Below are 72089 nucleotides of genomic sequence, written 5' to 3' on the forward strand. Positions count from 1 at the left end.
GTTTACAATGATTAGATAAGTGGCTCATGTTAATTATTCTGATTGCTTCATTGTGGTCAGGCTGTTACAACTAGTATTTAACTCCACTGATGTCTTTATCTAAAGAAACGTGTCTGCAGGGTCGGCTCCGACTTGTCTCCTATAATCTGTATGGGAAACCCCACTGTGTGAGGGGGGGCGTTCCTAACAGGCTGTAACCACATATAAGCTGAGTTTTTGTGTCAATAAAGTGTCTTGTTCCAGCAGTAAGCTTGGCATGTGTGGCTTTCTGGGCGATTCCAGGGATATCCCTCCTCGTGGAATATTGGGGTGATTTTCGTTATGGGAAGAAGGGAACGTTGACGGGGATATCATACCGATACCGTCACAGAGTCTATTCCATGTACACGGCCGGGTGACGGGTCTATTCCATGTACACGGCCGGGTGACGGGTCTATTCCATGTACACGGCCGGGTGACGGGTCTATTCCATGTACACGGCCGGGTGACGGGTCTATTCCATGTACACGGCCGGGTGACGGGTCTATTCCATGTACACGGCCGGGTGACGGGTCTATTCCATGTACACGGCCGGGTGACGGGTCTATTCCATGTACACGGCCGGGTGACGGGTCTATTCTCCGTAAACAAAGGAAATCAGTCTGAATTTGTCATACAAAGTTTATTATAAATCTCAGTTGCACTGGCGGTAAACATCATTCCATATACATAATAAAAAGAACACGCCTTGCCCACAAGAGCTCACAATCTGTACTGCAGGCTGGATAAAGCTGGGATTGGCCTCCAGCGTCGGGAGATGAGGGGCTCCTGATGTTAGATCGGTCTGAAGGTGAGAAGAGGCGGCTTCTCTGGCGTTAGGATAAATGCAAACACCGTCTTCAGGTCGTCTTTGCTCACCGTGTCTATCTGGAAATTCTTCAACATCTGCAGAGAAAGGAAAAACGTCTGAAACAGAGATAGGAACCAACTGAGGCGACGGGCAGGCTGATGGACCTGATGGAAGAGGACAGAAGGACAGACCTGACGGAGCTGAGAGTACGGAGGACAGAGACCTAGCAGTGATGGACAGACAGATGGATCTAATGGAGGACAGATGTACAGAGCTGAGAGAACTGAGGGCAGAGATTTAACTGCAATGGACAGACAGATAGACAGACCAATGGGTCTAATGGAGGTGGACAGAGACCTAATAGTGATGGACAGACTGATGGACCTAATAGTGATGGACAGACTGATGGACCTAATAGAGAAGGGCAGATGGACAGAACTGAGGACAGAGACCAGACAGACAAATCTAATGGAGGAGGACAGATGGACAGAGCTGAGAGTACTGATGTAATAATAGTGATGGACAGACGGATGGATCAAGCTGACGGTACTGAGAGCACTGAGGGTTGAGACATAACAGTGATGGATAGACTGATGGATCCAATGGGGAAGGACAGACGGACTGAGCTGACACAGCTGAGATTGTGATGGACAGACATCTACGGTGCTGAACAGGCGGACGGTCTAATGAAGGAGAACAGAGAGACAGACCTGACAGAACGCAGAGCACTGAAGACAGAGGCCTAACAGAGCAGAAATTATGAAGATCACCTCGTTCCTGACAGTGCGATATTCTCCTCGGCCAATGACTTTGCTGATTCCGGTGCTCCCCATCATAGTTATCCCCAGATTCCTCCTACAGGGATGGTGATGGACAGACAGATGGGCAGAGCCGAGAGCGCAGAGGAAAGAGCTCTATGTCAATGGACAAACGGATGGATCTAATGGAGGAGGACAGAGCTGATAGAACTAAGATCACTGATCACCTTATAGAGGAGGACAGAGACCTACTAGTGATGGACAGACTGATGGACCTAATAGAGGAGGACAGAGACTTGATAGTGATGGACAGACTGATGGACCTTATAGAGGAGGACAGAGACCGAATTGTGATGGACAGACTGATGGATCTAATGGAGGAAGACAAATGGACAGAGCTAAGAGTACTAGGGACAGAGACCAAAAAATGATGGACAGACTGATGGACCTAATAAAGGAGGACCGATGGACAGACCGGACAGAAGTGAGAGCCCTGAGGGCAGAGACCCAACAGTGATGGACAGACTGATGGATCTAATGGAGAAGGACAGATGGACAGACCTGATAGAACTACGATCACTAGAGACCCAATGGTGATGGCCTGACAGATGGCGCTAGGAGAGTTGGTCGGATGGACAGAGCGAAGAGCACAGAGGACAGAGATCTATGGCAATTAGTAAACTGATGGATCTAATAGAGGAGGACAGAGACCCCTAATAATGACGGACAGACTGAAGGATCTATTGGAAGAAAACAGATGGACAGTCCTGACAGAAGTGAGAGCCCTGAGTGATGGGCAGACTGGCGGATCTAATGAAGGAGAACATATGGACAGACCTGAACTCAGGGCACTGAAGAGGCCCAATGGTGATGGGTGGACAGATGGACAGAGCCGAGAGCGTGGAGGATAGATCTACAGCAATGGTCAAACTGATGGAGGACAGAGATCTACGGCAACTGATGGAGGACAGAGATCTACGGCAACTGATGGAGGACAGAGATCTACGGCAACTGATGGAGGACAGAGATCTACGGCAACTGATGGAGGACAGAGATCTACGGCAATGGTCAAACTGATGGAGGACAGATCTACGGCAACTGATGGAGGACAGAGATCTACGGCAATGGTCAAACTGATGGAGGACAGAGATCTACGGCAACTGATGGAGGACAGACAGATCTGATAGAACGAAGATCCCGGAGGACAGAGACCAAAACAAACCAGAAATGAAGAAGATTGCCCCATTCCTGGAAGTTCTGTATTCTCCTCAGCCAATGACTTTCCTGATCCAGGTTTCCCGACCATTACTATCCCCAGATTCCTCCTCGGGGTCCCCAGAATGACCCCTCCCCCCACACTCACATGCATCAGGAAAAGGGTAATCTCTGTCTCAGCGATCCTGCGTCCAATACACTGCCGGGACCCAAAGCCGAACGCCAACGCCTTGAAGTTGGTGTCATCCCGTCTCAGCCAGCGCGCGGGGTCATAGCGCAGGGCGTCCTCGAAGACGAGGGGACTCCGCCCCATGGGGTACAATCCAGCCTGGACCAGAGTCTGCAGACAGGAGGGACCGCATCAGTCAGAAGATCCACAACATGATTCATAGACTTCATTATTTCTCACATTGTTATAAATCCGACATTTTATAAGAAACACGTCTGACCCCAAACCAGAAGAACCCAGGGGCACCAGACTGAGCCCTGGGGGGGCCTGAACCCTGGACCCCTCCCCCCTCAGGGATCCCTGGACCCCCCCCTCTTCTCCAGGGATCCCTGGTCCCCTCCCCCCCTCTTCTCCAGGGATCCCTGGACCCCTCTTCTCCAGGGATCCCTGGACCCCTCTTCTCCAGGGATCCCTGGACCCCTCCCCCCTCTTCTCCAGGGATCCCTGGACCCCTCCCCCCCCTCTTCTCCAGGGATCCCTGGACCCCTCCCCCCCTCTTCTCCAGGGATCCCTGGTCCCCTCCCCCCCTCTTCTCCAGGGATCCCTGGACCCCCCCTCTTCTCCAGGGATCCCTGGACCCCTCCCCCCTCAGGGATCCCTGGACCCCCCCCCTCTTCTCCAGGGATCCCTGGTCCCCTCCCCCCCTCTTCTCCAGGGATCCTTGGTCCCCTCTTCTCCAGGGATCCCTGGACCCCTCCCCCCTCTTCTCCAGGGATCCCTGGACCCCTCTTCTCCAGGGATCCCTGGACCCCTCTTCTCCAGGGATCCCTGGACCCCTCCCCCCTCTTCTCCAGGGATCCCTGGTCCCCTCCCCCCCCTCTTCTCCAGGGATCCCTGGACCCCTCCCCCCCCTCTTCTCCAGGGATCCCTGGACCCCCCCCCCTCTTCTCCAGGGATCCCTGGACCCCCCCCCCCTCTTCTCCAGGGATCCCTGGACCCCTCCCCCCTCAGGGATCCCTGGACCCCCCCCCTCTTCTCCAGGGATCCCTGGTCCCCTCCCCCCCTCTTCTCCAGGGATCCTTGGTCCCCTCTTCTCCAGGGATCCCTGGACCCCTCCCCCCTCTTCTCCAGGGATCCCTGGACCCCTCCCCCCCTCTTCTCCAGGGATCCCTGGACCCCCCCTCTTCTCCAGGGATCCCTGGACCCCTCCCCCCTCTTCTCCAGGGATCCCTGGACCCCTCCCCCCCTCTTCTCCAGGGATCCCTGGACCCCTCCCCCCCTCTTAGGCTGGGTTCACACTACGATTTTCCCGTCCGTCAGCCGCATACGATTTATATGAAAAACCGTATGCGGCTGAAACGGACGGGAACGTATGGAACCGCACATATGTGCGTTTTCCATTGACATTAATGTTAAAGGAAAACGTATGCGTTTGCCATACTGTTTCAAAAACGGCCGCAAAACCGTGGTTGAACATGGTTTTGCGGACGTTTAAAAAACGTTTTGCCAGCAAATCGTACGCACCCGGATGCATCTGAGTGCATACGATTTGCAATGCATTGTCTATCTATACGTTTTCCCGTACGGGCCCGTACGTTTTCAATACTGAAATCGTATGCGGCTGACGGACGGGAAAATCATAGTGTGAACCCAGCCTTATCCAGGGATCCCTGGACCCCTCCCCCCCTCTTCTCCAGGGATCCCTGTACACTGACCTCATTCAGCATTTATTATATCATTTTAAATTTTTTATGTTTTTTCTCTAGTTGGTACTGCCAGCATGAGAGATCAGAAGAGCCTTCCCCAACCCAACAGAGTGATCAGAGGAGGGACCACTTCCCCTCCCCAGCCAAATGATTCAAGGAGGGTCACCCTTCCCTCCCCATCTCAATGACCCGAGGAGGGACACCCTTCCCTCCCCAGCTCAATGATCCAAGCAGGGACACCCTTCCCTCCCCAGCTCAATGATCCAAGCAGGGACACCCTTCCCTCCCCAGCTCAATGATCCGAGGAGGGACACCCTCCCCTCCCCAGCTCAATGATCCAAGCAGGGACACCCTTCCCTCCCCAGCTCAATGATCCGAGGAGGGACACCCTTCCCTCCCCAGCTCAATGATCCAAGCAGGGACACCCTTCCCTCCCCAGCTCAATGATCCGAGGAGGGACACCCTTCCCTCCCCAGCTCAATGATCCAAGCAGGGACACCCTTCCCTCCCCAGCTCAATGACCCGAGGAGGGACACCCTTCCCTCCCCAGCTCAATGATCCAAGCAGGGACACCCTTCCCTCCCCAGCTCAATGATCCGAGGAGGGACACCCTTCCCTCCCCAGCTCAATGATCCGAGGAGGGACACCCTTCCCTCCCCAGCTCAATGATCCGAGGAGGGACACCCTTCCCTCCCCAGCTCAATGACCCGAGGAGGGACACCCTTCCGTCCCCTCCCCAATGATCCGAGGAGGGACACCCTTCCCAACCCAACAAACTTGATTCAAGGAGGAACACTTTTGCCCCGTCCTTCCCCCATGCCCTGTACTAAGCATTGTTGGGCCAGGTGCCTCACCCCTGCAGGAATGTGGTAGTTGTGCAGAACGATGTCCTTGGTCAGATGCCTCTGGACGGTGATCCCCACCGGATACAACCTGCAGACAACAACAACACATCAGACAGACCTCCTTCATGGTGTCCGTACTGCCGACACTAGAGACTTACCGAAGGGTCTCTTTGATTGCTCCTTTCAGAAGAGGCAAGGAGTTCAGGACTTGGTTCAGGTCATTGGGGTTTTGGGCCTCTGCTTTCCGAATCTCTTCCCGCAACTGTCTCTGCACAGAGGGGTTCCGAGCCAACTCAAAGAGAGTGAAGAGCAATGGCATGGCCGTCTATGGGAGAGAGGAATACAGAGGGAGTGAGACCTTCTGTAGATTAGATGTAGGGGTGCAGGGGGTTGGAGTAAAGACTGAGAAGGGGGTGCAGGAGGTTGGAGTAAAGACTGAGAAGGGAGTGCAGGGGGTTGGAGTAAAGACTGAGAAGGGGGTGCAGGAGGTTGGAGTAAAGACTGAGGAGGGGGTGCAGGGGGTTGGAGTAAAGACTGAGAAGGGGGTGCAGGGGGTTGGAGTAAAGACTGAGAAGGGGGTGCAGGGGGTTGGAGTAAAGAGTGAGGAGGGGGTGCAGGGGGTTGGAGTAAAGACTAAGAAGGGGGTGCAGGAGGTTGGAGTAAAGACTGAGAAGGGGGTGCAGGGGGTTGGAGTAAAGACTGAGGAGGGGGTGCAGGGGGTTGGAGTAAAGACTGAGGAGGGGGTGCAGGGGGTTGGAGTAAAGACTAAGAAGGGGGTGCAGGGGGTTGGGGTAAAGACTGAGGAAGAGAGTATGGGGGGAGCGGATTACAGAATAAAGAAGGGGGTGGGGGTTACAGTAAAGATTGAGGAGGGGGTGCAGGGGGTTGGAGTAAAGACTAAGAAGGGGGTGCAGGGGGTTGGGGTAAAGACTGAGGAAGAGAGTATGGGGGGAGCGGATTACAGAATAAAGAAGGGGGTGGGGGTTACAGTAAAGATTGAGGAGGGGTGCAGGGGGTTGGAGTAAAGACTAAGAAGGGGGTGCAGGGGGTTGGGGTAAAGACTGAGGAAGAGAGTATGGGGGGAGCGGATTACAGAATAAAGAGGGGGTGGGGGTTGGAGTAAAGATTGAGGAGGGGGTGCAGGGGGTTGGGGTAAAGTTTGAGGAGGGGGTGCAGGGGGTTGGAGTACAGATTGAGGAAGAGAGTATGGGTGGGGGGCTGATTACAGAATAAAGAGGGGGTGGGGGTTACAGTACAGATTGAGGAGGGGTGCAGGGGGTTGGAGTATAGAAGGGGGTGGCGGTTACAGTAAAGATTGAGGAGGGGGTGCAGGGGGTTGGGGTAAAGACTGAGGAAGAGAGTATGGGTGGGGGGCTGATTACAGAATAAAGAGGGGGTTGGAGTACAGATTGAGGAGGGGGTGCAGGGGGTTGGAGTAAAGACTGAGGAAGAGAGTATGGGGGAGGGGATTACAGAATAAAGAGGGGGTGGGGGTTACAGTAAAGATTGAGGAGGGGGTTGGAGTACAGATTGAGGAGGGGGTGCAGGGGGTTGGGGTAAAGAAGACTGAGGAAGAGAGTATGGGGGAGGGGATTACAGAATAAAGAGGGGGTTGGAGTACAGATTGAGGAGGGGGTGCAGGGGGTTGGGGTAAAGAAGACTGAGGAAGAGAGTATGGGGGAGGGGATTACAGAATAAAGAGGGGGTTGGAGTACAGATTGAGGAGGGGGTGCAGGGGGTTGGGGTAAAGACTGAGGAAGAGAGTATGGGGGAGGGGATTACAGAATAAAGAGGGGGTTGGAGTACAGATTGAGGAGGGGTGCACGGGGTTGGAGTATAGAATGGGGAGTAGGTAGTTGAGGGGTTATAGCATGGACTAAGAAGGTCCATTTGCGTCTCCTGAACCCAAACATTCCCTCTTACCGTGTCCACTCCTCCCGCCATCAGTTCGGTGACATTGGCCTTTATGGAGTCAAGTGGAAGCTCGGCTTGTAGAAGAAGCTCAGCCATTATTCCCGAGTATCCTCTCTCCTGACCCAGACAGTACTCCTGGTAGATGTTCTGGATACAACGATCGGCTGCAGGAGGTCACACACATCAATCGGTTAGCCAGGGAGGGAAAAAGGTTCAGAGTATAGACATGAGGAGGACATTAATGGGAATGTACGGTGACCAGAGTATCTTTCCATTATTATTCGTCAGGGATATATAGGACATCGAGGGAGATTTACTAAATATGATGTACACAAAATCTGGTGCAGCTGTGCATGGCAGCCAATCGGCTTCTAGGACTTTATTTTATTGAACAAGATGAAGTTAGAAGCTGGAAATTAGTCTGGACTTCCATATTATCGGGACGTTGGTACACTTTAATATTTGCATTCACAGCTGTTAGTCGCTGTAATGGACCTATGAACTATTCTGCCTACAGAGGACTGCATGACTTGTTACTGAGCTCAAAGGGTTAATTGTAGAGGGACTTTTTCACTGCTAAATGCTAATTGACGCTCTGTTGTGTATTACCAGTTAACAGCCTCCTGCCAGGTGTATGCTAACGTGATGATCTGTGAGTGTATTGTTCTAAAGGTTAATTGAATTCTATTGAGAAAGGAATGTGCCCGGCCAGGTCATGTTAAGTGGATCTCGGTGCTGGAACGTCTAGAGACTGATTGATTCAAGGAGATGTCATTATTTCAAAGTATCTGTGTGAAGGGGGGGCGGAGATTGTCATTGTTCCTGTCACAGTTGTAAGCACATATAAGCTAAGGGAAATGTCCCATTAAACTGTCTTGTTTGACCCTTCAACACGCAGCCTCGTCTCGTTCTTGATGGGGGACCCACTCTCTCTCTGGATCTTGGGGATGGAATGATACCGGTTTTACTTGCATATCGCACTTTGCCAGGGAAAAGGACGTCTCCAACGGCTGATACCCTCTCACTAGCCCAGGTAGCCGTTACAGTCGCCCTGTGTTTTATGCATTTTTTGGCTAGGTCCACTTAAAAAGACGTTAGAAGCTGATTGGCTACCATGCACAGCTGCACCGGATTCCGTGCACTCCAGTTTCAGTAAATCTCTCCCCATTCTCTAGGTATAATCTGTATTCTTTTTCTCGCCTCCTTTATTCTGTAAAACAAAGCTTGTGTACAGAGCTCAGTAGCTGAATGTGATTTTTATACCCACAGATGAGTGAGTGAGTGAATAGCTTGTATAGCGCTACAAATGCGAACTAAATCGACTCAAAGCTCTTATTTCCATCCAGTGTCGTCCTGATCCTTCAGAAGAGATGGGTCTTACGTTTCTTCCTGAAGGCCTGATGGTTTTCTTCCATGCGGATGTCTGTGGGTAGAGCGTTCCATAGCCATGGTCCTTGGACTGCAAACCTTCGTTCTCCCTTCGATTTGAAGTGGAACTTGGGGATGTGGAGGAGGTTTTGGTTTGATGATCGGAGAATGCGTATGGGGGTGTGTAGTGTTTTATTTTCTCGCACAAGTATTGAGGGCCGTTTCCTTGTGGGTGAGGCAGAGGGTCTTGAATGTGATCCGATCCTTTACGGCTAGCCAATGGAGGGTCCTCAGGGGCGGGGTGATGGATTCCCAGGTTTTTTCCCCCGTTACCAATCTGGCTGCCGTGTTCTGGACGACTTGTAGATGAGAAATCTGATATTTAGGTAGTCCTAAGTAGAGGGAGTTTGTGTAGTCGAGTCGGGAATTGATGATTGAACCGACTACTACTGCTATTTCCTCTTCCGGGATGAAGGGGAGGAGTCTACGCAGCAGGCGGAGAAGGTAATGGGATCCGCTGACTACTGACCCTAGTTGTGCATCCATTGTCATCTCCGAGTCAAAGGTTACTCCGAGACTTTGGTGCTTGGGGTGATGATCTGTCCCAGGATGGCAAGTGGTGTCCATGAGGTCCTAGCGTGGTCTTTTGGTTTGCGTGAAGGAGAAGAAGTTCTGTTTTGGATCCATTGAGTTGCTCTCAGTCATCCAATCATTGATCAATGCCAGGCATTTTTCGAATCCATGATATTTTTTTGGTGATGCGAAAGTAAAGTTGAGTGTCGTCAGCGAAGGAATGGTAGAGTAGGTTCTGTTTGCTGATTATTTTGAGGAGAGGGCGGAGGTAGATGTTGAAAAGCACGGGGTGACAGGGGCGATCCTCGAGGGACTCCGCAGGAAATGGTGCGCGTTTCCGAGGTGAAGGCTCCTAGTTTCACTGTCTGGGAACGATTTTCTAGGAAGGATGCGAACCAAGGTAGGTCTGATTCTGTGACTTTGGCTACTTCTTTAAGGCGAGTGAGTAGAGCAGGGGTCTCCAAACTGCGGCCCGAGGGCCAGATGTGGCCCTTTGCTAGCCCTTATACGGCCCTTGGGGCACTACTCCTCCCACTGACTCCAGCAATATGAAACTATGTTTTCCACTGATACCAATAATAGGATTCCTTTCCTCCTACTAATACCAATAATGGGGCACTACTCCTCCTACTGACCACCAACCCTGAGGCCATATTTATTCTCACTGATGCTGGGCTTGGGACATTTTCTAACCCTGCTGGCCTCAGTCTGGCCCTCCTAAAGTCTGAAGGACAGTAGACTGGCCCTTTGTATGAAAAGTTTGGAGACCCCTGGAGTAGAGTTTTGTCATCTACAGTGTCAAAGGCTGCACTGAGGTCCAGCAGCACCAGGAGACATGATTCTCTGTCATCTGCTGCTTCGAGGGCGTCATCCCAGATCTTGAGGAGTGGCTTTTCTGTGCCATGGCCTGGGTGGAAACCTGATTGTAGTGGGTCCAAGAGTTTGTGGGCGTCCAAATGGGGTTGTAGCTGTTATACTACTGCTTTCTCAATAATCTTGGAGATGGTGTTAAGACTTGTTACCGGTCTGCGGTGGTTTGGGTCTTTGGGGTCGAGGTTGGGTTTCTTTAGGAGGGGATTGATTAAGCCTTGCTTTAGGGAGATCGGAACGATTGATTTACAAGATGTGTTATGGTGGGTGCCAAGATGTCAGTACATTCTTTCAGGAGTTTTGTAGAAATGATGTCATCGGGTGATGTGCTGTCTCAGAGGCTTCTGATGATGTTTTTGGTGATGTCGATGGTGATTGGGACTCAGAATTGTGACACCTTCCCCTCCAGAGCTGTGACTCTTCCCCCCCAGACCAACGACTCTGCCTTCAGATAGATATGGGAACTACTCTGGAGGAGAGACCTATGAATAGATCTGGGCCCCGTCTGTCCATGGAGGTGAGTCATAGGAATAGATCTGGGCCCCGTCTGTCCATGGAGGAGAGTCATAGGAATAGATCTGGGCCCCCGTCTGTCCATGGAGGATAGACATATGAATAGATCTGGGCCCTGTCTGTCCATGGAGGTGAGTCATAGGAATAGGTCCGGGCCCCGTCTGTCCATGGAGGTGAGTCATAGGAATAGGTCCGGGCCCCGTCTGTCCATGGAGGTGAGTCATAGGAATAGATCTGGGCCCGTCTGTCCATGGAGGTGAGTCATAGGAATAGATCTGGGCCTGTCTGTCCATGGAGGTGAGTCATAGGAATAGATCTGGGCCCCGTCTGTCCATGGAGGAGAGTCATAGGAATAGATCTGGGCCCCGTCTGTCCATGGAGGTGAGTCATAGGAATAGATCTGGGCCCCGTCTGTCCATGGAGGTGAGACATAGGAATAGATCTGGGCCCCGTCTGTCCATGGAGGTGAGTCATAGGAATAGATCCGGGCCCCGTCTGTCCATGGAGGTGCGTCATAGGAATAGATCTGGGCCCCGTCTGTCCATGGAGGTGAGTCATAGGAATAGATCCTGGCCCCGTCTGTCCATGGAGGTGAGTCATAGGAATAGATCTGGACCCTGTCTGTCCATGGAGGTGAGTCATAGGAATAGATCTGGGCCCCGTCTGTCCATGGAGGTGAGTCATAGGAATAGATCTGGGCCCCGTCTGTCCATAGAGGTGAGTCATAGGAATAGATCCTGGCCCCGTCTGTCCACGGAGGTGAGTCATAGGAATAGATCTGGGCCCCCGTCTGTCCATAGAGGTGAGTCATAGGAATAGATCCTGGCCCCGTCTGTCCACGGAGGTGAGTCATAGGAATAGATCTGGGCCCCCGTCTGTCCATGGAGGTGAGTCATAGGAATAGATCCTGGCCCCGTCTGTCCACGGAGGTGAGTCATAGGAATAGATCTGGGCCCCCGTCTGTCCATGGAGGTGAGTCATAGGAATAGATCCTGGCCCCGTCTGTCCATGGAGGTGAGACATTGGAATAGATCTGGGCCCCGTCTGTCCATGGAGGTGAGTCATAGGAATAGATCTGGGCCCCGTCTGTCCATGGAGGTGAGTCATATGATAGGAATAGATCTGGGCCCCGTCTGTCCATGGAGGTGAGTCATAGGAATAGATCTGGGCCCCGTCTGTCCATGGAGGTGAGTCATAGGAATAGATCTGGGCCCCGTCTGTCCATGGAGGTGAGTCATAGGAATAGGTCCGGGCCCCGTCTGTCCATGGAGGTGAGTCATAGGAATAGGTCCGGGCCCCGTCTGTCCATGGAGGTGAGTCATAGGAATAGGTCCGGGCCCCGTCTGTCCATGGAGGTGAGTCATAGGAATAGATCTGGGCCCCGTCTGTCCATGGAGGAGAGTCATAGGAATAGATCTGGGACCTGGTCTGTCCATGGAGGTGAGTCATAGGAATAGGTCCGGGCCCCGTCTGTCCATGGAGGTGAGTCATAGGAATAGATCTGGGCCCCGTCTGTCCATGGAGGTGAGTCATAGGAATAGATCTGGGCCCCGTCTGTCCATAGAGGAGAGTCATATGAATAGATCTGGGACCTGGTCTGTCCATGGAGGTGAGTCATAGGAATAGGTCCGGGCCCCGTCTGTCCATGGAGGAAAGTCCTAAGGCTAGATCTGGGACCTCATCCGTTCATGGAGGAGAGTCAAGAGACTAAATCTGGGCCCCGTCTGTCCATGAAGGGGAGACATAGGACTAGATCTAGGAGGACCTCATCTGTCCATGAAGGGGAGACATAGGACTAGATCTAGGACCTCATCTGTCCATGAAGAGGAGACATAGGACTAGATCTAGGACCTCATCTGTCCATGAAGGGGAGACATAGGACTAGACCCAGGACCTCATCTGTCCATGAAGGGGAGACATAGGACTAGATCTAGAACCTCATCTGTCCATGAAGAGGAGACATAGGACTAGATCTAGGACCTCATCTGTCCATGAAGAGGAGGACTAGGACTGTTTATGTCTGGGGACTGAAGTCCATGGCTCCTGTCGGCTTACCTTGCTCGAATATGACATCCCAGGCATGCATGTGGTCATTCCATAGGCGGGTCTGGAAGAGTTGTAGGATCTGGTGGGGGTAATACAATAATGGCAGAGTGGTCCTTAGCACAGTCTCCACCGCGGTGATAAAACGCAGAGCGTCGGCGTTGGGATGTTCTTCCAGGAGTCCAAGGCGCTGTCCATACAACACGTAGCTGCTGGCTGGGGGCCAAAGATGATGGATTATTCACCCAATAAGGAGAACAGTCATAGAAATACACAATCTCCAATCCCTGGGGTAGATTCAAAGAGCAATTGCGTCTGCGTAACCATAGTTACGCAGCGCAATTGCTTACTTGCCCCGGCGTATCGAATGCTCCTGATTCAGGAACCTCGATACGCCGACTGCAGCCTAAGATATGCGCGGGATAAGGCTCTTATGCCCTCATATCTTAGGCTGCATTCTTGCGATGGCCGCTAGGTGGCGTTCCCGTAGTGGTCAGCGTATAGTATGCAAATTGCATACTAACGCCGATTCACAACCGTACGCGTGCCCTATGTACTCAGTTTACGTCGTTTCCGTCCGTCGGGTTCCGCGTAAGGCTGCTCCTGCTAATAGCAGGGGCAGCCAATGCTAAGGATACCCGTCTTTCCCGCGTCGCGAAGTTTAAATTTTACGTCGTTTGCATAAGTGAATCGTGAATGGCGCTGGACGCCATTCACGTTCACTTTGAAGCAAATGACGTCCTTGCGACGTCATTTGCCGCAATGCACGTCGGGAAAGTTTTCCGACGGAGCATGCGCCCAACGCTCGGCGCGGGAACGCGCCTAATTTAAATGATTCCCGGGCATTTAAATTGTGCGCGCTTACGCCGGGCATTTTGCCGGAGTGCCCACGCAATTTACGGAGCTGCTGCTCCGTGAATCAAGGGTAGCGCAGGTAATTTGCGGAGGCGCAGCGGCAAAACGGTGCGCTTCGCCTCCGTAAAAACTGCGCAAATCTACCTGAATCTACGCCATTGTTTATAACATGACATCGAGCGATCGGATAGGAGGACAGATCGGCGGGAACCTGCATATGATGATTCGGGCTTCTGCTATAAGAAAGGAGAACATGTGGGACCTCCACAGACATTCCAGGCTTTGGGTCCGACACAAACAGTTTCTATGGTTAGTATGACAGACCCAACCAGGACTGCGGCTTTTGGAGGGGACTGCAGGGTGGTCTTTTGACTACTTACAGTGCCTTGAAAAAGTATTCATACCCCTTGAAATTTCCCACATTTTGTTACAACCAAAAACAACAATTATTTTATTGGGATTTTATGTGATGGACCAACACAAAGTGTCACATAATTGTGAAGTGGAAGGAAAATGATACAAAAAGTGTGGGTGGGGGAGGGACATTTGTATGGCGCCCCCCGGAGTCAATACTTTGTAGAACCCCCTTTCACTGCAGCTACATTGCAAGTCTTTTTGGGGAAGTCTCTGTGACAGGAGTCACTTTAAACAGGGGGGGGGGACCCAGCTTCTTTTGGAGAGCTCCCCCGGCCCCTCCTATGTACACGGGGGGACCGAGAACCCCGGTCTGATCTCAAGAAAATTATATGAAGATAAAGGGCCATATTCTCGTAGAATTACGCCGGCGTATCAGCAGATACTCCGACGTAAGTCCGAATCTAAGCCCGTCGTATGTTTAAGTGTATTCTCAAACTGAGATACACTTAAACATGCCTAAGATACGACGGCCTGCGCCGTCGTATCTTAGGGTGCAATATCAACGCTGACCGCTAGGTGGCGTTTCCTTTGCGGTCAGCGTAGAATATGCAAATGACTAGTTATGCTGATTCACGAACGTACGCTTGCCCGTCGTAGTGATTTTACGTAGTTTCCGTAAGAGATACGCAGGCGTAAAGATAAACATGCCCCCTAGGTGGCGTACTCAATGTTAAGTATGGCCGTCGTTCCCGCGTCGCAATTTGAAAATTTTACGTCGTTTGCGTAAGTCGCCATTTACGTTAAAGTCAAAACAAATGACGTCTGTGCGACGTCATTTAGCGCAATGCACGTCGGGTAATTTACCCGACGGAGCATGCGCAGTACGATCGGTGTGGGAACGCGCCTAATTTAAATGATCCACGCCCCCTACCAGGATTATTTGAATTAGGCGGGCTTGCGCGGGTGGACTTTACGCTACGCCGCCGCAAGTTTACAGGTAAGTGGTTTGTGAATCAGCCACTTGCCCGTTAAACTTGCGGCGGTATAACGTAAAGGAGATACGTTATGCCGCCGCAGATCTACGATAATCTGGCCCAGAGTCCCCCTTTCGTCAGAGACCATTGCTAGATGGTTTGAGGTGGGGTGGGGGTTGCTATATGTCTGTTAGGTGCCTGTATCCCATTGTTCTATTGTGTCTGTCTGCTTTGGTATTATAGGATGTATATTTGTCTGTGGATTAGCTGCGAGGAGGGAGGGGGGATTCCTCCAACAGATCTCCCTGTGATTGGACAGTCTACTGATGAGAAGTTTGAATACACCTGTGTGTCTGTTACTGAATGTAGTCTACCCCGCCCTGTGTCATTATGCAAAGTATGGGGGGGGGGGGCCTCTGAGTGTATCTCTACATGTGTTTGAATAAACAGTTCCGTTTCAGCAGCCAAACGAGTACTGCCTAGTTCTTGGTTGCAAGCTGCTGTAATATCTGGTATCTATATGCAGCCTGGAGGAAGCGCTATATGACGGAAGCACTCAAGTGGAGTGTCGGACGTTCCATGACATTCCAAACTCTGCTTCCGTCATATAGCGCTTCCTCCAGGCTGAATATAGATACCAGATATTACAGCCGCTTGCAACCAAGAACTAGGCAGTACTCGTTTGGCTGCTGAAACGGAACTGTTTATTCAAACACATGTAGAGATACACCCCCCATACTTTGCATAATGACACAGGGCGAGGTAGACTTCACTAAGGTTCTCTAACAGACCTCTGAGGGCTTCACAGAACAGCTGTATTTATACTGAGATTAAATGGCAAACAGGTGGACTCTATTTACTAATTAGGTAACTTCTTAGGGCGATTGGTTCCACTTTTCACATATTTATTTGTATCATTTTCCTTCCACTTCACAATTATGTGACACTTTGTGTCTCTCACATAAAATCCCAATAAAATACATTTACGTGTTTGGTTGTAACATGAGAACATGTGGGAAACTTCAATTGGTATGAATACTGTACTATGGGCCCTGGCTTTTGAGGGGGAGGGGCTATATTCTTGGGAGGTGTGTGCTCGGGGGACCTTTGTCCTTTGAATTTGTGAATTCCCATTGTTAATTGAGTCACCTATTGTTTCTGTCTGTATGCTAATCCTTTGATTTGGACCGCCCTAGGTCTTCTTACTGAGGAACTGACTGGTACTGATAGGTCTGGGTGGGCACTGTGGCCCGGATTCAGAAAGAATTTACATTGGCGTATCTATTGATACGCCGCGTAAATTCTAAGCTGCGCCGGCGTATCCTATTTCTGTATTCAGAAAGCAAGATACGCCAGAATTTTACTAAGATACGGCCGGCGTAATTCTCTTACACCGTCGTATCTTAGGCTGCATATTTACGCTGGCCGCTAGGTGGCGCTTCCGTAGATTTCCGCGTCGAATATGCAAATTGGGTAGATACGCCGAATCAGAAACGTACGTCCGCCCGGCGCATTTATTTTACGTCATTTACGTAAGGCTTTTTCCGGTGTAAAGTTACCCCTCATAAAGCAGGGGTAAGTCATGTTAAGTATGGACGTCGGAAACGACCGAACAGCGTCGTATTTTACGTCGTTTGCGTAAGTCGTTCGCGAATAGGGCTGTACGTAAGTTACGTTCACGTCAAAAGCATTGACAGTTTGTGGCGTAATTTGGAGCATGCAAACTTGGAAACGTTCACGGACGGCGCATGCGCCGTTTCGTAAAAAACATCAAATACGTGGGGTCACAATTAATTTCAATAAAACACGCCCACATCATCCACATTTGAATTAGGTGGGTTTATGCCGGACCACATACGCTACGCCGCCGTAACTTAAGGCGCAAGTTCTTTATGAATACGGAACTTGCGCCCTAAGTTACCGCGGCGTAACGTATCTGAGATAGATACGCAATTGTATCTGAATGAATACATGCGGAGGTCGGGTCCGCTCGGGGAGCGATCCGGGACGACGGCGCTGCTATTTGCTTATAGCCGCTCCGTCGCGATCGCTCCCCGGAGCTGAAGAACGGGGAGAGCCGTATGTAAACGCGGCTTCCCCGTGCTTCACTGTGGCGCTGCATCGATCGAGTGATCCTTTTATAGGGAGACACGATCAATGACTTCATTCCTACAGCCACACCCCCCTACAGTAGTTAAACACACACTAGGTGAACCCTAACTCCTACAGCGCCCCCTGTGGTTAACTCCCAAACTGCAACTGTCATTTTCACAATAAACAATGCAATTTAAATGCATTTTTTGCTGTGAAAATGACAATGGTCCCAAAAATGTGTCAAAATTGTCCGAAGTGTCCGCCATAATGTCGCAGTCACGAAAAAAATCGCTGATCGCCGCCATTACTAGTAAAAAAAATAAAATAAATAAAAATGCAAAAAAACTATCCCCTATTTTGTAAACGCTATAAATTTTGCGATAAACGATTATTGCGATTTTTTTTTACCAAAAATAGGTAGAAGAATACGTATCGGCCTAAACTGAGGAATTTTTTTTTTGATATATATGTTTTTGGGGGATATTTATTATAGCAAAAAGTAAAAAATATTGCATTTTTTTCAAAATTGTCGCTCTATTTTTGTTTATAGCGCAAAAAATAAAAACCGCAGAGGTGATCAAATACCACCAAAAGAAAGCTCCATTTGTGGGGAAAAAAGGACGCCAATTTTGTTTGGGAGCCACGTCGCACGACCGCGCAATTGTCTGTTAAAGCGACGCAGTCCCGAACTGTAAAAACCCCTTGGGTCTTTAGGCAGCATATTGGTCCGGGGCTTAAGGCTGCATTCACATCTAGACGGACGAAATCGCGGCGTTTTGTCGCCGCAAATCGCGGTAAAAATAGCGGCGTTTTGTACCGCGATTTGCGGCGACAAAATGCCGGTATTGTCCGCCTAGATGTGCCCCAAGATGACCCCCTCTATGGAGATGATTCCCATCTCCTAGCCAAATGCTCGAAGACACCTGAAAAAAAGGTCCGGGACCTTTTTTCACGCGGCAGGCGACAGGCGTCCGGCGTTCGGCGTGGAGATGTGAACCATCTCCATAGAGGGACATCTGTTTTCAGCCCTCTGGCGGCAGCGGCGTAGCGCTACAGGCGTAAAAACGCCTAGGTGTGAATGGGGTCTAAGTGGTTAATTAGATCACTGTTTATGTTGGCTGTTCCTCGGCTATATGAATTATCTTCCTGTTTGCTGGGGATGGGTGAGCAGTTTGGCGCGAGTATGAGTTCAGCCCCAAACATCGCCCGTTCACTGAACGCCTGAATTATCGGGGGCGCTCAGCGGGATGTTCACCTGCCGAGCGCACAGTAAACAGATTGTTATGGAGCGGGGCAGGAAGCTGACATCCACATCCTTAACAATGAATGAGCCATCAGCTGTCAGCGGGCTTCCCTGCTGACAGCTGAATGAAAAAAAAATACATTGGGGTAGATTCAGGTAGCTATTACGGCGGCGTATCTCCAGATACGCCGCCGTAATTTCAAATCTGCGCCGGCGTATCGTTACGCCGATTCTCAAAGGCAGATACGCTCCAAAAATAGGCTTCTTCCGCCGACGTAACTTGAATGCGGCGGCGTATAATTGTGTGCAATATTACGTTGGCCGCTAGGGGCGCTTCCGTTGTTTTCGGCGTAGAATATGCAAATTACCTAGATACGCCGATTCACAAACGTACGTACGGCCGGCGCAAGTTATTTACGTCGTTTACGTTAGGCTTTTTTCGGTGTAAGGTTGCTCCTGCTATTAGGAGGCGCAGCGAATGTTAAGTATGGACGTCGTTCCCGCTTCGAAATTTGAATTTTTTACGTTGTTTGCGTAAGTCATTCGCGAATAGGGCTGGACGTAATTTACGTTCACGTCGAAACCAATACGTCGTTGCGCCGTACTTGGAAGCAACGCACACTGGGATATGTACACGGACGGCGCATGCGCCGTTCGTAAAACACGTCAATCACGTCAGATCATCATCGATTTACATAAACCACGCCCCCCCTTCCACATTTAAATTACGCGGGCTTAAGCCGGCCCCATTTACGCTACGCCGCCGCAACTTACGGAGCAAGTGCTTTGTGAATACTGCACTTGCTCCTGTAAGTTACGGCGGCGTAGCGTAAAGACTATACGCCGCGCCGCCGTAAGAACAAGCGCAGGTACCTGAATCCAGCCCATTGTCGAATTTGCCAGCAATAGAAAAATGCCAGAGCCAATAGTCATTAGGCAAGAGGCTACCCTACAGTCCCCACCAAAAGCCCAGTCCTGGGGCGAGAGGCTACCCTACAGTCCCCACCAAAAGCCCTGTCCTGGGGGAAGAGGCTACCCTACAGTCCCCACCAAAAGCCCTGTTCTGGGGCAGGAGGCTACCCTACAGTCCCCACCAAAAGCCCTGTCCTGGGGCAGGAGGCTACCCTACAGTCCCCACCAAAAGCCCAGTCCTGGGGCAAGAGGCTACCCTACTACAGTCCCCACCAAAAGCCCTGTCCTGGGGCAAGAGGCTACCCTACAGTCCCCACCAAAAGCCCTGTCCTGGGGAAAGAGGCTACCCTACAGTCCCCACCAAAAGCCCAGTCCTGGGGCAAGAGGCTACCCTACAGTCCCCACCAAAAGCCCAGTCCTGGGGCAGGAGGCTACCCTACAGTCCCCACCAAAAGCCCAGTCCTGGGGCAAGAGGCTACCCTACTACAGTCCCCACCAAAAGCCCAGTCCTGGGGCAAGAGGCTACCCTACAGTCCCCACCAAAAGCCCTGTCCTGGGGAAAGAGGCTACCCTACAGTCCCCACCAAAAGCCCTGTCCTGGGGCAAGAGGCTACCCTACAGTCCCCACCAAAAGCCCAGTCCTGGGGCAAGAGGCTACCCTACAGTCCCCACCAAAAGCCCAGTCCTAGGGCAAGAGGCTACCCTACAGTCCCCACCAAAAGCCCAGTCCTGGGGCAAGAGGCTACCCTACAGTCCCCACCAAAAGCCCTGTCCTGGGGCAAGAGGCTACCCTACAGTCCCCACCAAAAGCCCAGTCCTGGTTGGGTCTGTCACAGCATCTATAATCTGGAGTAATATTGTGAGAACTGTGGCCCTCAGGCGTTGTTTTGGAGAGTGTTCTGTATGGGTGTTATGGATGGAGTAAGAAGGGGTTAGAACCCCCCCGTCAGGTTCTTCTTGCTATCTGTGTCCCCGTTGGGGAGATTCATCCTTCTACTTGTACGGGGGGGGGGACCATTGTTCATAGAAAATGATGAGATACCCAACGTTCCACAGTTGTCACCAGAACCAGAAAATGGACGGGAAATGGTCCAATAGACTCCCTTGTTCCAGTGACCACTAAGAGGGGCACTCCTTCCTATTCGGGAGATTTCTTCTCACTTCCTGTTTGAATCTCCAGGACAGGAAGTGAAAGGATATCTTCCCAACATGACAGATTCCAAAAATAACCCAACAGGGTTCGCAACCCTTCCCTACTCCACCCAAAACGTTATACTTTAACCACTCGAGACCCGCGCTATAGACAAAAGACGTCCACGGCGCGGCTCTCAGGTGCCAACTGGACGTCTTTTTAAAAGCATTACCCGCGCGCGCCACTGGGTGGCGTGCAGCGGGTAAACACTGTCCTGGCGCATCGCTGGGGAGCCGATGCGTGTACCTGGCGGCCGCGATGTCCGCCGGGTACACGCGATCGTCGGTAACAGCAGGGACGTGGAGCTCTGTGTGTAATGATGGGGTGTAAACACAGAGCTCCACGTCCTGTCAGGGAGAGGAGACCGATCTGTGTCCCTTGTACATAGGAACACAGATCGGTCACCTCCCCCAGTCACCCCCCTCCCCCCACACAGTTAGAACACACCCAGGATACACATTTAACCCCTTCCTCACCCCCTAGTGTTAACCCCTTCCCTGCCAGTCACATTTATACAGTAATTAGTGCATTTTTATAGCACTGATCGCTGTATAAATGTGAATGGTCCCAGAATTTGTGTCGAAAGTGTCCGATACGTCCGCCGCAATATCGCAGTCCCAATAAAAATCGCAGATCGCCGCCATTACTAGTAAATAAAAAATAATAAAAAAATCATAATTCTGCCCCCTATTTTGTAGGCGCTATAACTTTTGCGCAAACCAGTCGCTTATTGCGATTTTTTTTTTTTTTTTTACAAAAATACGTCGAAAAATACGTATTGGCCTTAACTGAGAAAAAAAATAGTTTATTAAAAAAAATTGGGATATTTATTATAGCAACAAGTAAAAAATATATATATATATTTTTTAAATTGTCGCTCTATTTTTGTTTATAGCGCAAAAAATAAAAACCGCAGAGGTGATCAAATACCACCAAAAGAAAGCTCTATTTGTGGGGAAAAAAGGACATCAATTTTGTTTGGGAGCCACGTCGCACGACCGCGCAATTGTCAGTTAAAGCGACGCAGTGCCGGAAGCTGAAATTTCGCCTGGGCGGAAAGGGGGTGTATGTGCCCAGAAAACATCTCAGCACCTAAGGGCCAGATTCATGTAGATTTACGGCGGCGTATCGTATCCCGTTTACGTTACGCCGCTGCAAGTTTCCAGCGCAAGTGTCTGATTCACAAAGCACTTGCGTGTAAACTTTCGGCGGCGTAGCGTAAAGCCGTCCAGCGCAAGCCCGCCTAATTCAAATAGGGCGTGTACCATTTGAATTAGGTGCGTTCCCGCGCCGAACGTTCTGCGCATGCTCCGTTTGGAAATTTCCCGCTGTGCTCTGCGCAAAATTACGGAGCCCCGACGTGTTTTTTGACCGGCGACGTGCGTAACGTACTTTCGTATTCCCGGACGGCCATACTTTAACATGGATGGTGTAATGTTACACCATCTAAATAGCAAGTGCAACTTTACGACGGGAAAAAGCGACGTAAGAGAATGCGACGAACGCGCGTACCTTCGTGGATCGCCGTAAACAGCTAATTTGCATACCCGACGCTGGAAAACGACGCAAACTCCACCCAGCGGCCGCCCGAGAATTACACCTACGATCTGAAGGCGTACGCCGGTCGGATCTATGCCAAAAGCCGTTGTATCTTGGTTTGAGGATTCCAAATCAAGATGCGACGCGGCAAATTTGAAAATACGCCGCCGTATTAGTAGATACGCCGGCGTATTTCTGCTGTGAATCTGGCCCTTGGTCCCCAACACAATGGCAGCTATGGATTGAATTTGCAAAAAATGGTGTCAGCCCTGCTCAGCTGTCTTTTGATAAACTATTGAATCCTTCCCACTCTCCTCATCTCCACAAGTGGAGGAAAATTGTTCTGTAGTCCAAGATAAGACCCAGGAGGGCTAATTAGATTCCCTGAGATAAAGCAGGAATAGCCAGATTCAGGTACGTTTACGCCGTCGTAACTCTGAATCTACGCCGGCGTTAATTTAAGCGTATTCTGGAAACCAGATACGCTTAAATTAGGCTCAGATACGAGCGGCGCAAGTCTCCTACGCCGTCGTATCTTAAAGTGTAATTTTTAGGCCGGCCGCTAGGTGGCGCTTCCGTTGAGTTTGGCGTAGAATATATAAATGACTAGATACGCCGATTCACGAACGTACGTGCGCCCGTCGCAGTAAAGATACGCCGTTTACGTAAGGCGTTTTCTGGCGTAAAGTTATTCCAACAAATAGCTGGCCTAGTCAATGGCCTGGATTCAAGAAGCAATTGCGCCTGTGTAACCATAGGTTACACAGCGCAATTGCTTACTTGCCCCGGCGTAACGAGTGCTCCTGATTCAGGAACCTCGTTACGCCGACTGCAGCCTAATATACGTGCGGCATAAGGCGCTTATGCCCGCATATCTTAGGCGATGGCCGCTAGGGGGCGCTCCCGTTGTGCTTAGCGTATAGTATGCAAATTGCATACTAACACCGATTCACAACGTTACGCGAGCCCTGCGTACGCAGTTTACGTCGTTTGCGTACGGCGGTTTTAGCGTAAGGCTGCCCCTGCTATTAGCAGGGGCAGCCAATGTTACGTATACCCGTCGTTCCCGCGTCACGAAATTTGAAATTTACGTAGTTTGCGTAAGTGAATCGTGAATGGCGCTGGACGCCATTCACGTTCACTTTGAAGCAAATGACGTCCTTGCGACGTCATTTGCCGCAATGCACATCGGGAAAGTTTCCTGACGGAGCATGCGCCCTACGCTCGGTGCGGGAACGCGCCTAATTTAAATGATTCCCGCCCCCTATGGGATTATTTACATTAGGCACCCTTACGCCGGGCATTTTTGAAGAGCGCCCACGCAAATTACGTGGCTACTGCTTCATGAATAAAGCGTAGCGCAAATAATTTGCGTAGGCGCAGGGCAAAAAGGGTACACTGCGCCTTCGTAAGGAGCGCGCAGCTGTACCTGAATATACCCGACTGTACTTGCCTCTCTGACTTACGGCGGCGTAGCGTAAATACGATACGCTACGCCGCCGCAAAGATACGCGCCCCTACCTGAATCCGGCTAGAAGTGTGCAGAGGACTCGGGACGGTTGTTCTGGTACTTGTGGTTCTTCCTTATTGGACGGATACAATAAAAGGCTTCCAATGGGATATGAGAAGATCGTTTCCCCCAATCACTGACCTTCGAGGGTGAATCGGAAGAGGTCGGCGTACAGGTCCACGGTCAGCGACCCTCTGGCATTTTTGCTCATCCGTTTCTTCATGAAGGTCACAAAGTCGGCGGCGGCTTCGTCCAGGAAGGGGAGGAACTTCTTCACCCCGGCGAGACTGAGGACCTCTTTGTTCAGGATAATTCGGTCAGAACGCCAGCCCTCGCCGTTACTGCAATTGGGGGGGAAAATGTTACAATTACAACATATCTCTGGGCTTTGGATGGAGTAGGAAGTGGTCAGAACCCCTGCCAGGCTTTTCTACCTCCACTTCCTGTCCTGTAGACACCACGGGATGGGAAGTCCTCCCTAAGGCACCAGGGAACCCCAATGGAAGGTTTTGCCTCCAAATCTGTGGATTTCCCTGTCCTGGTGACAATGGCCACCAAGATCAATGGGGAGGGTGGCCTAAAAACCCGCCAGAGGTTCTAACCCTTCCACACTCCACCCAGAAGACACTTGGAGTAGGTCAGTCAGCTGGTGTAGTTTGGGAGGTAGGTAGGTCACACTTACAGTAGGAAGACTCCCTGCTTGTGGTTGCGTAGTTCTCTGTGCTTGGACCAGGCCTCCATGGTCATCCTCCGTGGGAAGACGCCCTCAGACTGGAAGAGTCGCGCCACATCCTGGGGAAGCATGATATTCACACTGCTGTGCGTCCCCAACTTCTCCCTGCAAGGGGACAGCTGGTTATTAGGGATGAGCTTCGCGTTCGATACGAACGTATGTTCGACTCGTACATCGGTCGTTCGATCGTTCGTCGAAATTCAAACAAAACGGGTCGTTCGTGCCAAATTCGAGTGACGCAAAACGTCCCATAATTCACTGTGGCGTTGAGCGCTGATAATTGGCCAAGCATGCTGTATGTCCCGCATGCTTGGCCAATCACAGCGCGCAAAAAACGAAGAGCCATAATTGGCCAAAGCCATTGTTGCTTTGGCCAATTATGGCTCAGGGGGATTAGTACACGCCCCACACTATAAAAGGCCGCCTGCACGGCGTGTAGTGTGTTCCGGCTTTGTGAAAGAGCAGAGAGCAGTCAGACAGTTAGATAGAGACACAGTGGGGTAGATTCAGGTACAGCTGCGCGCTCCTTACGGAGGCGCAGTGTACCCTTTTTACCCTGCGCCTACGCAAATTATTTGCGCTACGATTCATTCATGAAGCAGTAGCCACGTAATTTTGCGTGGGCGCTCTTCAAAAATGCCCTGCGTAAGGGCGCCTAATGTAAATGATCCCGTAGGGGGCGGGAATCATTTAAATTAGGCGCGTTTCCGCGCCGAGCGTAGAGCACATGCTCCGTCGGGAAACTTTCCCGACGTGCATTGCGGTAAATGACGTCGCAAGGACGTCATTTGCTTCAAAGTGAACGTGAATGGCGTCCAGCGCCATTCACGATTCACTTACGCAAACTACGTAACTTTCAAATTTCGCGACGCGGGAACGACGGGTATACGTAACATTGGCTGCCCCTGCTAATAGCAGGGGCAGCCTTACGCAAAAACCGCCATACGCAAACGACGTAAACTGCGTACGCAGGGCTCGCGTAACGTTGTGAATCAGCGTTAGTATGCAATTTGCATACTATACACTGAGCACAACGGGAACGCCACCTAGCGGCCATCGCAAGAATGCAGCCTAAGATATGCGGGCATAAGAGCCTTATGCCACGCATATCTAATGCCGCATACACACCATCACTTTATGTGATGAAAAAAAACGACATTTTCTGTGAAGTAAAAAACGACGTTTTTGAAACTTCAATTTTCAAAGAGGAAGTTGCATACACACCATCGTTTTTCTCACAATGATCTTGCAAAGTGAGGTTACGTTCCACCACGTTTTACCATTGAAGCTCGCTTCATAAGTAGCTTCTGGGCATGCGCGGATGAAAAAACGTCTTAGAAAACGAAGTTTTTTGCTACACACGGTCAATTTCTGTGAAGTAAAAAGTGCACTTTTGAAAAACGACACATGCTTCAATTTTTTTTGGTCGTTTTTTAGAAGACATAAAACGACGTTTTCCCCCACACACAGTCAATTAAAGTGACGTTTTTAAAAACGTCATTTTTTTTCATCACATAAAGTGATGGTGTGTACGCGGCATTAGGCTGTAACAAGCTCTCTGAATCAGGAGAAGTCGTTACGCCGGCGCAAGTAAGCAATTGCGCTGCGTAACTATGGTTACGCAGACGCAATTGCTTCTTGAATCTGGGCCAGTGTCTTTTCTACTAGATAGATAGATAGAGTAGATAGATAGAGTAGGAAGGCTAGTCAGTATAGTTACATTTACAGTTTGTAGAGAATATATTCACATCCCTAGGAGTTGTCAATATATTTATAAACTGTATAGCTTAGCTAGATCTGCTATTAGTATCTATCAGGCAGGAGATTGTGCTTGATGCAGCGCTCTAACGTCTTGTATTGCCTGCATAGTCTTTAGTCTTTAGTGTTAGTGTACGTGTGCTATTTATTTGCACAGAAACGCAGTCGCTCTTACTGCACGTTTGCTGTTTAATAGCACCTAAACGCAGTTGGTGTGACTGCACGTGTGTTGTTTAATATCACCTGAACGCATTAATATGTCTGGAAGGACAAAGAGAGGCAGAGAGTCACGAGGGCAAGCAGGCTCTGCATGTAGAGGTAACGCTGGTGATGGATGTGGTGCATCCTCTTCAGCACGTGGCCGTGGCCGCTCGTCCTTCTTTTCGGGAGCTGGCCGTGTTGAGCCTCAACATGCAGAGAAATTAGTTGAGTGGATGACCAAGCCGTCCTCATCCTCCTCATCCTCTCTCACACAGACTGATTATAGTTTGTCTGGCAAAGCAGCTGCCAAGGCGTCCTCTACCCTCTGCACAATGGGATCACACAATCCTTCCCTCACTCTGTGTACTGCTCTGCCTGTGCGCGGCTCACCAGACTACTTTTCCCGAGCATGCACCTTTCCTCTTCCGCCGCCAATCTCATCGGGACTCTAAGTGTAGGCACAGATTGGAGGGAGATTGGTCATGCAGCCCTGTCATCTCTCGCCCCCAGCTTAAATCCACTCGCCAAATGCTAGCAGGCGAGTGGAAATTTTGAGGGCTGATATCGCCCCTTATGTACGAAGTCGGAGTACACATGTTCCATACAGAGCCAACACTAACGCGTTTCAGCCTATCAGGACCTTTCTCATAGTTAGTCTGACATAACGACCAGACAGATATAAAGCAAGCCAACCCCCTCCCCCTGCTGGGATCGCAGTTAGTCATTTAACCATTAAGATACTATGCTGGAGAGAAAAGGCAAGCTATCATTCATTGCACAATAAATACAACATAGGATTTTCGTTTTGGAGAGTAGATACATTTCGGCAGCCAACCTGTTTATTTTGTTTTATGTGGGCTGGGAGTAGCTCAGAGTAGCAGCTGGTGACTCACAGGCAGCGTCACTGAGACCTCCCTCTTTCTTCTAGAGGATTCTAGAAGGAGAGGAGTGGTGGAGCTGCCTGGGGATTTCTAAGGAGTCCTGACCAATCCCCAACCTGGATTGGCAGGGGCAGGCCTCCTTAAATACCCAGGGTCAGCCCAGCTAAGGAGGAGTTGTCGAGTAAAGCCCAGAGCAGGGGAACGCAGTGGACTCGGTGGAGGGCTGGCATGACTGACGTCACAGGGGACAGCAAATTAACGATTGGCTGTCAGGTCCCGGGGGGCGGGGGAAGGGAGTTTATTTAAGGTTTGGTCCCCGCCCTCCCGGCAACACACAGCGCGGAAGAAAGTTTAGTGAGGATGTCTGAGGTGCAGCTCATGCTGGATCAGCTGCAGGCGGAGGCGGCGGCGCACGGCCCTGAGTGGCTTCGGGACCAGCTGCGGCCTATTTTCGGTAGGTCGGCAGCTATTGAGGACGCGGGGGGGAGGGACGGAGGACGTGCCAGGCGATCTCGCCCGCCGGAGCGCTTTTCCCCAGACACATCCCCCAGGGCCCAAAGAAGACAAGGGAGCCCCCGTTCGCGGGCCCCTCCGGGCCCCCCCGCCAAGCGCGCAGCTCTGCCCACAAAGGGGGGGAACGGGAGGAATCCCACTCGAGGCCGTGGCGCGGCAGCTGGCCGTTCGGCCAGCCCTGGAGCAGCACCTGGGCCCGCGCGGCGTACAGATGGTGATTCGGCGGGCCCCGCCCCCCGCGCCACCGCGGGGGGTGCGGTGCCTCAGCGTGGGAGATCTAGAGGCCCGACTGCTGGGCTTCCCATTTCCTCGGCCCACAGCCTTGCTGCGATGCGGATTGAAGGGGAGGGGACCACCGGCGACCTAGTTGGGGGCAGCAGGGATGGGGAGACCCCCCCAGGCCCACGGAAAGCGGCGCAGAAGTCGGTGAACGGGTCGGGCGCGCGGAGGAGTGACCAGGCGGACGCCAGGCCCACGGCAGCCAGGGATCCTTCCCCTGGGGTGCAATCAGCGGAAGAAGAGGATCCATCCACGTTACGGTCGGAGGGGGAGCTGACGGATTCGGAGGATGAACAACCATCCAGGACGATAGCAGCAGCGGTGGAGACGGGACGATCGGCTGGTGGGTCATCACCTAGGCAGCCCGGTAAGTCAATTTTATCTTTGCCTCGTACTGTGGGGAGGGGTGTGATGTCTGCTGGGGGCAGTGGGGGGGGGGGTGTCAGCTCGGGGGGGGCGGATACACGGGCAGGTGGCTCTCAGTCTGTGACACCGGGCGGGGGGGGTGTCCCTGGGGGGGGTGGTTTTGCGGGTTTTTTAGCGGGCATAAAAGAGCTGGTGGGCAGATTTGAGGGCTCAGATGGGGCGACGGCGGGCCCGGTTGCGGCTTGGGTCCCCCCTGCGGTTCCGGTGGGGGGGGGGGGGGGTCGCTACTGTTAACACTCTGCCGGCGGTGGTGACGGCTGGGCCGGTGGTGGCATCCGCCCCCGCGGTGAGCGGGGGTTCGGGAGCAGCTGCGGCTCCGGCGGCAGCAGCAGTGGAAAAAGGGGCGGTGGCAAGTGAGGTTGCGCGACAGGAAATAATCCGCCTCGCTGACGCGGCAAAATGTGAGGTGTACTTATGCTATGAGGCGTCGCTGGGGACACATTTGAAGGCAGAGGTCCGGGAGAAGATATGGAAGGGTGAGTATGTGGAGATTTTCGCGTTACTCCCATTAGAGAAGTTCAACCTGGACAGGGGGAAGCCGGATGAATCCAAAAAGGAGGAGGAGGAACGGCGCAGGTACCGCTTGATTCCACGGACGTTTACGAATTGGCTGCAGGCGTTCAGTATCCTAGCGTGTGTGGTAGGGGAGAAAAAGCCGGAATGCTGCTCAGGGCTCTTCATATATCAGAATGCGATAGGGGAGGCACACAGGATCTACGGAGGATCCGCTTGGCTGCGATATGATGAACAATTCCGACAGCGGATGGCGGTGCGGCAGGACCTGCGCTGGAATCAAAAGGATATGAACCTTTGGCTGTGTTTGATGACGGCGGCGAGGGTTCCGGGGCAGTCCTTTCAAGGGGGGGGCCGGGGGTCCATCGTCCCTTGGACAACCGGCCGGTCGGGCAAAAGGGGTGTGTTGGCAGTTTAGCTCCGGCACGTGCAAATTCGGAGGCACCTGCAGATACAAACACGAGTGCTCTGGTTGCGGAGGCTCCCACCCGTTGTCCAAGTGCTTCAAGCAGGGGAAGGGACGTTCCGGAGATTTTGCGAACAAGAGGGACGACACCGGTGATGGTGGAAAGGATGCGGCCGTTCCTCGGTAGGTATCCGGACAGGGGGGCGGCTCGGGCACTGGAAAAGGGTTTCTCAGAGGGTTTTCAAATACCGTGTGCGCTGGGGGTGGTACCTCCGGTCCCGCGCAACTTGCGGTCTGCGCTCCTACATCCGGAAGTGGTTTCGGAGAAGCTGCGGAAGGAGGTAGCTCTGGGGCGCATGGGAGGTCCTTTTTCGGCGGCACCCTGGGGGGATCTGGTAGTTTCTCCGCTAGGGGTGGTGCCCAAAAAGGAACAAAACAAGTTTAGGCTGATACACCACCTCTCCTTCCCAAAAGGGGGGTCGGTTAATGACGCTATAGACCAGGAGGCTTGCACAGTGAGCTACACGTCATTTGATGCGGCTGTCCATTGGGTGCGACATTATGGGCGGGGGTCCTTGATGGCAAAATCGGACATTGAAGCAGCTTTCCGCTTATTGCCAGTGCACCCGGACAGCTTTCGGCTGTTGGGGTGTCATTGGGGGGGGCAGTTTTATGTGGACAAGTGCTTGCCCATGGGGTGTTCCATTTCGTGTGCACTGTTCGAGATGTTCAGCTCATTCTTGGAATGGGTGGTTAGGGACGTGGCCGGGGTGAGTTCTATCATCCACTACCTGGATGACTTCCTGTGCGTTGGACCGGCGGCGTCACGGACCACGGCGATTCTGCTGGCAACGCTGGAACACATGGCGGAGCGATTCGGGGTCCCCTTGTCTCCCGAGAAGACGGAGGGCCCAAGCACGGAGATGACTTTCCTGGGCATAACATTGGATTCCATGGCAATGGAATGCCGCTTGCCGGAGGACAAACTTGAGGCGATGAAGGCAGAAATCAGGGGTATGCTGGGGGTCAGGAAAGTGAAGCTGAGAGCGCTACAGTCGTTGCTCGGTAAGCTTAATTTCGCGTGCCGTATTTTGCCCATGGGGCGGGTGTTTAGCCGACGGCTGTCGGCGGCGACCGCGGGCGTGAGTTCCCCTAACCACTTTGTCACGCTCGGCAGGGTTCTTAGGGATGATCTGAGGGTGTGGCACTCCTTTTTGGAGTCATTCAACGGCCGGGCATTGTGGATGGCGGGACCGGTCAGTAACTTTGACTTGGAGCTGTACACGGATGCTGCGGGCTCCACAGGCTTTGGAGCATTCTTTCAAGGCAAGTGGTGTGCGGGTCCTTGGCCGCAAGACTGGGTGGACGCGGGTTTCACTAAGAATTTGGTGCTATTGGAATTGTTTCCGGTGGTACTGGCGGTTGAGTTGTGGGGCTCGGAGTTCAGGGATCGGAAGGTCAGGTTCCATGGGGACAACCTGGGAGTGGTTCAGGTCATCAACAGGGTATCGGCTTCATCACCGCCGGTGGTTCGGGTGTTGCAGCATCTGGTTCTACGGTGCCTACAGTTGAATATTTTTGTTCATGCAGTTCATTTGCCTGGGGTTGAGAATGTTATTGCTGACGCGCTGTCTCGATTTCAGTGGGACAGGTTCCGAGAGTTGGCACCGGAGGCGGACCGACACGGAGAGCCTTGTCCGGATTGGCTGTGGAGGGTTGCATTGGAGTGATATCAAAATGGCTCAGGAGGTCGGTGAGTGAGGCAACTTGGGGGGCGTATAGCAAGGTGTGGTTGGAATGGGAGGCTTTGGCAAGAATGGTGGCTGTGGACCCGTTCGGGTCGGAGACACGATGGCTGGTGTTGTACTTCGTGGCTAGGAACATGGAGGACGGCACGTCTGTGGCCACGCTGAACAAAAAGATGGCAGGTCTTGCGTTCCTTTTTAAATTACGGGGGTGCCAGGACTTCACGAAGGATTTCTGGGTGCGGCAGGCGCTGAGAGGTTATAGAAAGGCAGGAACGACAAGGGACTCCAGGCGCCCCGTGTCGTTTGCTCTACTGGAAGGGATGCTGAACAAATTACCGGTTATTTGTTCTTCGGAGTATGAGTTCTTGCTGTTCAGGGCGGCCTTCACGTTGGCTTTCTTCGGGGCTTTCAGGATCAGTGAGTTGGTCAGCCCGTCGACCAAATGTCAAGGGGGCTTGCGCTCTCAAGATGTGGCTTGTGGGCAGGACAGGGTATCTATTTGGCTGCCGAAGTCAAAGACGGACCAGGGGGGACGGGGCAAGTCCATACAAGTATTTACAATTACGGGTTCTCCTTTATGTCCGGTGCAGGCGGTGCGGGCCTTCGGGGCCGAACGGCCTGAGGCGACGGGGTCGTTTCTGGTACATAGGGACGGGTTGCCGTTGTCAAAATATCAGTTCGGGGCTGTTTTTAGGAAGTGTTTGTTAGCCATGGGGTTGGATGGCAAGGGTTTTTCGTCACACTCCTTTAGGATAGGGGCGGCCTCAGAGGCGGCCCGTTGGGGATTGGGTACGGAAGCCATACAGCGCATAGGCAGATGGGAATCTAGGAGATTTCAGAGTTATGTCCGTCCCCACCTATTGGATGTTTAGGACGGTAACGTCAAGTGACGGTGGGGAGGGGGTCTGGGGTGTGGTGTGATCTGTTTGAGTGTTGCTGGGTTCTGCGGTGGATTACCTGGTGCAATTGTCTTTTTTCTTTCAGGTGGGACCCCGGCACTAGTTTGGATAATGGGACATTCTTATGTCTTTTGGGGGGCAAAACGGGCTGAGCTTAGACATAGCGGTCGGCAGTTGGGTTTCCCGAGGGAAGAGGCAAGCGTGCACTGGTTAGGGATTCCGGGAATGCTCTGGGGTAGGGTGGTTCCGGAAGTGCATCGCTTTGCGCGGCTGGACAGGCCCCCCGACGTCTTACTCTTGCACGTGGGGGGCAACGACCTAGGGGTCAGAGCAATGATGGACATCACTCGGGATATCAAGTTTGATATATTGAGACTTCGGATGGCCTTTCCGGATATGATCGTCGTGTGGTCCGACATTGTGGCTCGGACTGCATGGCGTATGGCTAGGTCGGTAGCGGGAATCAACAGGGCCCGGAGAAAAATTAATAGGGACGTGGCCAAGTTTGTAGTGAGGAACGGGGGGTTGGTGGTACGCCATATGGAATTAGAGGAAGAGACCTGGAGGTATCTGCGAGGAGATGGTGTCCACCTTAGCCCAGTTGGGATTGACATGTGGGTATTGGGGTTACAGGATGGGATTCAGAGGGCCATTAGGGTGTGGAGGGGCACCCAAGGGTAAGGTTTTACCTTTGGGTGCTGGTGGCGTTGGTTGGTCCCTGCGGGTAAGGAATAGACTTTGAGAAGGAAATTAATGACCTGTCGGTGACAGGCGATGATGAGGGTGATGCCAGTTAACGGAGGTTAGCTGGAAGAATGGAGTATGGAGCACTACGGTCGTGAGACGCCTTTGAGCCTGTTCGGCTTGAGGCCTGCAGAGGAATCCGAAGACCGCAGTGCAGCAAAAAGGGCATATATATATATGTTTATATATATATAGATATTTTATGGAAGGATAGAGGCTTTGCCTGCGGGGACCAACTTCAGGTAGTTTTAAGTTAGCAGATGTTCTTGCTTAGTTTGTGTTAAAATATATCATGTTAATAAATCAGGCTGCTACGGCCTATTTTTCCCCAACAAGCAATGGTGTGGTTTCAATTTAATGGGCAGAGGTTGGGGGGATACTAAGGGTTTGGTTAAGGTGGTAAGTAAGTGAAGTAGGACATCTGTTGTACTAAAGTCAGGTGGAAGAACTGGAGATGAAGTGCTGTACTAGGCCTTTGAGGAAGCTCCCCAGTCTGGGGCGGTAAAGGAGGGGAAGGGGGGTGACCCTGGGCCTGGGCTCAGGTGCAGGATGGGGTCTTTTAATAAAACATGAAGGTTCTAGATGGGAGGCACAGGAGGAGAAAAGAGGGCAGCAGGAGCTAGTACTGCTGGGCAAGTCTTCAGGAGGGAGCCACCGGTTGCAGCCGGGAGGGCTGGTGAGTGACATGGGCAGTCGGGAGGGCTGGTGAGTGACATGGGCAGTCGGGAGGACTGGTGAGTGACATGGGCAGTCGGGAGAGCTGGTGAGTGACATGGGCAGTCGGGAGGACTGGTGAGTGACATGGGCAGTCGGGAGGACTGGTGAGTGACATGGGCAGTCGGAGGGCTGGTGAGTGACATGGGCAGTCGGGAGGGCTGGTGAGTGACATGGGCAGTCGGGAGGACTGGTGAGTGACATGGGCAGTCGGGAGGACTGGTGAGTGACATGGGCAGTCGGGAGGGCTGGTGAGTGACATGGGCAGTCGGGAGGGCTGGTGAGTGACATGGGCAGTCAGGAGGACTGGTGAGTGACATGGGCAGTCGGGAGGACTGGTGAGTGACATGGGCAGTCGGGAGGACTGGTGAGTGACATGGGCAGTCGGGAGGTGGAGAGGATTGTGATGTGACGGGCAGTGGAGTAGGGCAGCTGCAGCCATGAGGGCTGACAGGGTCTGAAGAGGGCTTACTGGGAGCAGTAGTCCATCAGTAGGACAGCTAGCACTATAGACTTTTAGGTAGATTCACGTACGTTCGCGTAACTTTTCGGCGGCGTAGCTTAAGGAATTTAAGCTACGCCGCCGTAAGTTAGCGAGGCAAGTACATAATTCACAATGTACTTGCCTGCTAAGTTACGACGGCGTAGCCTAAATCGGCGGGCGTAAGGGCGCCTAATTCAAATGTGTAGAAGGGGGGCGTGTTTTATGTTAATGAGGCTTGACCTCAAGTTTTTTACATTTTTTGCGAACTGCGCATGCGCCGGGCGCCTACATTTCCCAGTGCGCATTGCGGCTAAGTATGCAGCACGGGCCTATTGATTTTGACGTGGACGTAGACGTCGTAAATCCCGATTCGCGGACGACTTACGCAAACGACGTAAAAAATTCGAATTTCGACGTGGGAACGGCGGCCATACTTGACATTACTATTCCAATAGGGCCTAGCTCTAACTTTACGCGGCCTATCTCTTACGTAAACGGCGTAAAAGTACTGCGTCGGCCGGGCGTACGTTCGTGAATCGGCGTATTACCTCATTTACATATTCTACGCCGACCGCAATGGAAGCGCCACCTAGCGGCCATCCGAAATATTGCATTCTAAGATAGAACGGCGCAAGCCGTCGTATCTTAGATATGTTAAACGTATCTCTGTTTGAGAATACGCTTAAACATAAGTCGGCGTAGATTCTGAGTTAGGTCGGCTTATCTACTGATATCTACTGATAATCCGGCCTAACTCTTTCTGAATCTACCTATTTATTTCTTGTTACACTATAGGGACCCGCGGTCCCTGCCTGCAAAGGGCAGTTGCTGAGTTCTGATGGAGCCAGTGTCAGGCCCAACCTTACATGTGCTAGCTGGTCCTAAGGATTAAGAGTTGTGCAGGAGGAAGGAAGAGGAATAGTCTGCAAGCAAAGAAAGTGCAGGAGGAGACTGAAGGGAGAGTTCGTCCCAAGTGATTGACATCCAATCCACCGGGCATCCCATATTTTCCTTACCCCCCATCCAAGTTAAATTCCCTCAATAAAACGAACAAAAACCAAGTACTGTTCATCGTCTGATGCCCCGTACACACCATCGCATTATCCAACGGAAATTCCAACCCTGCGTCGGCTCTATCGGAGTTCTGCTGTCGGAATTTCCACCAGGAAAAGATTGAGAGCTGGTTCTCTATTTTTCAGACGGGAAAAAATTCCTATCAGAAAATCCGGTCGTCTGTAGCAATTCCGAAGTGCAAAATTCCGACGCATGCTCGGCAACAATTCGACGCATGCTCGGAAACAATTCGACACATGCTCGGAAGCACTTTCTCGGCTCGTCGTAGCGTTGTACGCCACCAGCGTTCTTGATGGTCGAAAGTTCCCGAGAACTTTTGTGTGACCGTTTGTATGCAAGCCAAGCTTGAGCGGAATTCCGTCGGGAAAAACCATCCAAGTTTTTCCCGACGGAAAATCCGATCGTGTGTGCGGGGCATAAGAGTGACTGAGAATTGAATGGCGGGCTGGGCAGGGTGACAGGTGGACTACAACACTCAGCGGCTCAAAATAAAAGAAAGACATTCATACAGAATATTATCACTAAGAGTGAGCCTGGAGGACGGACATTGGGCATGTGGGTTGAGATTTGAACCATGTATGGGCAGGTTGATCGATCTGTCAACTTGGGTACAACCAGCATGTGGGGTTTTTCATGCGATTATTGCTAGCGGCCAGTATTAGCTGCTAGCAATAATCACCGTGGGCCGGATTCAGATACCTCCGCGTATCTGTCCGGCCGGCGTAACGTATCTCCTATACGTTACGCCGCTCTAACTTTGGGCGCGAGTTCTTTATTCAGAAAGAACTTGCGCCCATAGTTACGGCGGCATAACGTATGTGTTGCGACGTAAGGCCGCGTAATTCAAATGGGGATGTAGGGGGCGTGTTTTATTTAAATTAAGCTTGACCCCGCGTATTTGACGTTTTTTTTTTAACGGCGCATGTGCCGTTCTTGAAGACATCCCAGTGCGCATGCTCGAAAATCCGCCGCAAAACGGCATTGCTTTCAACGTGAACGTAAATTACGTCCATCCGTATTCGCGAAACGACTTACGCAAACGACGTAAAAAATTCAAAACTCGGCGCGGGAACGACGGCCATACTTAACATTGGCTGCGCCTCATAGACCCAGGGGCAACTATACGCCAGAAAAAGCCGAACGCAAATGACGTAAAAAAAAAGCGTTCGTTTCGGAATCGGCGTATCTCCTCATTTGCATAAATAAACCGAAACGACACCTATCGGCCGGCCTGGAATTGCAGTTAACCTGATTCTATGAATCCGTCGCATAGATCCGACCGACGAAACTCAGAGATACACCGTCGTATCTCTTTGTGAATCTGCCCCTATGTCTTTATGTATACAGGGGGGGCACAGTCATTGGGGGATAGAAAGGGGTCTTCACCAAACGGAACTCCCATCGTTCGGAAGGGGGTCTGCATCCTTTGGGCCATATAGTGTATCTGTTAGGAGTGAGATGACACTATTACTATTATTGGTAGGCTTTTTCTTTTTTTTTTTCATTCAAGTTTAAGTTTATTTTCAGAAAAAATAAATCAGTACAATGTAATGAACATCAATTAAAATTATTACATTGTGGCATACAGTCAAAAACAACAAGGTACATTTAGTTCATTTCCTGCCCTTCCATTCCACATTGAAACAAAGTACCATTAAAACATAAAAGAAATTGTGAATAACAAAAAAGAATAAATATATTGAAGAAAACAAAATCCAACCCAATTGTCCTCCCCAACCTCCAGAGATACTATAATCCGTATAATCCAATCCAGACCCATGAAATTTAAAAAAATATAATAGATTGTTTGTTTAGATCTATAAGGAGGATCGATGCCCAGGGTAAACTCCACCCCCCGACACCCCTAATGGGATCACTCTGTGCCCTAAGAGGCAGAATAACCCCTATCATCCCCCCTCTCTGTTAATAGATAATAAGAATAACCCGATAACAAGAGGACAACTTCAAAACCATCCTCCATATAACATACCTAAGAGGGTTTAAAGCGGATGTGCCACTAAAAAAATATATTAAAAGCCAGCAGGTACAAATCCTGCAGCTGCTGACTTTTAATATTAGGACACTTACCTGTCCTGGAGTCCAGCGCTGATCGCAGCAGAGGAGGAGCGATCGCTCGTCACTCTGCTGCTCCCCCCGCCATCCACGCTGAGGGAACCAGGAAGTGAAGCGCTGCGGCTTCACTGCCCGGTTCCCTACGGCGCGAGTCGCGCTGCGCCCGCCGATTGGCTCACACGCTGTGTGCTGGGAGCCGAGTGTTCCCAGCACACAACGGGCGACAGACGGGAAGTCAGAAAAACCCGTCCTTTGCCCGTATCGTGTGGCCGGAAGTGGGTGCAAATACCTGTCTTTAGACAGGTGTCTGCACCCCCCTCCCCCCTGAAAGGTGTCAAATGTGACACCGGAGGGGGGGAGGGTTCCGATCAGCGGGACTCCACTTTAGGGTGGGGAACCGCTTTAAGAAACCATTACAATTAGGTTCAATCAAACCATTTTAAAATAAAATGTAACATATGGGAAGAATAATAAAGAATATATATTATTCTTGTCAAAATAAAGGAAAATAACAATATATGTATGCAAAACTTGTTCCTTATTCATATAATAAAAAAAAAAAAGAAACAACATAAACAAAAAAATAAGAGAGAAAGAGAAATAATATTAGAGAAAAAGAAAGACAGCATAATAAAAGAAAGAAAGATAGAGAAAGAGAAAGGAGTTGGAGAAGAGATAAAAGAAGGACAAAGAGCCTACCTGTCAAAAGTGCACATCAGTCCAAAGCGAAAGCTAATACTAAATCCGCAAGGTATATGAGATTCCCATAAATTTCAACCAAGGCTCCCATATTTCATTGAACTGGGTAAGTGTATCCAGGGCCGCCATCAGGGGGGTACAGGCAGTACACCTGTAAGGGGCCCGAAGGTCCCCAGGGGCCCGGATGGCAACCCCCTTTAAAAAAAAAAAAAAAAAATTTTTTTTATTTTTAAGGTTTTTTTTTTTTTTTTTTTTTTTAGGGGTCCGGAGGTCCCCAGGGGCCCGGAGGCCCACAGGGCCCCATATGGAAACTCCCCCTTTTTTTATTATTTTTTTCTAAAAAATATATATATATTTTTTTAAATATATTTTTATTTTATTTTTTATTAAAGGGCAAATTTTTTTATTTTTTTTAGAGGTCCAGAGGTCCCCAGGGGCCCGAAGGCCCCCAGGGCCCCGGATGGCAACCCCCCTTTTTTTTATATAAAAAAAAATTCTAATATATATTTTTATTTTATTTTTTATTAAAGGGCCATTTTTTTAGGGGTACGGGGGGCCCGGAGATCCCCAGAGCCCAGGATGACAACCCCCCTTTTTTTATAAAAAAATAAGTATTTTTTTATATATCTTTTTATTTTATTTATATATATATATATATATATATATATATATATTATTATTATTATTATTATTATTATTATAGGGCCCAGAGGTCCCCAGGGCCCCGGATGGCAACCCCCCTTTTTTTTAATAATAATAAAAAAAAATTATATTATTTTATTTCTTTTTTTTCTTTATTTTTATATATATATATATATATATATATATATATATATATATTTTTTTTTTTATTAAAGGGCTCAGAGGTCCCCAGGGCCCCATGTGGAAAAAAACCCTTTTTTTTTTTATAAATGTTTATTTTATTTTTTTTATTATTAAAGGGCCCAGAGGTCCCCAGGGTCCTGGATGGCAACCCCCTTTTTTTTTTATAAATGTTTATTTTATTTTTTTATATATATTTCTTTTTTTATTAAAGGGCCCAGAGGTTCCGGATGGCAACCCCCCTTTTTTCTAATTTATTTTTATAAAAAAATAAAAATCTGAGGTCCCCAGGGCCCCGGATGGCTACCCCACTTTTTTATATATATTTTTCTTTATTTCTTCTTTTTTTTGTAAAGGGCCACCCACGCTTCTCAATTCGCACCAGCCCCCCCCCCCCTTCTCAATTTCAGGCGGCATCCCCCCCCCCCCCCCGGTTCTCTGCTCCAGGGGGCCCATGCCTGAAGCTGTGTAAGGGGCCCCATATTTCCTGATGGCTGCCCTGAGTGTATCCATCATGGAGCCAATTCTTTTTTCTTGTTCCATTATCCATGTGACTTTTCTTTTCATACTTAGTATAGAAACCGATGGTTTCTTCCAGGCAGCTGCTATAGTAATTCTAGCACCCGTCAGGATAAATAATATCAGTTTTCTGGTAACCTTTTGAACCTGAGGTATGAATCCATTCAGCAAAGCAATCGCCGGGGACTGATGTAAATTACAACCCGTGACCCGTCTAATAATATGGAATACCTTGTTCCAGTATCCACGTATCCTTGGACATTCCCACCATGTGTGTATCATAGAGCCCACCCCATGGCATCCTCTAAAGCACAGAGGTGAGGAGGAGGGATAAATAGATGCCAATTTTAGAGGAACAAGATACCACCTGGTAAATATTTTCACATTTGCCTCCATAAGAGGCACACTCATAAAGCCTTTAATAGATCTAATAAAGTTTCCACACCAATCTTTCAAGTCCCATTCATCATGAAGTTCCCTCTCCCAAGCTGGCATATGAGGTAATTTATTATCATTTGTCGCAAGTGATTTATATATAACCAAAATAACTTGATCACATTTATGCTCATATGGAGATAGACGTCCAGATACAATTTCGTCTGTCCAAAGTTTCTGAGCATAATCGTATATTTGAGAAAATCTCAATTTCTCAGAGGAAGGAAGATTAAAATTATCCACAAAATATTGTTCAGAAAGGGGACCTAAATGTGAAAAAAACGCCCAATACGGTACACCCCCTTGTCACGCCACCATTTAAATGATTCGATATCAATATTAGAGGTAAAGATCGGATCTTGAAAAATATCAGCCAAAGGTTGACCCTTCGAGATTATGGAAGGATTATTCCTAAGTGAATCCCAGAGAACTAAAGCCTGTGACAGAATAGAAGGTCTACGTTTGGGGATACACCACAATAAACTTTCTAACGAATACGCTGGGGATGCCTGTTCTTCTATATTAACCCATTCAGGACGATCCTTTTTGATGTATACGTCCGATAGTTGGGCCAATCTAGCAGCTTGGTAATACCACCACAAATGGTAGGCTTTTTCTAACCACTTTACCGACTGCTGCACGCCGATGTACATCGGCAGAATGGCACGGCTGCGCAAAGGGATGTATCTGTACGTCCCCTTTAAATCACCCGCCCGCCACGTGCTCCGTGAGTGTGACCGCGAATCGCACAATGACTCGATGTCCCACGTGTCACAGAGCGGCAGAACGGGGAGAGGTCAGTGTAAACAAGCATCTCCCTGTTCTGCCTAGTGACAGGACACTGATCGTCTGTTCCCTGTGATCGTGAGCAGTGTTCAGTGTCGTGTCCCTCATAGCCACGCCCCCACACCGTTAGAATCACTCCCTAGGACACACTTAACCCCTCCCTCGCCCCCTAGTGGTTAACCCCCTTCCCTGCCAGTGTAATTTACACAGTAATCAGTGCATTTGTATAGCACTGATCGCTGTAAAAATGACAATGGTCCCAAAATAGCGTCAATAGTGTCCGATGTGTCCGCCATAATGTCGCAGTCACGATAAAAATTGCTGATTGCCGCCATTACTAATAAAAAATATTAATAAAAATGCCATAAAACTATCCCCTATTTTGTAGGCGCTATAACTTTTGCACAAACCAATCGATAAACGCTTATTGCGATTTTTTTTAACCAAACATATGTAGAAGAATACGTATCGCCCTAAACTGAGGGAAAAAAAGTTATTTTTTTTTAAAATGGAATATTTATTATAGCAAAAAGTAAAAAATATTGTGTGTTTTTTTCAAAATTGTCGCTCTATTTTTGTTTATAGCGCAAAAACTAAAAACCGCAGAGGTGATCAAATACCATCAAAAGAAAGCTCTATTTGTGGGGAAAAAAGGACGCCAATTTTGTTTGGGAGCCACGCCGCACGACCACGCAATTGTCATTCGAGACGACGCAGTGCCGGAAGCTGAAATTTCGCCTGGGCAGGAGGGGGGTATATGCAGGGCTGGACTGGGACAAACATTTGGCCCTGGACTTCATCCAGACCGGCCCACTTTAATTCAATAAAATGCTGCCCCCCCCCCCGAAAAATCACGCCCACCAAAAGGCCCCTACATCCATTATTGTATATCATGAGAGGGTGAGAGAGAGGGAAAGGGGGTGAGAGGGGGTGGGTGAGAGAGAGAGAGGGGAATGAGAGAGAGGGAAAGGGGGTGAGAGGGGTGGGTGAGAGAGGGGGGTGAGTGTAAGAAAAAGAGAGTGTAAAAGAGATGGGGTGTGTGTTAAGAACCCATTTTTACACTGAGGCATTTTTTAGGCGCTTTTGGGCGCCTGTAAATCGACTGAAAAACGCTTCCGCTGCAGTCCCAGTGTGAAAGCCTGAGTGCTTTCACACTGGGGCACTGCCAGGGCGTTAAAAAAAGTTCTTCAAGCAGCATCTCTGTTTTAAAAAACGGCCCACTGAGCCATCGGCCCACCGGGAAACTCCCTGTAGTCCCTATGGCCAGTCCATCCCTGGGTATATGTGCCCAGTAAGCAAGTGGTTAAGGACAGAACTGATGCTGGATGAGAGACCTGCCTCTCAATTGGAGTTCCAATTCATCCCAAAGGTGTTTAGTAGGGTTGAGGTCAGGGTTCTGTGCAGGACACTGGAGTTCCTTCAAACTTGTGACGGAAGTCACTTTGGGTGGGGGGTTTGTGCAGCTCAGCTTGGGAAGGTGAGGATCCTTCACACCAGACTCTGTCCGTCGTGTTTTTGGTGAAGGGTCTGATCAGTGGTGTGACAGGAGTCACTTTGGGTGGGGGGTTTGTGCGTCTCAGCTTGCCCTGGAGAGCTCTGGAGGCTCCGTGTCCAGCTTCCCCGGACCCTCTTATGTGTAGATCACTCTGTGTCTCTAATAAGGGTACAGGGGGACTGAGAACCCCACTATGGTCTGTACTAGTCACACTCAATGCTGTATATATGTACCAAATTGGAGGAACCTATCATTATGGAGGTGGTGCCACTTTTCTGGAATGGCTTCCCACAACATTTTGAAGTGTGTCTGTGGCCTTTTATGTCCATTAAGCCAAAAGAACATCTGTTCAGTAGGGATGAGGTCAGGGCTCTATGCAGGACACCTGAATTCCTCCACACCAAACTGGCCACACCATGTCTTTATGGAGCTGGCTTTGTACAGGGGACAGTCATGGTGGAACAAAAAGGGGTCTTCACCAAACCAAACTCCATCATTTGGAGGGGTGTCTGCATCCTTTGGGCCATATAGTGTATCCGTTAGGAGTGAGGTGACCCTATTACTATTATTGGTAGGCTTTTTTAATCAAGAACCTCCAAGGACGGGACTGATGTTGGATGAGAAGACCTGGCTCACCATTGGTGTTCCAGTTCATCCCAAAGATGTTCAGTAGAGATAAGGTCAGGGCTCTGTGCAGGACACTCAAGTTCCTCCACACCAAACTGGCCACACCTTGCGCTTTGTAAGGGGGGGGGGGGGCGCAGCTATTTTGGAACAGAAAAGGGACTTCACCAAACTGTTACCACCAGGCTGGAGGAGCACAACTGTCTACAATGTCTTTATATGATGGAGGATTAGCAGGACCCCTGAGCTCCATTGGTGGGGGGCTGCACATAGTGTATCACAATGAAGGGCACTCACCTGTAGATGGGCCCCAGGTTCTGGAAGTTCTCCTCCATGGCGAGGTGCATGCGCTGGAAGCTGTTCTTCCTCCAGAACTGGAAGAGGTTGAACCAGGCGCTGCGTCCGGTGGTTGGAATGGCCTCGAAGGGCAGAGTCTGACTGGCCAGCGAAGCGTCTTCCCTGGCCTCATGGATGAGGGGGGCCGTGGACAACCTGGAGAACCCGGTCCACAGGGGACTTGTAGGGTCCAAAGTACGACACCTCATCAAACACGACCCAATCTGACGAGCAGCTGTCTTCTCCAACATGGCTGAAGGGTCTGTATGTTCTCTGTATGTGACGTGATCTTCCCTTCCTCAGATGTCACGCCTTGTCATCACTCCATCCAATCATTGATCGGAACTCGGAATATCTCGGAGGGATCGGTGCTGGAATATCGGAGCAGAGCTCTCGGTGTTCCACTCTCCCAGTATAGAGTCCCAGCCAGACGCCGGTCTCCGGACTCCCAGACTGATGTATATACACAAGTTATCAGTATCATCTTTCCATGACACGGAGCCCCCCTCCCCTGGAGCACCCTGCCCCCCCTCCCCTGGAGCACCCTGCCCCCCCCTCTTATCACCCACACAACTCTCTGTTTGAAGTGATGAGTAATAAATCAGATCCATTCATCTTCCCATTACAAGTTCTGGAAAGTCCCTCACCTATCACATACTGAAACGGGACGATCTGAGGGATGGGGGGTCTGACGGGGCGATCTAAAGGGTGAGATCTGATGGGGCGATCTGAGGGATGCGATCTGATGGGGCGATCTGAGGGAGGGGGGGGTCTGATGGGGCGATCTGAGGGATGCGATCTGAGGGGGTGATCTGAGGGAGGGTGGGGGCTCTGACGGGGCGATCTAAAGGGTGAGATCTGACGGGGCGATGTGAGGGAGGGGGGGGGGCTGACGGGGCGATCTGAGGGGGGGGGTCTGACGGGGCGATCTAAAGGGTGAGATCTGAGGAGACACCGACCCTTTATAGAGGGGACACCGACCCTTTATAGAGAGGACACCGACCCTTTATAGAGGAGACACCGACCCTTTATAGAGGAGACACCGACCCTTTATAGAGGAGACACCGACCCTTTATAGAGGAGACACAGACCCTTTATAGAGAGGACACCGACCCTTTATAGAGGAGACACCGACCCTTTATAGAGGAGACACCGACCCTTTATAGAGAGGACACCGACCCTTTATAGAGAGGACACCGACCCTTTATAGAGGAGACACCGACCCTTTATAGAGGAGACACCGACCCTTTATAGAGGAGACACCGACCCTTTATAGAGAGGACACCGACCCTTTATAGAGGAGACACCGACCCTTTATAGAGGAGACACCGACCCTTTATAGAGGGGACACCGACCCTTTATAGAGGGGACACCGACCCTTTATAGAGAGGACACCGACCCTTTATAGAGAGGACACCGACCCTTTATAGAGGAGACACCGACCCTTTATAGAGGAGACACCGACCCTTTATAGAGAGGACACCGACCCTTTATAGAGAGGACACCGACCCTTTATAGAGGAGACACCGACCCTTTATAGAGAGGAGACACCGACCCTTTATAGAGGAGACACCGACCCTTTATAGAGGAGACACCGACCCTTTATAGAGGAGACACTGACCCTTTATAGAGAGGACACCGACCCTTTATAGAGGAGACACCGACCCTTTATAGAGAGGACACCGACCCTTTATAGAGAGGACACCGACCCTTTATAGAGGAGACACCGACCCTTTATAGAGGAGACACTGACCCTTTATAGAGAGGACACCGACCCTTTATAGAGGAGACACCGACCCTTTATAGAGGAGACACCGACCCTTTATAGAGAGGACACCGACCCTTTATAGAGGAGACACCGACCCTTTATAGAGAGGACACCGACCCTTTATAGAGAGGAGACACCGACCCTTTATAGAGAGGACACCGACCCTTTATAGAGGAGACACCGACCCTTTATAGAGAGGACACCGACCCTTTATAGAGAGGACACCGACCCTTTATAGAGGAGACACCGACCCTTTATAGAGAGGACACCGACCCTTTATAGAGGAGACACCGACCCTTTATAGAGAGGACACCGACCCTTTATAGAGGAGACACCGACCCTTTATAGAGGGGACACCGACCCATTATAGAGGAGACACCGACCCTTTATAGAGGAGACACAGACCCTTTATAGAGGAGACACCGACCCTTTATAGAGAGGAGACACCGACCCTTTATAGAGAGGACACCGACACTTTATAGAGGAGACACCGACCCTTTATAGAGGAGACACCGACCCTTTATAGAGAGGACACCGACCCTTTATAGAGGAGACACCGACCCTTTATAGAGAGGACACCGACCCTTTATAGAGAGGAGACCCCGACCCTTTATAGAGGAGACACCGACCCTTTATGGAGAGGACACCGACCCTTTATAGAGAGGAGACACCGACCCTTTATAGAGGAGACACCGACCCTTTATAGAGAGGAGACACCGACCCTTTATAGAGAGGACATCGACCCTTTATAGAGACACCAACCCTTTATAGAGAGGACACCGACCCTTTATATAGAGGACACCGACCCTTTATAGAGGAGACACCGACCCTTTATAGAGGAGACACCGACCCTTTATAGAGAGGACACCGACCCTTTATAGAGAGGACACCGACCCTTTATAGAGGAGACACCGACCCTTTATAGAGAGGACACCGACCCTTTATAGAGAGGACACCGACCCTTTATAGAGGAGACACCGACCCTTTATAGAGAGGACACCGACCCTTTATAGAGGAGACACCGACCCTTTATAGAGAGGACACCGACCCTTTATAGAGGAGACACCGACCCTTTATAGAGGGGACACCGACCCATTATAGAGGAGACACCGACCCTTTATAGAGGAGACACAGACCCTTTATAGAGGAGACACCGACCCTTTATAGAGAGGAGACACCGACCCTTTATAGAGAGGACACCGACACTTTATAGAGGAGACACCGACCCTTTATAGAGGAGACACCGACCCTTTATAGAGAGGACACCGACCCTTTATAGAGGAGACACCGACCCTTTATAGAGAGGACACTGACCCTTTATAGAGGGGACACCGACCCTTTATAGAGAGGACACCGACCCTTTATAGAGAGGACACCGACCCTTTATAGAGACACCGACCCTTTATAGAGGAGACACCGACCCTTTATAGAGGAGACACCGACCCTTTATAGAGGAGACACCGACCCTTTATAGAGGAGACACCGACCCTTTATAGAGGAGACACCGACCCTTTATAGAGGAGACACCGACCCTTCATAGAGGAGACACCGACCCTTTATAGAGAGGACACCGACCCTTTATAGAGGGGACACCGACCCTTTATAGAGAGGACACCGACCCTTTATAGAGACACCGACCCTTTATAGAGAGGACACCGACCCTTTATAGAGACACCGACCCTTTATAGAGAGGACACCGACCCTTTATAGAGAGGACACCGACCCTTTATAGAGGGGACACCGACCCTTTATAGAGGAGACACCGACCCTTTATAGAGGGGACACCGACCCTTTATAGAGAGGACACCGACCCTTTATAGAGGAGACACCGACCCTTTATAGAGGAGACACCGACCCTTTATAGAGGAGACACAGACCCTTTATAGAGGAGACACCGACCCTTTATAGAGAGGAGACACCGACCCTTTATAGAGAGGACACCGACCCTTTATAGAGGAGACACCGACCCTTTATAGAGGAGACACCCACCCTTTATAGAGGAGACACCGACCCTTTATAGAGGGGACACCGACCCTTTATAGAGGAGACACCGACCCTTTATAGAGGAGACACCGACCCTTTATAGAGAGGACACCGACCCTTTATAGAGGAGACACCGACCCTTTATAGAGGAGACACCGACCCTTCATAGAGAGGACACCCACCCTTTATAGAGGAGACACCGACCCTTTATAGAGGGGACACCGACCCTTTATAGAGGAGACACCGACCCTTTATAGAGAGGACACAGACCCTTTATAGAGAGGACACCGACCCTTCATAGAGAGGACACCCACCCTTTATAGAGGAGACACCGACCCTTTATAGAGGAGACACCGACCCTTTATAGAGGAGACACCGACCCTTTATAGAGGAGACACCGACCCTTTATAGAGAGGACACCGACCCTTTATAGAGAGGACACCGACCCTTTATAGAGGAGACACTGACCCATTATAGAGGAGACACCGACCCTTTATAGAGGAGACACCGACCCTTTATAGAGGAGACACCGACCCTTTATAGAGAGGACACCGACCCTTTATAGAGAGGACACCGACCCTTTATAGAGGAGACACCGACCCTTTATAGAGGAGACACCGACCCTTTATAGAGAGGAGACACCGACCCTTTATGGAGAGGACACCGACCCTTTATAGAGGAGACACCGACCCTTTATAGAGGAGACACCGACCCTTTATAGAGAGGACACCGACCCTTTATAGAGGAGACACCGACCCTTAATAGAGAGGACACAGACCCTTTATAGAGGAGACACCGACCCTTTATAGAGGAGACACAGACCCTTTATAGAGGGAACACCGACCCTTTATAGAGGAGACACCGACCCTTTATAGAGGAGACACCGACCCTTTATAGAGAGGACACAGACCCTTTATAGAGGGAACACCGACCCTTTATAGAGGAGACACCGACCCTTTATAGAGGAGACACCGACCCTTTATAGAGAGGACACCGACCCTTTATAGAGGAGACACCGACCCTTTATAGAGAGGACACCGACCCTTTATAGAGGAGACACCGACCCTTTATAGAGGAGACACCGACCCTTTATAGAGAGGAGACACCGACCCTTTATAGAGGGAACACCGACCCTTTATAGAGGGAACACCGACCCTTTATAGAGGAGACACCGACCCTTTATAGAGAGGACACCGACCCTTTATAGAGGAGACACCGACCCTTTATAGAGGAGACACCGACCCTTTATAGAGAGGACACAGACCCTTTATAGAGGGAACACCGACCCTTTATAGAGAGGACACCGACCCTTTATAGAGGAGACACCGACCCTTTATAGAGAGGACACCGACCCTTTATAGAGGAGACACCGACCCTTTATAGAGGAGACACCGACCCTTTATAGAGAGGACACCGACCCTTTATAGAGAGGACACCGACCCTTTATAGAGGAGACACCGACCCTTTATAGAGAGGACACCGACCCTTTATAGAGGAGACACCGACCCTTTATAGAGGAGACACCGACCCTTTATAGAGAGGACACCGACCCTTTATAGAGAGGACACCGACCCTTTATAGAGGAGACACCGACCCTTAATAGAGAGGACACCGACCCTTTATAGAGAGGAGACACTGACCCTTTATAGAGAGGACACCGACCCTTTATAGAGAGGACACCGACCCTTTATAGAGAGGACACCGACCCTTTATAGAGGAGACACCAACCCTTTATAGAGGGAACACCGACCCTTTATAGAGAGGACACCGACCCTTTATAGAGAGGAGACACCGACCCTTTATAGAGACACCAACCCTTTATAGAGAGGACACCGACCCTTTATAGAGAGGACACCGACCCTTTATAGAGAGGACACCGACCCTTTATAGAGAGGACACCGACCCTTTATAGAGAGGAGACACCGACCCTTTATAGAGAGGACACCGACCCTTTATAGAGACACCGACCCTTTATAGAGAGGACACCCACCCTTTATAGAGGAGACACCCACCCTTTATAGAGGAGACACCGACCCTTTATAGAGGAGACACCGACCCTTTATAGAGAGGACACCGACCCTTTATAGAGGAGACACCGACCCTTAATAGAGAGGACACCGACCCTTTATAGAGAGGACACCGACCCTTTATAGAGGAGACACAGACCCTTTATAGAGAGGACATCGACCCTTTATAGAGGAGACACCGACCCTTTATAGAGAAGACACCGCCCCTTTATAGAGGAGACACCGACCCTTTATAGAGAGGACACCGACCCTTTATAGAGGAGACACCGACCCTTTATAGAGGAGACACCGACCCTTTATAGAGAGGACACCGACCCTTTATAGAGAGGACACCGACCCTTTATAGAGGGGACACCGACCCTTTATAGAGGAGACACCGACCCTTTATAGAGGAGACACCGACCCTTTATAGAGAGGACACCGACCCTTTATAGAGAGGACACCGACCCTTTATAGAGGAGACACCGACCCTTTATAGAGGAGACACCGACCCTTTATAGAGAGGACACCGACCCTTTATAGAGGAGACACCGACCCTTTATAGAGAGGACACCGACCCTTTATAGAGGAGACACCGACCCTTTATAGAGAGGACACCGACCCTTTATAGAGAGGAGACACCGACCCTTTATAGAGGAGACACCGACCCTTTATAGAGGAGACACCGACCCTTTATAGAGAGGACACCCACCCTTTATAGAGAGGACACCGACCCTTTATAGAGAGGACACCGACCCTTTATAGAGGAGACACCGACCCTTTATAGAGGAGACACCGACCCTTTATAGAGGGAACACCGACCCTTTATAGAGGAGACACCGACCCTTTATAGAGAGGACACCGACCCTTTATAGAGGAGACACCGACCCTTAATAGAGAGGACACCGACCCTTTATAGAGAGGAGACACCGACCCTTTATAGAGAGGAGACACCGACCCTTTATAGAGAGGACACCGACCCTTTATAGAGGAGACACCGACCCTTTATAGAGGGGACACCGACCCTTTATAGAGGGAACACCGTCCCTTTATAGAGGAGACACCGACCCTTTATAGAGAGGACACTGACCCATTATAGAGGAGACACCGACCCTTTATAGAGAGGACACCGACCCTTTATAGAGAGGACACCGACCCTTTATAGAGGGGACACCGACCCTTTATAGAGGAGACACCGACCCTTTATAGAGAGGACACCGACCCTTTATAGAGAGGACACCGACCCTTTATAGAGAGGACACCGACCCTTTATAGAGAGGACACCGACCCTTTATAGAGGAGACCCCGACCCTTTATAGAGGAGACACCGACCCTTTATAGAGAGGACACCGACCCTTTATAGAGAGGAGACACCGACCCTTTATAGAGACACCAACCCTTTATAGAGAGGACACCGACCCTTTATAGAGAGGACACCGACCCTTTATAGAGAGGACACCGACCCTTTATAGAGAGGACACCGACCCTTTATAGAGAGGAGACACCGACCCTTTATAGAGAGGACACCGACCCTTTATAGAGAGGACACCGACCCTTTATAGAGACACCGACCCTTTATAGAGAGGACACCGACCCTTTATAGAGGAGACACCCACCCTTTATAGAGGAGACACCGACCCTTTATAGAGAGGACACCGACCCTTTATAGAGGAGACACCGACCCTTAATAGAGAGGACACCGACCCTTTATAGAGAGGAGACACCGACCCTTTATAGAGGAGACACCGACCCTTTATAGAGAGACACCGACCCTTTATAGAGGAGACACCGACCCTTTATAGAGAGGACACCGACCCTTTATAGAGAGGACACCGACCCTTTATAGAGAGGACACCGACCCTTTATAGAGGAGACACCGACCCTTTATAGAGAGGACACCGACCCTTTATAGAGAGGACACCGACCCTTTATAGAGAGGACACCGACCCTTTATAGAGGGGACACCGACCCTTTATAGAGGAGACACCGACCCTTTATAGAGGAGACACCGACCCTTTATAGAGAGGACACCGACCCTTTATAGAGAGGACACCGACCCTTTATAGAGAGGACACCGACCCTTTATAGAGGAGACACCGACCCTTTATAGAGAGGACACCGACCCTTTATAGAGAGGACACCGACCCTTTATAGAGAGGACACCGACCCTTTATAGAGAGGACACCGACCCTTTATAGAGAGGACACCGACCCTTTATAGAGAGGACACCGACCCTTTATAGAGAGGACACCGACCCTTTATAGAGAGGACACCGACCCTTTATAGAGGAGACACCGACCCTTTATAGAGGGGACACCGACCCTTTATAGAGGAGACACCGACCCTTTATAGAGGAGACACCGACCCTTTATAGAGAGGACACCGACCCTTTATAGAGGAGACACCGACCCTTTATAGAGGAGACACCAACCCTTTATAGAGGAGACACCGACCCTTTATAGAGAGGACACCGACCCTTTATAGAGGAGACACCGACCCTTTATAGAGAGGACACCGACCCTTTATAGAGAGGACACCGACCCTTTATAGAGAGGAGACACCAACCCTTTATAGAGAGGACACCGACCCTTTATAGAGGAGACACCGACCCTTTATAGAGGAGACACCGACCCTTAATAGAGAGGACACCGACCCTTTATAGAGAGGACACCGACCCTTTATAGAGGGGACACCGACCCTTTATAGAGGAGACACCGACCCTTTATAGAGGAGACACCGACCCTTTATAGAGAGGACACCGACCCTTTATAGAGAGGACACCGACCCTTTATAGAGGGGACACCGACCCTTTATAGAGGAGACACCGACCCTTTATAGAGAGGACACCGACCCTTTATAGAGAGGAGACACCGACCCTTTATAGAGAGGACACCGACCTTTTATAGAGAGGACACCGACCCTTTATAGAGAGGAGACACCGACCCTTTATAGAGAGGACACCGACCCTTTATAGAGAGGACACCGACCCTTTATAGAGGAGACACCGACCCTTTATAGAGGGGACACCGACCCTTTATAGAGGAGACACCGACCCTTTATAGAGGAGACACCGACCCTTTATAGAGAGGACACCGACCCTTTATAGAGGAGACACCGACCCTTTATAGAGGAGACACCAACCCTTTATAGAGGAGACACCGACCCTTTATAGAGAGGACACCGACCCTTTATAGAGGAGACACCGACCCTTTATAGAGAGGACACCGACCCTTTATAGAGAGGACACCGACCCTTTATAGAGAGGAGACACCAACCCTTTATAGAGAGGACACCGACCCTTTATAGAGGAGACACCGACCCTTTATAGAGGGGACACCGACCCTTTATAGAGGAGACACCGACCCTTTATAGAGGAGACACCGACCCTTTATAGAGAGGACACCGACCCTTTATAGAGGAGACACCGACCCTTTATAGAGGAGACACCAACCCTTTATAGAGGAGACACCGACCCTTTATAGAGAGGACACCGACCCTTTATAGAGGAGACACCGACCCTTTATAGAGAGGACACCGACCCTTTATAGAGAGGACACCGACCCTTTATAGAGAGGAGACACCAACCCTTTATAGAGAGGACACCGACCCTTTATAGAGGAGACACCGACCCTTTATAGAGGAGACACCGACCCTTAATAGAGAGGACACCGACCCTTTATAGAGAGGACACCGACCCTTTATAGAGGGGACACCGACCCTTTATAGAGGAGACACCGACCCTTTATAGAGGAGACACCGACCCTTTATAGAGAGGACACCGACCCTTTATAGAGAGGACACCGACCCTTTATAGAGGGACACCGACCCTTTATAGAGGAGACACCGACCCTTTATAGAGAGGACACCGACCCTTTATAGAGAGGAGACACCGACCCTTTATAGAGAGGACACCGACCTTTTATAGAGAGGACACCGACCCTTTATAGAGAGGAGACACCGACCCTTTATAGAGAGGACACCGACCCTTTATAGAGAGGACACCGACCCTTTATAGAGGAGACACCGACCCTTTATAGAGGGGACACCGACCCTTTATAGAGGAGACACCGACCCTTTATAGAGGAGACACCGACCCTTTATAGAGAGGACACCGACCCTTTATAGAGGAGACACCGACCCTTTATAGAGGAGACACCAACCCTTTATAGAGGAGACACCGACCCTTTATAGAGAGGACACCGACCCTTTATAGAGGAGACACCGACCCTTTATAGAGAGGACACCGACCCTTTATAGAGAGGACACCGACCCTTTATAGAGAGGAGACACCAACCCTTTATAGAGAGGACACCGACCCTTTATAGAGGAGACACCGACCCTTTATAGAGGAGACACCGACCCTTTATAGAGAGGAGACACCGACCCTTTATAGAGAGGACACCGACCCTTTATAGAGGAGACACCGACCCTTTATAGAGAGGACACCGACCCTTTATAGAGGAGACACCGACCCTTAATAGAGAGGACACAGACCCTTTATAGAGTAGACACAGACCCTTTATAGAGAGGACATCGACCCTTTATAGAGGAGACACCGACCCTTTATAGAGAAGACACCGCCCCTTTATAGAGGAGACACCGACCCTTTATAGAGAGGACACCGACCCTTTATAGAGGAGACACCGACCCTTAATAGAGAGGACACAGACCCTTTATAGAGGAGACACAGACCCTTTATAGAGAGGACATCGACCCTTTATAGAGGAGACACCGACCCTTTATAGAGGAGACACCGACCCTTTATAGAGGAGACACCGACCCTTTATAGAGAGGACACCGACCCTTTATAGAGAGGACACCGACCCTTTATAGAGGGGACACCGACCCTTTATAGAGGAGACACCGACCCTTTATAGAGGAGACACCGACCCTTTATAGAGAGGACACCGACCCTTTATAGAGGGGACACCGACCCTTTATAGAGGAGACACCGACCCTTTATAGAGAGGACACCGACCCTTTATAGAGAGGAGACACCGACCCTTTATAGAGAGGACACCGACCTTTTATAGAGAGGACACCGACCCTTTATAGAGAGGAGACACCGACCCTTTATAGAGAGGACACCGACCCTTTATAGAGAGGACACCGACCCTTTATAGAGGAGACACCGACCCTTTATAGAGGGGACACCGACCCTTTATAGAGGAGACACCGACCCTTTATAGAGGAGACACCGACCCTTTATAGAGAGGACACCGACCCTTTATAGAGAGGAGACACCGACCCTTTATAGAGGAGACACCAACCCTTTATAGAGGAGACACCGACCCTTTATAGAGGAGACACCAACCCTTTATAGAGGAGACACCGACCCTTTATAGAGAGGACACCGACCCTTTATAGAGGAGACACCGACCCTTTATAGAGAGGACACCGACCCTTTATAGAGAGGACACCGACCCTTTATAGAGAGGAGACACCAACCCTTTATAGAGAGGACACCGACCCTTTATAGAGGAGACACCGACCCTTTATAGAGAGGAGACACCGACCCTTTATAGAGAGGACACCGACCCTTTATAGAGAGGAGACACCGACCCTTTATAGAGAGGACACCGACCCTTTATAGAGAGGACACCGACCCTTTATAGAGGAGACACCGACCCTTTATAGAGGACACCGACCCTTTATAGAGAGAACACCGACCCTTTATAGAGAGGACACCGACCCTTTATAGAGGAGACACCGACCCTTTATAGAGAGGACACCGACCCTTTATAGAGACACCGACCCTTTATAGAGAGGACACCGACCCTTTATAGAGGAGACACCGACCCTTTATAGAGAGGACACCGACCCTTTATAGAGGAGACACCGACCCTTTATAGAGAGGACACCGACCCTTTATAGAGGAGACACCGACCCTTTATAGAGGGGACACCGACCCTTTATAGAGGAGACACCGACCCTTTATAGAGAGGACACCGACCCTTTATAGAGGAGACACCGACCCTTTATAGAGAGGACACCGACCCTTTATAGAGAGGACACCGACCCTTTATAGAGAGGAGACACCGACCCTTTATAGAGAGGACACCGACCCTTTATAGAGACACCGACCCTTTATAGAGAGGACACCCACCCTTTATAGAGGAGACACCGACCCTTTATAGAGGAGACACCGACCCTTTATAGAGGAGACACCGACCCTTTATAGAGAGGACACCGACCCTTTATAGAGGAGACACCGACCCTTTATAGAGGGGACACAGACCCTTTATAGAGGAGACACCGACCCTTTATAGAGGAGACCCCGACCCTTTATAGAGAGGACACCGACCCTTTATAGAGAGGACATCGACCCTTTATAGAGGAGACACCGACCCTTTATAGAGAGGACATCGACCCTTTATAGAGGAGACACCGACCCTTTATAGAGAAGACACCGCCCCTTTATAGAGGAGACACCGACCCTTTATAGAGAGGACACCGACCCTTTATAGAGAGGACACCGACCCTTTATAGAGAGGACACCGACCCTTTATAGAGGGGACACCGACCCTTTATAGAGGAGACACCGACCCTTTATAGAGGAGACACCGACCCTTTATAGAGAGGACACCGACCCTTTATAGAGAGGACACCGACCCTTTATAGAGGGGACACCGACCCTTTATAGAGGAGACACCGACCCTTTATAGAGAGGACACCGACCCTTTATAGAGAGGACACCGACCCTTTATAGAGGAGACACCGACCCTTTATAGAGAGGACACCGACCCTTTATAGAGGAGACACCGACCCTTTATAGAGAGGACACCGACCCTTTATAGAGAGGACACCGACCCTTTATAGAGGGGACACCGACCCTTTATAGAGGAGACACCGACCCTTTATAGAGGAGACACCGACCCTTTATAGAGAGGACACCGACCCTTTATAGAGAGGACACCGACCCTTTATAGAGGGGACACCGACCCTTTATAGAGGAGACACCGACCCTTTATAGAGAGGACACCGACCCTTTATAGAGAGGAGACACCGACCCTTTATAGAGACACCAACCCTTTATAGAGAGGACACCGACCCTTTATAGAGAGGACACCGACCCTTTATAGAGAGGACACCGACCCTTTATAGAGGGGACACCGACCCTTTATAGAGAAGACACCGACCCTTTATAGAGGGGACACCGACCCTTTATAGAGGAGACACCGACCCTTTATAGAGACACCGACCCTTTATAGAGAGGACACCCACCCTTTATAGAGGAGACACCCACCCTTTATAGAGGAGACACCGACCCTTTATAGAGGAGACACCGACCCTTTATAGAGAGGACACCGACCCTTTATAGAGACACCGACCCTTTATAGAGAGGACACCGACCCTTTATAGAGAGGGGACACCGACCCTTTATAGAGAGGGGACACCGACCCTTTATAGAGAGGAGACACCGACCCTTTATAGAGCAGACACCCACCCTTTATAGAGGGGACACCGACCCTTTATAGAGGAGACACCGACCCTTTATAGAGAGGAGACACCGACCCTTTATAGAGAGGACACCGACCCTTTATAGAGACACCGACCCTTTATAGAGAGGACACCCACCCTTTATAGAGGAGACACCCACCCTTTATAGAGGAGACACCGACCCTTTATAGAGGAGACACTGACCCTTTATAGAGAGGACACCGACCCTTTATAGAGAGGACACCGACCCTTTATAGAGACACCAACCCTTTATAGAGAGGACACCGACCCTTTATAGAGAGGACACCGACCCTTTATAGAGAGGAGACACCGACCCTTTATAGAGAGGACACCGACCCTTTATAGAGAGGACACCGACCCTTTATAGAGACACCAACCCTTTATAGAGAGGACACCGACCCTTTATAGAGAGGACACCGACCCTTTATAGAGAGGAGACACCGACCCTTTATAGAGAGGACACCGACCCTTTATAGAGACACCGACCCTTTATAGAGAGGACACCCACCCTTTATAAGGGAGACACCCACCCTTTATAGAGGAGACACCGACCCTTTATAGAGGGGACACCGACCCTTTATAGAGGAGACACCGACCCTTAATAGAGGAGACACCGACCCTTTATAGAGGAGACACCGACCCTTTATAGAGGGGACACCGACCCTTGATAGAGGAGACACCGACCCTTTATAGAGGGGACACCGACCCTTTATAGAGAGGACACCGACCCTTTATAGAGGGGACACCGACCCTTAATAGAGGAGACACCGACCCTTTATAGAGGAGACACCGACCCTTTATAGAGGGGACACCGACCCTTTATAGAGAGGACACCGACCCTTTATAGAGGGGACACCGACCCTTAATAGAGGAGACACCGACCCTTTATAGAGGAGACACCGACCCTTAATAGAGGAGACACCGACCCTTTATAGAGGGGACACCGACCCTTTATAGAGAGGACACCGACCCTTTATAGAGGGGACACCGACCCTTAATAGAGGAGACACCGACCCTTTATAGAGGAGACACCGACCCTTTATAGAGGAGACACCGACCCTTTGTAGAGGAGACACCGACCCTTTATAGAGAGGACACCGACCCTTTATAGAGACACCGACCCTTTATAGAGAGGACACCGACCCTTTATAGAGAGGACACCGACCCTTTATAGAGAGGACACCGACCCTTTATAGAGAGGACACCGACCCTTTATAGAGAGGACACCGACCCTTTATAGAGACACCGACCCTTTATAGAGAGGACACCGACCCTTTATAGAGAGGACACCGACCCTTTATAGAGAGGACACCGACCCTTTATAGAGGAGACACCGACCCTTTATAGAGGAGACACCGACCCTTTATAGAGGAGACACCGACCCTTTATAGAGGAGACACAGACCCTTTATAGAGGAGACACCGACCCTTTATAGAGGGGACACCGACCCTTTATAGAGAGGACACCGACCCTTTATAGAGAGGACACCGACCCTTTATAGAGGAGACACCGACCCTTTATAGAGGAGACACCGACCCTTTATAGAGAGGACACCGACCCTTTATAGAGGAGACATTAACCCTTTATAGAGAGGACACCGACCCTTTATAGAGGGGACACCGACCCTTTATAGAGGAGACACCGACCCTTTATAGAGAGGACACCGACCCTTAATAGAGAGGACACCGACCCTTTATAGAGAGGACACCGACCCTTAATAGAGAGGACACTGACCCTTTATAGAGACACCAACCCTTTATAGAGAGGACACCGACCCTTTATAGAGAGGACGCCGACCCTTTATAGAGGAGACACCGACCCTTTATAGAGAGGACACCGACCCTTTATAGAGGAGACACCGACCCTTTATAGAGGAGACACCGACCCTTTATAGAGAGGACACCAACCCTTAATAGAGAGGACACTGACCCTTTATAGAGGGAACACCGACCCTTTATAGAGAGGACACCGACCCTTTATAGAGGAGACACCGACCCTTTATAGAGAGGAAACACAGACCCTTTATAGAGGAGACACCGACCCTTTATAGAGAGGACACCGACCCTTAATAGAGAGGACACTGACCCTTTATAGAGGGAACACCGACCCTTTATAGAGAGGACACCGACCCTTTATAGAGGAGACACTGACCCTTTATAGAGGGAACACCGACCCTTTATAGAGAGGACACCGACCCTTTATAGAGGAGACACCGACCCTTTATAGAGGAGACACCGACCATTTATAGAGGAGACACCGACCCTTTATAGAGGAGACACCGACCCTTTATAGAGGAGACACCGACCCTTTATAGAGGAGACACCGACCCTTTATAGAGGGGACGCCGACCCTTTATAGAGGAGACACCGACCCTTAATAGAGGAGACACCGACCCTTTATAGAGGGGACGCCGACCCTTTATAGAGGAGACACCGACCCTTTATAGAGGAGACACCGACCCTTTATAGAGAGGAGACACCGACCCTTTATAGAGAGGACACCGACCCTTTATAGAGGAGACACCGACCCTTTATAGAGGAGACACCGACCCTTTATAGAGGAGACACCGACCCTTTATAGAGGAGACACCGACCCTTTATAGAGAGGACACCGACCCTTTATAGAGGAGACACCGACCCTTTATAGAGAGGACACCGACCCTTTATAGAGGAGACACCGACCCTTTATAGAGAGGACACCGACCCTTTATAGAGAGGACACCGACCCTTTATAGAGGAGACACAGACCCTTTATAGAGGAGACACCGACCCTTTATAGAGAGGAGACACCGACCCTTTATAGAAGAGACACCGACCCTTTATAGAGAGGACACCGACCCTTTATAGAGAGGACACCGACCCTTTATAGAGGGGACACCGACCCTTTATAGAGGAGACACCGACCCTTTATAGAGAGGACACCGACCCTTTATAGAGGAGACACCGACCCTTTATAGAGAGGAGACACCGACCCTTTATAGAGGGGACACCGACCCTTTATAGAGGAGACACCGACCCTTTATAGAGAGGACACCGACCCTTTATAGAGGAGACACCGACCCTTTATAGAGGAGACACCGACCCTTTATAGAGGAGACACCGACCCTTTATAGAGAGGACACCGACCCTTTATAGAGGAGACACCGACCCTTTATAGAGAGGACACCGACCCTTTATAGAGGAGACACCGACCCTTTATAGAGGAGACACCAACCCTTTATAGAGGAGACACCGACCCTTTATAGAGAGGACACCGACCCTTTATAGAGGAGACACCGACCCTTTATAGAGAGGACACCGACCCTTTATAGAGGAGACACCGACCCTTTATAGAGAGGACACCGACCCTTTATAGAGAAGACACCGACCCTTTATAGAGAGGACACCGACCCTTTATAGAGGAGACACCGACCCTTTATAGAGAGGACACCGACCCTTTATAGAGAGGAGACACCGACCCTTTATAGAGAGGACACCGACCCTTTATAGAGGAGACACCGACCCTTTATAGAGAGGACACCGACCCTTTATAGAGACACCGACCCTTTATAGAGAGGACACCGACCCTTTATAGAGGAGACACCGACCCTTTATAGAGGGGACGCAGACCCTTTATAGACACAAAGCCTTTGTAGACACCAAGGGCCAGATTCTCGTAGAATGGCGTATCTATGCGGCGGCGTAACGTATCCGATTTACGTTACGCCGCCGCAAGTTTTTCAGGCAAGTGCTTTATTCACAAAGCACTTGCCTGTAAAGTTGGGGCGGCGTAGTGTAAATCACACGGCGTAATTCAAATTCGGCGGGTAGGGGGCGTGTATCATTTAAATGAAGCGCGTCCCCGCGCCGAACGAACTGCGCATTGGCCGTCCGCAAAATATCCCAGTGTGCATTGCTCCAAATGACGTCGCAAGGACGTCATTGGTTTCGACGTGAACGTAAATGACGTCCAGCCCGATTCACGGAAGACTTACCCAAACGACATAACTTTTTAAAATTTTGACGCGGGAACGACGGCCATACTTAACATTGGCTGCGCCTCATATAGCAGGGGTAACTTTAACCTCTCATCAGAGTTTTCCACATGGGAAAACCTCTCGTGTGTAGGGGGAAACGTTACCAAACAGGTTCTCGGTTTTGCCCCCGGGATTTCCGACGGATCTTTTCCCGTCGGGAATCCTGCTCGTGTGTACTAGGCATCAAACTTCTCTTGGAGGGGGCGTGGCCTGGACATGGCCGTGTGAAGTCGCAGCTTTTGAGAGCTCCCGGCCCGGACCACCCTTCACCGGCTATAAACTGCTAAAAATCGGCATGCAATCGGCCAAAAGACGAAAGGGGAAAGCAGGTACCAGAGTGACCCGATCGGGTGTGGCTACAGGCGAAATCCAGCAATACTTCAGGCCGAGCCACCGGACTTCCCCCGGGGCCCAGGCGACGGCCCCGCGCAGCTCACCACGTGGAGACCCTGTGGAATCCCCGGGCTACAGTGAGTGGACCTCGGACTTGGGGACCCCAACGGATACGTGCTGGGGACCTGAACTGTTTGACTTACCTTCCACGGAGATGGCCTCTCCCTCTCAGCAAAATGATGGCGCTCGGATGGAACCTGACATCCGGACCCTCCTGCAGGCGCTCCCCACGAGGTCGGACATTGAGGCCCTCATTCTTCGCCTGGAAGAGACGCACCGCAGAGATATCCAGGAGGTGAGGGCGGATGTCTCCGCCTTGACGGACAGGGTAACTACAGGGGAATCCTCCGTTACAGCGCTAGAGGCCAGAGTAGCGGACCTGGAAAGAGCCGGAGAGCAACAACGTGACGCGGCCATATCGCTCCAGTTACACTTGGAGGAGGTCGAGGACAGGAGCCGCCGCAATAATCTGCGGCTCCGGGGGATCCCGGAGGCGGTGGGAGTGGAGGAACTGGACCAGGCGGTGCAGACCCTGTTCCGGACGGTGCTGGAGGATCCGACGGTGGTCGTGGAAGTCGACAGGGCGCACAGAACGCTGGGCCCCAGGTCGGAAGACCCAGAAAGGCCTAGAGACATAGTCTGCAGACTATTGCGCTACACGCAGAAGGAGGACATTCTCCGCAGAGCTTGGGACCAGGGTGAAGTGCCCCTAGAAGACGCCAGAATCAAAATCCTACCTGACCTATCCGGAGCAACCCTCAGGAGGCGGGCGATGCTGAGACCTGTCCTGGAAATGGCGAGGAGAGGCGGCTACACATACCGATGGAGGTACCCCCTGGCGGTAACGTTCAGGAAAGATGGCAAGGCATTCACACTCCAGACCAGGGCGGACCTGCCGGCGCTGTTCCGCTTTTTGGAAGAAGATCAATTCCCGGTACCGGACTGGCTACAACTCCTCCCGCGGCAGACGGGCAGGTCGGGCCCCTCTCAATACCGAGTACCAGCGCAGCCCCGTCAGCAAAGAGGAAGGAGAAGGCTCAGAGCCCCATCAGGAGGAGGACGCCGTGAGTAGGCCTTAGGCCACACTGTTATTCACTGTGCCCCCCCCGTCCTCTCGCTACCACACACCTTTTGTTGCCATGTTGCAGTCCAGCAGAGATAAGTAGTACCTCTGGGGGGGTCCTGTCCCGACCCTCCTGTCCACCCTCTGATGGCGATCACCGGGCTGCTCACTGAAGGTCCCTGCTGTGGAGATAGTGGAGCCGAGGCCCCTGGACTGTCGTCCTGCAACCCACGCCCTATTCCAAGACCCGGTGGCCCAGAGCACTTTGCCCTACGTTCCCTACTCGGCTGATAGGGGGGACCCCGGACAGAGGTTAGTGAGAGAGATCTGCATCCCCCATGGGAACGGGTCAGCCACCCCACAGAGGTGAGAGGCACCCCCCCCCCCCCCCGCTTCTCCTACGTTACCTGTTGCAGGGGTGCGGAGAGACCGATAGGAAATGGCCTAGATACCTGTGTGAACCTCTGAGGTACCCCCAGAAGATTTCTTGTACTTGGAGGGCCGGTGGGGTGAGCCGGGGAGGGGGCGGGACGGGGAGGGGGACGGCGGGCTAAAGCCTCAGAGGGATCAAGGACTGTGCTATTACTAATATCCCGGGAATGACCAATACCAGGGATTATCCTGATGTAACGCTACGAGACCTGTGAGGTACCACGGACCAGCTGGAACGATGTTGGGCTTTTATTACTGTTGGGTGGTGGAGGGAGGAGGGGGGAGAGGGCCCATTGAAATGCCATCTACTCGCATGCCTACCAGCCATTATGAGGGGGGGAGATGCATCCGTGAGGGGGAATTGGTTGCATGCATGCTATATATGTCGCTCTTCCTCCACAGGGGACCAGCCAAGTGAAGTTGGTAGGCATATAATGACTACAAGATGTTGGCTAGTATTTCTCGCACTGTTTGCACTGTTTGCACTGCATGGAGGTTTAATTACATGTTTTTGTAATTGCTTAGACCCCTTATTTCTGTAGTCAGATTACTTACAGTAAAATGCCGTTTAGTTTCTTACCTGTCTAGAGTAGCCGGTGGGGGGTGGGAAGGCCGGGAGTCTCGCTTCCCGGCTCTGTACATCCCACCACCCACATAGGACTACGCTCGTATACCAGTGCTTAACTGGTGAGCGTTGCAGCTAAGTTTAGCTCAGTTAGAATTCTTTCTCTGCCGCACACACTAGTGCAGGCCTCCTAAATCTCACTCTAACTATACCGGGTTCGCTTACCCAAACTCTCTGACTCTTTTCTACCCAACCCTCCCCCCCCCCTCCCTCCCTACACCCGTGAACATGGACACGCTTACTATTGTCTCGCTGAACGCAAAGGGGCTGAATACCCCGGAGAAGCGAAGGATGCTGCTTCATGACATGAAACGTCTGAAGGCAGACATCGTTATGCTCCAAGAAACGCATTTTAGAGACAGCAGTGTGCCCATACTGAAGAATAGGTTCTACCCTATGGTGTACCACTCAACGTACACCAGGGCGAAGTCCCGAGGAGTCTCCATTTTAATCTCTGCGAGAGTTCCCTGGTCAGCCGCGGAAATTGAGACCGACGAAGAAGGCCGACGTCTCTTCCTGCGGGGGTTGATCGGGACGGAACGGGTCACATTGGCGAACCTGTACGCCCCGAATGATCACCAGGACAGATGGCTGAAACGCTCGCTAGACAAACTCACGCACTTTAGAACTGGCCAGCTAATAGTGGGAGGAGATCTGAACATGGCACTGTCACCCGCAGAGGACACCTCCACAGGGGTGTCCTCACTTTCGAGGGAGGCACTACGCTGCGTTTCCCTGGCAATACACTCCTCACAGCTCATAGACGTATGGAGACTCATGCACCCAGGGGAGAGGGACTATACGTTCTACTCCAGGCCCCACAAATCATACTCGAGAATCGACTATTTTTTGATCCCCCATAAGCACTTACACGCAGTCAAGCATACCACCATTGAATCAATAACCTGGTCTGACCACGCCCCAATTCTGTTGACGTACGCCCTTTCGGAAACCCACGGAGCGCAGAAACGCCCTTGGAGACTGAACGAAAGCTTATTACATGATGCAGACGTCTTGACGGAGGTTGGTAGAGAAATTGGACATTACTTTCAAACAAATAGCACGGAGGACAGCGATCCTGCCATAGTCTGGGAGGCGCACAAAGCGGTAGTTCGTGGGATACTAATTAAACATGGGGCTAGACTAAAAAAGCAGAGGACTGAACAACTGACGGCCCTGCTTCAGAAACTACAGAAGCTAGAGTTAGGACACAAACAAGCCCCCATAGGAAATTCGAGCTCGGAACTTGATGTAGTACGGAGGCAGGTCACGGATCTGCTACATCACAAAGCTAAGGCGGCTCTGCAGGTGTGCAGACAGAGAATATATGAATCAGGGAATAAATGTGGGAAGATGCTGGCCCGAGCCCTTCGCACACAAACCCTAGCGTCATACATTCCACATATCTCCTCAGCTAGAGGTCCCAAACAGACACTACCTCATCAGATATCCCAGGAATTTAGATCCTTCTATGAGAAGTTGTATAACATACCCCCCAAACCTGAGGACCCAAACCGGACAGTAGACTACATAACATCCTCCCTTATGCCAACTCTGCCGACAGAAGCGCGGACTCTCTTGGAGGATCCGATTACCTTGTCGGAACTTCAGCTGGCACTGAAAACAGCCAAGGCAGGGAAAGCTCCAGGCCCAGACGGTCTCACTGCACCGTACTACAGGACCCTCTTCCCAACTCTTGGGGAACGCATGGTCTCCCTTTTTAACAACTTGGGCACGGGTAAAAAATTCCACGACTCTACACTTCAGGCACACATAGCGGTGATCCCTAAAGAAGGGAAAGATCCGGGACAGTGCGCGAGTTACCGGCCGATCTCCCTATTAAACGTCGACCTCAAGCTTTTTACAAAAGTCATTGCCACGCGACTGCAACAACACCTCCCGGGACTGGTCCACTTAGACCAAGTGGGATTCGTCCCGACGAGGGAGGCTAGAGACAACACAATCAAAGTCCTCAACTTGCTGCATATTGCCAACATCACGAAGACGTCTTGCGTCTTCGTGAGCACAGATGCCGAAAAGGCATTCGATCGAGTAGACTGGAAGTTCATGTTTTCTACTTTGAAACATGTAGGTATCGGCGAGAAAATGAAGTGCTGGATTGAGGCGGTGTATTCCAACCCGACGGCGAAAGTGAGGGTAAATGGCAACCTGTCGGAGACATTTGCCATCACAAATGGAACCAGACAGGGCTGTCCCCTATCACCCCTGTTGTTCGCGCTATCGCTTGAGCCCTTTCTGAACCACATTCGACTGAACGCGGGGATTCGGGGAGTGGTGGTGGATAAAGTCCAATACAAAATTTCGGCATACGCGGACGACTTACTATTCTCGCTAACAGACCCAACGACTTCCCTACCCAATTTGATGGCAGAATTTGAGCGATACGGGGAATTGTCGAACCTCAAAATTAACTTGAGCAAGTCGGTAGCGATGGGCATAGGTATACCACAACAACAACTTTCCCACCTCCAGAATGCGTTCCGCCTAAAATGGACGGTCGAAGCACTGACCTATCTGGGAACCCGCATACCATCCAAATTGCCCCAAGTCTACAAACTGAACTTTCCTCCACTCCTTAAGACCATTCAGGGCCTACTGACGACATGGACCAAAGGACTACATTCGTGGTTTGGGAGATGTAGCATACTGAAAATGACAATACTACCCAAATTTCTATACCTACTGCAAGCCCTCCCGATAACCATCCCGACAGATTACTTTAAGCAAGTGTATACGACTTTTAAAACTTTCCTTTGGGCGGGGAAACACCCCAGGATACATAGGAAAATTATATCCCTACCTAAAAGACGGGGAGGCATTGCGATGCCTGATATCAGGGCTTATTATCACGCGGCACAATTGTGCCGACTAATTGACTGGTGCCGACATGGGGACGTTAAGTTGTGGCCGAAACTGGAGCAAGCCCAATGCGATGTTCCGCTACAACGTGCCCCCTGGGGTCACAACGCCATACGAGGGGACATTAAGCGACATCCGCTCATTGGCAACACCATTGCGGTTTGTGCAAGACTTCTGACAAGGACTAACCTGAGCTCTCGGACATCGTCACTACGCCCGATTCTAGGGAACCCGTTGTTCGAGCCAGGGATAGGAGACGGGAAATTTAAGGCACTAAGAGCACAGGGTATTTATCAAGCATCCCATTTCAGTGAGGCGGGCAGATGGAAAACAAGGGCAGAGTTAATGGACCCGGGGGGAATTTACTGCCTGGACTTCTTCCGGGCTGAGCAGCTGTGCCACTTCTTGGGAACCCTGACGCCCCCCCGCCCCGCGACAGATCAACCTCTCACGATTCTGGAGGAATGGTGCACGGAGACGGGGATCCTACCACACGCACTGTCCCTTGCACACGAACAGGTGATTTTGCCGGAAAACGATTACCGCCTCCCATGCTTTACAAATTGGGAACACGCGCTTAAATGCACGTTCTCGGAGAAAAAAAGAGAAAAAATGTTATCCCATACACATACGTCTTCTATATGCACCAAAGTACATGAGACCAACTACAAGATCCTAACCGGGTGGTATAGAACCCCAGACCTACTACACAAGATCTTCCCTGCGACATCGGACAGATGTTGGCGTTGCATGGAAGAAAAGGGCACACTGTTGCACGTCTTTTGGTCCTGCCCACGCCTCCAACATTTCTGGAGCGAGGTGCGACGGATCACGCAACAGTTCTCGGACCGTACAATCCCAAATGACCCAGCGTTCTTCCTTCTCCATGCGACTGACGCCCCAACGCGGGTGTACAAGAAATCAATTGTTCGCCATCTATTGGACGCCGCCAAGGCTTGCATTCCAGTTCGCTGGAAATCGCCCCTTCCACCGACTATAGCCATGTGGCTGAGGAAAATAGACGAGATCAATAAGATGGAGGATCTTATCCTTACGAGTCAGGATAGGCAAGAAACCTACACAAACACTTGGCGCATCTGGAATATCTTCTCCTACTCCGAGGAAGGTATTGCCTTGAGAGGTGAGAACGCCCCGACCTGAACTTCATTGATCTCGTCTGTAACAGTCTCCTTATAAGAGCCTTGGTTGGAGGCTAGTTGATGGTGACCTTGAAGTTACTGAATGAAACGCGCTGTCCATGTTCACAACCCCCCCCCCCACCACCTAACCCCCCCAACCCCCACCCTGTATACCTTTACCTTTCTTTCCCCCCTCTCTCTCTCCACCTATAAAACCAGAGAGCACTCGCTCTCAATCTTTGTTTCCATCCTTCTCTGTTTATCCCTATCCTATACACAAATGTGAAAAGTAAGGGAGAAGGGACCATGGGACCCGGGCGGTTGGTAAGACATCGAAGGTGCGTGTTAAACACCACGGGCAGACAAAGGGAGGAAAATGGAAGGAGGGATCATGACGACATGTGGCAAGTAATTATGTCCCTAGTTAGAGGATTGGATAAATGACCTTGTCGTTACGAAAGCTAAGTTGGCTATGTAATGGATACACTGCCCAGTCTTTAATGTTATGTTCTGCCTTTTGATGTCTTGTTTTGCCCTATGTATTCTGCAGATGTCTGTAATGCTGCGGGGGCTCCCATGGACCCCCATGTTTCCCTGTATATAAATAAAAAATTTAAAAAAAAAAAAAACTTCTCTTGGAGACGTGTAAAGGAGAGAGAACACCTTCCTGGTGCACATTGGATAAGATGGACATTCTATGAGAATTCCATAGAGTCAGGAATAACATTTCAATGTTCTATAACCACCAGGAAGACCCTGCGAGGATCCCCGTCCCGTAACTCCATTCCACATGGAGATGGACAACTAACGTTTTCAGGGGAAATGTTTCTGAACTTCTAGAAAGTGTCTCTGGACTTCTGTTGCCTCCCCTCTCATGTCTATACTTAGTGCAGATAATGTTTATTTTTAGGAAGAAATCCTCAGAAGTGGCCAGATCATCATAGAAATGATAAATGAGTCCCCTACTCATCATGGAAGATCCTTATCACCGCGGCCTTGTCTAGGAAATGGCATTGAACAGAAAGTTCCATGGCTACAGAGGAGGAGGAATTGACAGAGATAAGAGGAACTCATGGAATCTTCTTAGCATGGTGCCTCTGATCCTGACTACATACTATATACACCTCTGCCGGGTTAGCCCCCCCATATAAAAAAATTTGACTTTTTTTATGCAGTTTGTTAGATCTTTGTTAGATCAGGTTAGATCAATCATTGTTTGCGTTAGATCTCACACAGAAGAAGCAATATTAACAGTTATTTGCTGGGGGGGCTAACCCGTCATCAGCCCCCCCTTATCAAATTTTCTGGCCAAAAATCATTCAGGCTCATAGATAATCGTTAGATCCGGTAAGATCAAGTGGTTTTAACGTTAGATCTCATATAATTAGGGACTTATTAAGTGATTAATGAGGGGGGGGGCTGGCCCCCCCTTATCATTTTTTTTTACCAAAAATTATTCCGGCTAATAGATATTCGGCTAGAATAAGGCTTACCTATAGGTAGTGGAAATATCTCCTAAACGTGCGCCGTTTAGGAGTTATTTCACTTGTAGTCCGCCGCAAATGTTAACGGTGCATGCATGGGGAAGAAACTAAACTTAAGCCTCGTACACACGCACGGTTTTCTCAGCAAGAAACAGCAAGAAAACTGCTGGCAGAGCTTTTTTGCCGAGTAAACCGAGCGTGTGTACGAGGCTTAGAGGTTTCTCGTCAAGAAAAGTGCCCAGAATCTAGACGAGAAAATTAGAGAACCTGCTCTCTCGTCGTGAGATTCTCGGCAGTGTTTTTCTGCCCAGAAACCCGAGCGTGTGTATACTTACCTCTCCATGGAAACCCGCCCATGCTCGAAATGACTTTGACGCATGCGTGTTAGCTTCCAAGGCATAGGCAGGGCGAAGCAAGATGGTGGCGACAGCATCGAATGTGACGAGCGCATGCTCGTCGTAGTCGATGACGTCACCGCGTTCGTTCCATTCTAAAGAACGGCGGTTCTTTTGAATGATGTCTGTACACTCCGCCGGCAAGAGAATCTTGCCAGGAATCTCTTTAGGAAAAACAATGTTTTCCATGTGTACAGGACTTAAGTGCCGTTTCTTCCCTAGCCTGTGCTGTGAATTGCAGCTCTCGTGCGCATGCGTGGGAGTGACATCATACAGCTCCGGCGAATCACAGCGCCAGAGTCCGCAGCCCGGAAGTAAGAGGAGACAGAAGATGGACGCTTCCTGCAGTGGGGACATCGCTGGATTCTTTTGCAGGTAAGTGTCACATAATGGGCTGATATGCTTTACATTTGCAGGCTGTTCATGTAGCAAAAGAGGAAGTAAAACCCATCAGGGCGTACTTCCTCTTTAAGTGACCCTTCTCTACAGAGACTTCTATGACAGGCACCTCAAGCACCTGCCATTGCAGAAGTTATAAGAGCTGGAGATATGGAGCATTGTGACTCAGAACTCCCCCTATGATGGCTATCTACTGGACAAGCTGACCTTCGATCCCTCCGTGGCTGGGAAAGCCAAGACTTTTGACACTGGCAGTGGTCTGTCCCCGCCCACCAGGGGCCAGTAAGAGTTCTCTCGTCATAGGGACCAATACTGATCTTCTCAGAAGGCTGTTGACACCTCTTTGTCTGGAGCCGAGCACTTCAACTACAAGTGTGCACCCCCTGCTGAGACAAGCCTACCAGCGCCTGGTACAAGAACAGAAGGCCCCAGCTAAAGGAGTGGGAAAGATCTGGCGCTTGGACCGGTGTGAGAAAGTGTTACAGCCTGGTAAAGTGGCCTGTTTACTAACATCTGTCAAGCTACATTGGAAACAACCAGGCCCTTTCATTGTCCTTGAAGTGGACAGACAGAGAGAAAACATGGGAGTGGAGATAATTCCGAGGTGGTTTCAACCAAAGGGTTGCAAAGAAGTCTCTCCAGTGAAGATGCCGGCTCAGATGTTGCTGGGACAAGTGAATTCGGACACCCCAGCCCTGCCGTCTGATTTGGTGGGGGGAGCAAAGGATGGGATCTCTGTGGAAGAGTTCTATCCAAAGAATGCTCCTCTTTTGCCTGAATGGAAAGAAAGGGCCAAGACTCAGCTCCTGAGATGGCAGGCTGCATTCTCCAAGAGTGAATTTGATGTGGGGTGTGCAAAAAGTGCCCAATACTGGATCCATCTCTTCAAGTGCAATTAGCTGTTCAGAGAAAGAGTTTGATGTATTCCTTTAGGGGACTTGGAGGATCTGCGTGAACAACTGGCAGAGTTGAAGAGGGCAGGTATCGTCCGAGAGTCCCAGAGTCTATACGCTTCCCCAATAGTGGTGGTGCGGAGGAAGAATGGGTCACTGAGGCTGTGTATTGACTACCGGACGCTAAACTAAAGGCCCATTCATGACCAATATACCACCCCAAGGATAAAAGATGCCTTGCAGAGCCTGTCAGGAGCGATATGGTTCAGCATGCTGGATTTAAAGAGTTGGTATTACCAAACTCCCATACACCCTGAGGAGACCATTTTCATTACCCCGGAGGGGATCTTTAAATTCTACCGTATGCATCAAGGCCTGTTTGGTGCCCCAGCCACCTTCCAAAGGCTAATGGAGAAGACTGTGGGTGACATGAAACTGATCGATGTGTTGGTGTACTTAGACGACATCATCGTTTTCGGCAAGACCCTGGAAGAGTACGAAGAGCATCTGGAGAAGGTCCTGAAGAGACTGCATGATGAGGGGGTTGAAGCTGTCTCTGGAAAAGTCCCAGTTTTATCTTCACCCCAACATATGTGGAATATCTTGGAAATTATGTGAGATCTAACGTTAAAACCACTTGATCTTGCCGGATCTAACGAATATCTATTAGCCTGAATGATTTTTGGCCAAAAATATTGATAAGGGGGGCCAACCCCCCTCATTAGTCCTTGTATACACCCAATATCTGTATTTTTATGTGGAATATCTCTGAAATGATGTGAGATCTAACGTTAAAACCACTTGATCTTACCGGATCTAACGAATATCTATTAGCCGGAATGATTTTTGGCCAGAAAATTTGATAGGGGGGGCTGATGACGGGTTAGCCCCCCCAGCAAATAACTGTTAATATTGCTTCTTCTGTGTGAGATCTAACGCAAACAATGATTGATCTAACCTGATCTAACAAAGATCTAACAAACTGCATAAAAAAAAGTCAATTTTTTTTATATGGGGGGCTAACCCGGCAGAGGTCGCTATTTAGCTGTGTTTTCTGAGCCGCGGGTTCATTTCCTAGCCCGAGGCTCCGGTCTGCGTCACTCCTTTCTCTGGTTAGTGACTTTGGCTCGTATTTTGAATACACTTGTTTGCTGCCAACAGATTTGGGGAATGGCCCATGTTTGATGTCTTATGAATCAATAATGACCCTCCTGACAGGGAGTCTTTGCCCTGGGGGGGGACAAACACAGCCAGTGGGGGTTCTCCTGGTATGGGCAGGTTTCTGTACACTGGGTACCGTGGTGCTGCATTGATTGGTGGGCATGGTGGAAGGGGGACATGGTTTATTGTGACACACTCACCTCTTTCAGCATCGGCTTCCTTTGCGACTCTCGGGATTCAATCACATGATGTCTCGGAGGTGCAAAGAAATTTGGTGCTGGAAGACTTCCAGCTGTCCAGTGCTGTGATCACAGGTAGGTACTGGGAGCAGGTTGGTATATAACACCCACCATGTACTTTGGGTCCCACCCTGATTGACGTCTTAATAGTAAAGTGTCTCCACTCAGGGCCACAAGCCCAACATATCTGTGGCAGAATAGCACCTCCAGAGGCCAGGGTTGGGCTAGCATTTCACCCCAGGGCTGAGTCCAGGGCTATAATGGGGGAACGGAGGAAGGACATTGGGCTCCAGTCTCTACCCCCTACAGGCCGCCTGCAGAAAGGGGCGGAGACAAGACCAGTCCACCTGCACAAGGAGGGAGAGCAGCAGTGATCGATCTTTATTACAGGAAGTCTTATGCGGCCGTTTGTAATGTCCTAGAAAAAAACGAAGTTTTTCTCGACGTGATTCTTGTCAAGCCTGCCTTGCATACACACGGCCGTGAATAAAAAATGCTGGAGCAAAGCGCGGTGGCGTACAACACGTACGACGGCACTATAAAGGGGAAGTTCCATTCGGATGGCGCCGCCCTCGGGGCTGCTTTTGCTGATTTCGTGTTAGTAAAAGTTTGGTGAGAGACGATTCGCGCTTTTCAGTCTGTTACAGCGTGACGAATGTGCGATCTCCATTACAAACGCTGGTTTTACCAGAACGAGCGCTCCCGTCTCATAACTTACTTCTGAGCATGCGCTTTTTTTTCACGTTGTTAAAGCCCTCACACGACCGGTTTTTACGATGTTAAAAACGACCCGAAAATTTAGAGCAGGTTCTACATTTTTAACCACTTAAGCCCCGGACCATATTGCTTTTTTTTTTTTTTTTTACAGTTCGGGACTGCGTCGCTTTAACAGACAATTGCGCGGTCGTGCGACGTGGCTCCCAAACAAAATTGGCGTCCTTTTTTCCCCACAAATAGAGATTTCTTTTGGTGGTATTTGATCACCTCTGCGTTTTTTTTTTTTTGCGCTATAAACAAAAATAGAGCGACAATTTTAAAAAAAAATGCAATATTTTTTACTTTTTGCTATAATAAATATCCCCCAAAAATATATATAAAATTTTTTTTTTCCT

General features: G+C 50.4%; 1 protein-coding gene across 1 annotated transcript; it reads right to left on the minus strand.

The window, feature by feature from the left end:
* Positions 1–646: 646 nt before the first annotated feature.
* LOC120921857 (cytochrome P450 11B, mitochondrial) lies at positions 647–43120 on the minus strand. Its single transcript, XM_040334339.1, has 9 exons — positions 42603–43120; positions 24162–24317; positions 23621–23820; positions 12816–13019; positions 7446–7600; positions 5681–5847; positions 5532–5610; positions 2951–3142; positions 647–924 (listed from the first exon to the last, which is right to left on the minus strand). Exons 1-9 carry the CDS (start codon positions 42890–42892, stop codon positions 814–816), a joined length of 1554 nt encoding a protein of 517 aa, XP_040190273.1. The 5' UTR covers positions 42893–43120; the 3' UTR covers positions 647–813.
* Positions 43121–72089: the final 28969 nt, after the last annotated feature.

This window comes from Rana temporaria, assembly GCF_905171775.1.
Source record: "Rana temporaria chromosome 5 unlocalized genomic scaffold, aRanTem1.1 chr5x, whole genome shotgun sequence".
Lineage (NCBI taxonomy): Eukaryota > Metazoa > Chordata > Amphibia > Anura > Ranidae > Rana > Rana temporaria.

Coding starts and splice junctions, on each gene's coding strand:
- LOC120921857 (XM_040334339.1), bottom strand. CDS start 42,892: ATGTTGGAGAAGACAGCTGCTCGTCAGATTGGGTCGTGTTTGATGAGG. Junction 5,611..5,680: donor GCAATCAAAGAGACCCTTCG/GTAAGTCTCTAG, acceptor TGTTGTCTGCAG/GTTGTATCCGGTGGGGATCA. Junction 925..2,950: donor TTACCCTTTTCCTGATGCAT/GTGAGTGTGGGG, acceptor CTTTCTCTGCAG/ATGTTGAAGAATTTCCAGAT.